Genomic DNA, 72089 nt, shown 5'->3' on the forward strand with positions numbered 1-72089 from the left:
ATATATTGTTTCGATATCCCATTGTATCCAGTGGAATATCTAGAGGTGCTCGACTTCCGCCGAAGGCCTGCGCCAAAAGTACACAATGAATTGTGTGGACGCTTCATTGCATCTAATGGAATGGCAAATAACCACAAAAATGCGGCTTTGTTTCATCCCATGCGCATCCAGGTGGTTTGGTGTGGGGCTAGGGTCAGTCAATTTGACTCTTTTATTTATTTTTGCTCATTTTTTATAACCACAGACAAAGTTTCCTGTTAAACAAGCAATTCACTCTGGTCATTCCAAATTTTCAAAATGGCCCAACAGTGCGTTACTTTTTATTGTTGTTTTTTTTTAATGTAAATGCAGTTGATTATTGTCAAGGAGATGTCGCCAGACTAAATTCACTTCAATTCATCCACTTGAAAACCGCCGACCAGTTTCATTTGCTTCAGATTGCTTCAGTGGTTCAGAAAACTTTGGTTTCTCCATCACTTCCTCCACCATCTTGAACCAAAGCATACAATTACTGTTTTCGATTATGCATCGTTAACGCTTGCCCAAACAAGCCCTTTGTGGAGTCTCTTGAAAAGTGTCCATCTTGGATGTTCATCTTTTCGGCAGAATTTTTACATAGGTTTAGGTATGACGCTCTTCATAATTACTGTATCTACTCATTATATAAAGTGGACATGATTTATGTTCAACTCATTAGCAAGCTCTGCAGGAGCCTGATAAGGGTCCGGATCATTTGAATCAGGTATGTTGCAAAGGGTAACGTTTAAAAATTCAGGATCATGACCATTGAGGCCATTGGTGACACCTTTGACACCTGTGCTCTACGCCCATGCTGAGTCACTGTTGTGACCTCGCTTAGACAATAAGTGACGTGAAAACACGTACCGTGTAATTACCAAAAATTTGGTAATTACTTTCAAACACTTTCAAATGATATTTTTACTAAGTGGGGATATGTTATATGCCTGAATTCTATACCTATCTCCAAGCAACACAACGATTTGTGAGCATGTGACACTCACTAGCCGGTCTGCATCTACTTCACACATGTGGAGGGCAAAAGACAGAATGTTGCTCGGTGCCTAGCTTACGTCCCTCTCTATTTCTTGCTTGAGTGCTTCTGTGGCCACCACAGAAAAGGGAGGTGTCATCGCTCCTCCTACCGTTTGACCTCAAACCGTGGCGGAGCAAATGCTAACCTTTTCTCACCCCTCTGAAATCGAATCAATAACACTTTGGCCGCAAACGTGGAAACACTGCGTTGACATTAATCTGACGTCCTTCCATGCTTGACGCCGGCGTTTGCCGCTTGGCGTCTGGCATCCGTTCAGCGGGGAGGAAATGGTTGGCTGGATGTGATGGATTGACTGGCCGGCTTGCTGCCTCTCCAGAGTGTTCTTGACATTGTGCATCTGCCAATAGCTCTGTGTTCATTACAAAGCAAAGAAGATATTGTTGATTTTTCCAAATGCAATGTGCAGCATTGTTGATGCTCCAAGATGTTCTCTAAATCTTTGGAGGAAAGTAGCGACCAGTCACGCATATGCTGTTCCACGCAACGCCACAAAAGCATCCGAATTAAAGCCCGAAGAACAAACACTGACAGCTGATTGTCCCATTCACTTTTGCGCCTCTGGAAAACATGCGTGCCAATCATCCTCATGTGGAGCAATTCAGGGTCAAAAGATTTCCTTTTTCAGCTCCCCCTTTTGAAAAATCTACATCCTGACTTGATTCGATGATTTTCATGCTACCGTTGGCTCGCCTCACAGTCGTCAAGTGCTCCCTGTCCTTCCTGTGATTGCCTTAGCGGCACTTGCTAGCAGCGCAGCAGGCCTATCCGCACAAACAGTGCGTGAGCACATACAGGTGCAGCTATAGAAGGCCTTGCTGGCACTAGCAGGAAACAGGTGTCTGCCTATTGATAGCTGCCTGGTGAAGATGGTGGGGTTGTGCCTGCTATGAAAATCAGGTGGCTTGATGTGTGGTCCCCAGCACAGCAGCTCCTAATTGTTATCAACGCTTTTGAGTCTATTTTTGTGGCCGAGGAGCAGATGGTTGCAGTTTCATGACGCAAGAAAAAGAAGAGGGCAAAATGCTTTGCTGTTTGCAGCAGGTTGTTGATTCCTGGTGAAACACAACCTCTGGGACCGCTCAACACCTGGCTAATCGACATAGCATGTGGGTTAACAGTTTTTGTTTAAACATGCATGTCGTTGTAGGATGACGGCGAGTCCACTTTATGGAGTTTTTTTTTTATTCTTTCCATCTACACTTTAAGAGAGATCAAAATCTTCACTCTGCACCTCTTTTTGTCAAACAACACAAAACAGATGGACTTAAATGCACAATGCTGTTCGCAGGACACTTTCAGTGGATCGTGCTCTCTGAATTTTCTGTTAACAGTGGATGAGTGTTGAGACGACCGACCGACCAATAGATATAGATAGATAGATCGATAGATAGATATGGGCGCTTTGTGTGCAGGAGAGCCAGCAGTGCATGGCTGTTGTCTATGGTGCATGTGCGCTTTATCCCCAAATTTATGTAAGTACTGTGTACAGTGTAGCGTGAGTATCCTTGGATCCTTTCGCAGCCATCGTCCCCGGTCCATTTTACAGGCCACACCAACATCTACAACTCTGGGCAGGATGTACAAATTAATTCATTGGCACAACATTGGGAACAAGCAAGAATAAAGTTGGATAATGGTGAGTGTATTGCTAAGTTTAGCACTGTTAACTATCACCCAAGATTGCATTTAGGATTAGCTAAAGTAATAACACAACTACTGGTCACGTGATTCACCGGTGATTAAATTTGTTATAAAGTAACAATTCCTGGTGAGAATTAAGTTACTGTTCATAAAATGCACCCAGAATGCCCAATTTAAATCCGGTTATCTGGTTACACTAGAATAAAGAGTGAATGAAATGGATGGATTGATATGTATTTGATATTCATCTAATTATATGTAGTTCATATACAACACAAAATATAGTAACCATCTTTTTGTTGAATAAAACAAGTAATTCAGAGAGTATAGGGTAGAAAATATATATGTCGCTTTTATTGAATAAGTAGTTGAGCCTGTTTCTGGAGGCTATACCCTCAAACACCTTTTCACTCACGTAGATTGTTGCACAATCTCTCTTTACAAAACGGCTTCAGTTTGGAAACACTCTTAGCTAGCATGAATAGCTCTCTTGAGATCTCTAGAGGCAAAACATCTACGATTCAGATCAGGACTATAAACCACTATAAAACATTATAAAGCATTTGGTTCTTGTTGAAATAATTCAGTTGTTGGTTTGCATTTATTCTTTATTCTTTGAGTCATCTCGTTGTATGACTCATCCCCTATAAAGCATTAATAGGCAACATGTTTTAATCACCTTGGGGAATCAATAGCAATGCGTCCAGGCTCTGCAAAAGCAAAGCAATCACAGAAAGTGTTCCTCTTTCATCGCATTTCACAACTGGGATGAGATTTTGATGATAGTGCAATGGGCCATTGTGTGTTAATTCCAGACAACTCAACTTAGATGTCATCTGTCCACGGAATGCGTGTATTTATTGCAATCTGTAAACATCTTGTGATTGCAAATGTGTTTTTTTTCTTGAATGATTGGTTATTGGTGGGGAAAATACAGCTGTATTCATAATTACAACACTTTGGAGGTTCATGCATCAATAGATTCTAGGAATTCCAGGGAAACCCAAAGTCTTATTTTATCCCTGCCCACACCAACCCTTTGCACATCTGCAATTTGAGCGTGCACACCAAAAATGACACCTGTGACCCCTGGATGAATCCCAGTGTCACCAATCTTTCAGTGAAGGATCTTCTGATGTGAACACAATAATTTTATTCTGAGAGACAAATTCATAGAATAGTAGTTATTATTGCACCCCTCATTTAAATACATAATTTCTGCTCATTAGTGGCTTTGTAACAGCTGCTCTCGGACTGTATTTTTTTTTTACCTCAGAAATGCTTCTTTACATGCATTTATTGGAAGGAAATATATGATCAGCATTTTCATATCATTTGCAAGGCGTTGGACTATTTTATACTTTTGGCAGAAAGAACCTTCTTTTTCCAGCATTATTTGTAAAAACTGTGACTTACTCAGTGATGTGGAACAACCTCCTCGAAGTAATTTTCCTTTAATTAGTCTCAGTTGGGGAACTAATAATCAGATCTCAGCAAGCGAGTTAAATAGACAGGAAAAAAGAAATACTGAAAAATCGTCACCAGAAAATTTAAATGGACAGGTGCCTGGACAAAGGTATAGTACAAATCAGTTTTGTTCTCAGTCACACTGGTACTTTTGTCTACTACACTAATGTATACTTAATAGTAGGACAACCACAGGATTACAGCGCACAGTTGTAACGCAGCACCCCCAAAGGCAGAAAAGTGCCACTGCGCTCTCGGGCAGATAAAAAGTAAACAGAGGGGACATGAAATCGATAGCTAAAACCCCCTAATCTTCCAATTAAACGTCTTAAGTGGCTGTGGCAACTTGGTAACTGTGATAAGTGCAGGTTGCAGTTAGGAGGAGGACGATTTGAAACCTACACAGGTACATCTGTTATGGGTAATTAACCTTTCAGTGGTCTCCCCGCCCCAAGCAGCCACTTGTCTGTCAGTCTCTCAGAAAGATCAGCTTACCCGTGTGTGTGCTCACAAAGAGTTTGTTCTGACTGAAGTGAGATGAGCAACAAGGGGATAATTTGTCTGAACAAGCATGCAGGTGTTGAAAGAAATGCAAACCTTTAATTGGAAAATGAGCATGCAGCAAGGTGAGTGTGTGCGTCTGCTGTGTTAACACACCAGTCAGAGTATGTCAAGTACACCTTTAACACGTAGGGGGGAGTGAATAAGATAGCGGGCCAAAGGGAGGGATTGTTGTGCACACAAACACACGTGGCGGCTGCAAGCAGGTAATAGAGCAGACATAATGGGAGCTAAGTACCTGTAACCCTGAGAGACATCACTCCACACAACACTGAGTAATTCCCTCTGTTCCGTGGAGGTGGTCCCTCACCGGGTTGGAGTGTGTCTGCCGGGGGAAGGTGGGAGGGTGTTTCGAGCAAGTATCAGGTGTGAAAGGGTGTCCTCTGCACTGAGTGCCTCCTATTGATCTGCCAGAGGGAACTGGTGAGTGTTTGTGTGAAGGTCTGTGTATGTGTGTTTGTATGTGCGTGTGTAAGTGAGTAGCAGGTAAAAAAAAAGCTATGTGATTTACCAGTAGTTGAGATTGCAGATGCATAAAGGGACATGGGTGCATGAGGATGATTATGAACGCCACGTTTAAAAGCAAAATTTGGCCTTGGCACCATTTTCTGTCTTTGGCATATAGTAAAATCTATTTAAGTCGGGGGTAGTCGGGGGGGTGACAAGAGGAAAATGTGAAAATTCAAATGGTGTGGGAATTGTGACTCTCACATCCTCAACGGGTGTGACAGCCATGACAATTACTACTACTGGTAAGTCAAAAATGGCATACCTGAAAAGTGGCTTTAATTACAGCTTTTTAGTTGTGCAAAGAAAATATATTCCAGTTTCAGAAGAAAACTGCATAAATAATGTTTACGTGGCTTTGGCTCAATTTGGTCTCTGAATGAAGATATATTATTGGCTGCTGCTCAAAGCAGCGACAAACCTTTTCATGGTTACAGGACCACAAATCACTTCAAAATCCTGAAATATCCAAAACAATACTGTACCAACCTTAAATTAAGTTATGATGTACAAACAACCTAACCCCAATACTATATGAAACATAAAAACAATGTTGATTGCTTATCTTATCTTTACCAAATTATCAACGCATATTAGCATGTTTAATAAATGAAAGGTGAAAAAAATTCAGTGTCCCTTCCTTTAACCAAAAGTTTAGTATCCCCTGTTCTAAATTTAAGGGTGTGAACGAGTGTCAGATCATGTCATTTTTTTTAGTTTAAATTAAAGGGTGGCGGATTAAGTGTTCCAATCTGCTTTGTTGGAGATTTCTATTATCACAGGGTAAAGCCAGGAACCAGAATGCCTCAAAGACAGAAATATCAGAAAAGTATGAGTGTAAAATATTAAACCAAATAGTGGATAAAATAAATACATGAATACATTATATTTCTATACCAGCGGTCCTCAGTGGGGTGAGCAGGAGCACAGCGCACTGAGGCAAGAGGTGTGGTACATACACATGCACATCTATGGACAAGGCAAGGCTGGAGTGGGGATTTGAATCAACAATATCATAATTTCGGGCCAAAGGAGCTTTTTCAAATGTCTATTTAAACAGGTGAACAGCAGCAGACATGGTTGGAAACCTGTTACAGCGAGAGGAAACCCACCATTATTTTGGTGTGAAAAATGTGAAGAATCCTTAACATTGAATATCAGTGAGCAAATGGTGTGGGACCTAAAACAATACAAATACATTATTTCGGCGACATCTCCGTTTGCATTTCTCTAAAATGATTGTACCCACGAGCTGTCGAGGCAAACGTCGTGTCGATGAGAAGACATAATTCAATTAGTGTCTGTGTGTCTGCGTGTGTGCGCGCGCGAGTTCACACATGCATGCACTCCTTGCTCATGAGAGTGTCCCATTTCTTCTGGATATCTGCTAATTGTGCATTTCATTTATGCTCAAGTGGTTCTTTTAAGGCAAAACAGATAGTGAGGGCTGTGGCGCCGAGAGCGAAATGCCAGCATGAGGAAAAGAGACAGCAAGACGGGGGGAAAGAGTAGCGTAGATAAGAAACAGGAAAGACAGCTGCTCTTTTCCCTCTCATTTCATCCACTTATTGGTTAACACAGTGGAAAGAAAGTAAACGTTCAAGGGATTTCAGGTCTTCTGCCAAGGTAGATGTCTAATTCAACTCTTGTGTAGTATCGATTGTGCCGGCAGTCACCGGGGACCTGCCGTTGCAAGGTAGACAATGCTGAGAGTAAAACGCCTGGTAAAAGGCCGCAGTCCATCATCATTCCCCAGCCGCGGAAGTCTCTGCCCCCGTTTGAGTGCATTCCCCTCAGGTTTTCCACACAGTGATGGAACACCTTTGGAAAACCGCTGTGGGAGTGGCACACTGCCCACAAGGAGTAAACGCAGCAAATAGGTACAGTAAGCCCTGGCAGGGGGATGATTCAGCCACACTTGGATGGATGGCCGGAAGGAAGATGGCAAGCATGGCTTTGGGCAAGCAATTCCGGCAGGGGGAGGGGCAACCTGGAAGAAGTTGTACGCGAAATGAGAAAAATATGGATTGCAGTCGGTAAGACAAATTGACCACCATTGAGTGGGAGGAGTCAAGAAGCTTCCAAGGGGAAATGTGCTGAGACGCAAGGAAACTTCTGGTCACCATTACACGCACTCTCATGAGCTCACGGTATGTGAACCTTTGGAAATCCGCCGCTTGTTAGGTAGAAAGAAATCCAGCTTGGCAAGCAATCTGTCGATCTAAAATTGCGACACGCAGAACTGATTTATGGAACCTTCAAAATCAGTTTATTCCAAAACAACCACCATGCATTTGAGGTCTGGTCGGCTTTTTCACTGAAATTTGAATTTCAGTCAAGTTTTAGATGGACTTGGGAAGTGGTCAACGACCCCTATTGGAATCCAGGGACCCTTTACCGCATGACAAGACTCATACTGCCAATTTAACATTGTGGCACTACCACATCCAAACTTAAAAGCAATTATTATTATTGGGGGAATGGCACAACTTGTATTTCAACTCTTTATTCATAAGCACTAGTTTGAAATAGAGTGTCTCAAGTGTCTTCAATACCAGATTTATGACTGTCTAATTAGAGCTTTGTTTAGTATGTTGCAATTAGTATGTTGATTAATTTTCACCTTTAAAAAAAATGAGCCACAGATTGCGAGGCTTATATGTTTGATGTTTATTGCTTCTTGCAATTTAAAAGGTTTAACTAATGAAAATCAGTCAGATGTGTTGATGATTAATCGCTTTTAATCACTTTTTTCAACGGCTATTGTCTATGAACCTTGTAACAAATGTTTGCTTCAGGATTTTTTTCCCATTTTTCTCAAGTCAAAATGTACAAATAACGATCTTTGTCTGTCTTTGTGTCGGTGACTCTAAAGTTGATAGCAAACTTAACAGTTCAATTGCCACACGACATAAAACGAACTGAGTTAACTGAGAGGAAGTTTTCCGACAATTTCTCAAGTAACATTTTACCATCCAGTCAAATGTACTCATACGACTGACTGTCACACACATAAGGGTATGCTACAATAAAGTTGAACCACCATAAAGAAAAAACATGCATGAGGAAATGCATGATGGTCTATCCAACTTGATTGTTTTGTTAATGTAGAGGCAAATTTCTCCAGCAAGTTTGGGTTGCATTGTGGAGCTCTACCAATATTTTATTTGAAAGGAAAGTATTTCTTAATCATGATCCTGATCGCCAGAAATCAAGTTTTAAGCAATTTGGACATGGATCGCAGGACTTGTTTCTACCCTTTTTCCGTATGCAAGTGTGCATTGTAAACAGGGAATACATGGGGTATTCCAAAGAATCCCCATCCCTTCAGGTGCCCACCAATAAATGAACAGAACATGCAAGGCTAATAATATCTAGAGGTGAAACCCTGGCAGTGTTGTCACATAAGCAGACAGAATGTCACAATCATCACCAGCGCATGCACAAACTGCGTGACAGGAAGGTAAATGTCACCCAAACGCAAGGAATAAGAAAAACTCCAGCCAAGCGTGAAACAGGTTATCACTTCCACTCAGAACCCATAAATCAAGTCCAAAGTGTGAGGACTCAAACAAATGCATCATTGTTATTCTCGCAAGCTCAAGTGTTTGGCATATGTAAAGGTGGCTGCCGAGGTCCCCTCAGATCTCCGCCAGGGCGACACCGTTATCGCCCCAGTGCCAAAGATTGGCACCTGTCACGCCATATTCAAACCTCTGTGAGTAACACTGACAGGCGTGCCCGACCTGAGGTTCTACCCCGGGTCCCCTCGGCAGCTCCGTCTGGCTCAACACGAGCACAATGACAATACAGACGGAGTATAGCTGAGATTTGATTTATTTTGCCTTACTATACCTGTCGGCTTTCTTCAAGATGCTGAACGGTCAAGTTTGTATTAGTTTAATGCAATATACAGTATATATAGAGGACATAGACTCTTTTGGATTGGCTTCAAAACACTCCTGGGGGAGGTTTGTCATTGAAGGATTTATAAGTTGTTTAACAAAAGCCATTGTTGCATGCTTTAGACGTCTGACTCAAAGTGGCGGAACAAGCGTGTCCTTATGCAAGAAGGCAAGAGCGATGATCAATGCCAATTGCCTAATCAGGCGTTGTTTGAAGGGGGTCGTTGATTCTCAGTCCATCAAGGTTATGAGAGAGCCACACTTGTCACCGCATGATTTATTATTGCCACGAGCAGAAAAACCACGTCACGCACAAAACCGGGGCCGGGGTGAGCGGGCCGAGGCCCCGCCGGTTGCATTAATAAGTCCAGACGGTACGTGTGAGCCACGTTTTGGAAATTAGCCTTGAAAAATTACAATGTCATGATCAATGGTCATCAAATGAGTCCATGGGTGGGGCCCGGCTTTTATGTAAATGCTACTCATCATCGCGTTTGAAAAACAAGCGGGCTGCTATTCAAAGTCTCAGGCAGCAAGCGTTCCGAGCCACGTCTTTGTCTTTGCGCAGCCGAGCGCGTTGCACACGTCTAAGCATCTCTGATGAGTGTCTTCCAGGAGGAGCCTTATGGTTTTGTTGGCAAAATTGATGGATTGTACTTTTAAACACAAAAAGAATCACTTTGGATGCTTCCGGAGGAGCAGCGTGGCTGCTGTGGCGAAACAAACACTGCAGTGAGTGATGCCTATTTACAAACAACCGTGTCACAGGACAATGGCGTCAGCCTGCGAGAGCACAATGCGATATGGGAAAGGAATGGAGCGGAAACTGCATTTTTCATCCGATCGGCGTCTGTTTGTGGTCCACTTACACGCACTACACAACAGCGAACACATGTAATGCATCACAGCTGGATTTGTGACAGCGAGGTGGAGGTAATAACTTTAGGAAGGCGCATTCACCTCTCAGTGTGCTCATGTCAGCCATTGATCTGGCAGCTCCTGACAACTCATTTCATTGCCATGACACACCATAATGGAGCGGCGCGCTCTAGACCCCTCGACTTATTCCGGGACCCGCGCTCCGGCACGCAGCTGTCAGAGAGGGAACGTGCTGGCCGCTTGGCCGCTCTATCGATCTGCCACGGGTGGGTAGTCAGAGAGGCACTGGGGCCATTCTCTTTTAGCCATTCATACTTTCTGTAGGACGTGACCATTCATTCATAGAGTATAACCCCTCACCGGTTTAGTTTTGAATAACTAAACCTTGTTAAAGTATAAACCTTTGCCACTTGGGGGCTTTTGCATGACAGGACATGCTTTGCAATGGGACATGAATCGCACTCACGAAAGGCTCACGCCTTAATACCGCCTTGAAACTCACCCTAATTGCTAACCAAATAGTTTTCAGTATACAGCAGTAAAAATAGTCCATAGTGAAGGCTCTGGCCTTTTGGTAGAAGATCTGGATTTGGTGAGTAAGGGTTTTAGTCCTGGGTTCTTAGTATCGTGGCTTGAAAGTGTATTGTGTTTTATGCAACTACAGCAACATACTGAGATTTTTCAGGGCGGGAGTGTGCGCGCGCGTGTGTATATATATGTGTGTGTGTGTGTGTGTGTGTGTGTGGGGGGGGGGGGGGGGGGGGGCAGGTGAGAATAAGACCTTGCACACACTATTTTGTGTGGGCTTTATTCCCCGACTGCACATGGAATATGCACAGTATTAATTTACAAACACTGAGATTAGATTTATTACAAAATCGTCAACAGTAGTGGCTTGCTGAACAAAGAGAAAAACACAAAACAATTCAAGCCACTGAGCTTCAATGATATCATGTATGACAAACAAACTGAGCTGTTCAATACACTTACTCAATATTCTCTCCAATGTTCACGAGTCACTCAGAAGGCAACGGACAATCTCCCCTCTGAACAGTATGAACGGTAACATGTTAACTTTACGCAAATCTACACCACATTTTACGGTTCGAAATTACTCACGCTGCGCCGCGGCATACACCCACCAGCAGCAGCAAAACAACAGTGAACCTCTCCAGACCAGCTTCCACTGTAAAAAACGTCATTTCCATAACACGCCATGGTCGAAGATTCGCCGTCTTATTGAACATATTGTAATTGAATGCATTAGTTACCTCGAGGCACGATTGGAATTACAAGACGGAATGTCCACTTAACACGATGCCTCCAAGACCGTCAGTCGTCGCGGGTTTTTTACTCTATTTTCTGGTCTGGGTCTCGCGCGCGCTACACGGTCTCGCGGTATTTCAGTGACCGCTGTTCCCAAAGGGACAGCACCCCCTCTGTTAGGCAGAGATGCTGACCAACGGTAAAACGTCAGTTCACCTGGTTACACACACACACATACATATTGGACATGCTTGGGTGTTGTCAAATCAGTCCTTCACCGCTTGAACGTATGCTTACCAATGAAAACACATGGCAACATTTTCCATGATGTCAGTCTTTCGCTGTGAGGAAAAGCAAGAAAAAAATGGATGAACGTCATATTGCAAAATGCATATTTGTGTTCATATTGCAATATCAACGTACAACTATTATTACCTCGCCCAAGTTCTTTATTTTATTTACAATGATACTAGAGTTTAAATGCCAACTAAAGTAATTTAGCGGAAAGACCAACCACCCCCGCCCCCCACCCACCCACCCACTCGCAGCACTGGCTATAGTCGGGGTCATTGTCTATGTAAATTTTATGAGTGTACCTCATATTGTCGGGTAATTAAAAAAATCCATTAATCAACTCTAAGCACATGTTTATTTTTGAAGATTTATACAGGTTAGAGCTTATTTGGAATCTGAAAATATGCCTAAAGTGCATCAGAGTGCATAGGAAAAACAAAAAAACACATTCCTTATTCCAACTAAAAACATTTTCATTCAACTGAAACTTTTGACGCTGAAAAAAAAAGACTAAATAACAACAAATGCAAATTGATTTGGATCACTGATGTCTTAAACATTTGAATCCAAAGAAAATGGTATAAAACATTATACTGTACTGGATTTTTTTTAATCACATTTAGAACACCACAGGCATCCCCTGCCCCACTATTAGAGAAGGGCTGAATTAACTGAAGGAATGTACCCATTTTTCTTTTCACTTTTGCAGATTTGTAGAGAGCAACTGTAAAGAAACAAAACAGAAAACCTTCAACAAGTAAAAGCCTGATCGGCAATTTCTTTTCTTCATTTTTCAAATGCATTATTGTTGTTTTGACGTGTGTGTTGTTCGTACATTGCTGACCTCTTGCAATGGGATGCCCAGGTGGTGGTTCCACTGAATAAACTAATTATGACTGTGATTCTATTCGCATGTTCTCCCTTTGCTTGCATGGGATTCCTCCTAAGATTCTAAATGGACCCGAGATGTGAGTTTGAATACCTGTTGGTCTATAAAGTAAGTGCACTATGATTAGATGGGGACCGATTGCACTGATCTTCTTCTTGAAAATTGGTGAGAATAGGCACCACTTTAACCACGCGTCCAAGGATTGTGAGCATTGGAGAAATAAAAAAAGGCCTGCCCCCATTAACTGTTCGAGTTGTGATCGTGATCACACTTTGATCCCCGACTTTGAGAGAATTTAGGTTATTTTTGGTTTCTAATCATTTCAAATATGCCCAGCTTGGCATATGTCCATTTTCGGGCACTACGGAAACAAGGTGAATCTTTTGGTGTATAGAAGCTGACACATTTAGAGCCTGGGTCTACCCAAGATTCGACTGCGTGAGTGCCCCGCCTCCGTGTGTTGTGCTTGGTGTTGCAGCCCGGAGGCGGTACAGGTCATTCCGATTTCTGCACAAGTGTTGAACCTAACACCTGACCCTGAGGCTTTAGCACAGAGATGTAAACCCGACGTGACACATGACAACAAACGGGCATAAACACCGACGCGTCCCCCATTTGCTGCCATGTGAAAATTAAGGTGAAGAAAAAAAAAACAGCCCCGGTGCATGCTCAGGAAGTCTGACAGAGAACACCTGAGAGGTAAAATCAACATCTTACGATGAAAAATATGCATGTGATTATGTGCATGTGTTTGTCTGTGTGAATTGGAGTGTAGGTCAGTAATGCAAATTGCCCTGTCACTTCATGTACTGCAAGATTGCGAGATGTGTATGTCTGTGTGAGGTGAGCGTGGGGGGGTCTTTGCAGTACACAATCGTGCACAAACACACACATTGCCGGGTCCAAGCCCACGGCTACGCTGAGCCTCAACCTGAACTTGAGGAGTTCGTTTTGTTCCTCTGCATCTGCAGCAAAAAGAAATAGCCTCGGGATATGTCAAGTGTTTTTGTCTTCTTTCCTGCCTGCCTGTTCATTTCCAGCATAAACCTCTGCAATAACATGCAGGAAAGTAATTCTTAAGAAAGGAAGAGCTTCTGACAGGCAAGCTTTCTTCTGAGATCTTCCCTTTAGTTTTCTTGTGCACCTTCTCCTTTCTATGTTGCAGTGAAATTAGACATGGCAAGTAAAAAAACACACAAATAGGAGAACAAAGGGAGCTGCGATATGTCTCCAGGCATTGCTAAAACACTTAGGGATATATTGTCTGATTAACACATTTTGGAGGATTTCCTCAACAAACAAGGAGAAGCCCAGGATTTCGGGACTTGTAAACTGACCTGTTTCCACCTGTTTCCATATTGCGTTTTCAATGTTGTCTTGTGAATCTCTTTTGGGGGAAGATGTACTTTATGGTCTTGTACATTTTAGGGTGCTGTTGCTCAAAGCTAGAAAGGAATGGAAAGAACATGCGTGGTACAGTACCAATTTGACTATCATTATTTATGTGTTATGGATAAAAAAAAAAAAACTGCGTGCACTCCTCTGCTCATTGTGATGAGTCTCTCTTGTTCAGGTTGTAACGACAAAAGAAGAATTCTCTGGTATAAAGATGTTCCGCGGCTCCATGATTATAGTCAAATTTGAATAACATAAGGTCCACGATGCACACGCTTGTCTATAGACAAGAATGTAACATGCATTAAACTAGTGAAGTAGAAACGGGCCAAACCCTGAGCTGATGAGAGCATCTGATCCATTAGCCCAGGAGCTTTAAGAGAGCAAGTTCATTAACCACCTCGGGGATTAGCTGCCAAAGTCAGGGCCGTATCTTTAGAGCAACATTTAAACGTTTTGCACCTTCGTCCTCTCTGTACAGACATTCTGATTCTTCTCTCATTTCAGACGCCACACAGAATCTTCACCTGAATGGTAATGAAATCAGCCAATTTACCCTGAAAGCTGGGGGGCTCGGACAGATGGCATCGAAGCATGCACTCCTTCAAAAGAGCGCCGCACCCAAGCAAGGCGGTATGCGAGGAGAAGTTCCGGAGAGCTGGGCAAATCTGGAGCCGAGCGGGAGAGCGGGTGTCCTCATCACGCCTAGATTTTACAACCCCTGTTGCCCTAATCCTGACAAGCCGTCCGCCATTAGGGAAGCTGCGCTGGCGACCTCCCCAACTCCCTCCCTCAGCTAGCCTAGGTATGTGGACAGGATTGGCTCTTCCTGTCAAGAAAGACGCAGACTGTTCTTTTGCGCGAGCATGATCGTAACGCCAAATGAGACTGCACGAAAATGTTAGGACTTTGTCGAGTGCACAATTCCTCCTTTTTTTTCTCGCTGAATTCAAATCAGTATTCTGAACGGGAGCTGGCAAAGGCGGCCCAAAGTTGCAGAGTGAAGACGTGGGGAACGGAGCACAAGATGGCTGGATTTGTTTTGCTCAAAGACAATAAATATGATTAGGGAGGCGCACACAAACACAACCATTCATGTTTGCTTTTAATTAATTGCATAATGCCAATATTATTGCCTTAATGTGATGCTAATTACAGGCTAATTATGAAAACGATGGTTAACTATCATGATCACACTCACATCCAAACATTCCAGGGAAAGGCCCACCTCTTATAATTACCTTGAAACGTGTATGTTTCTTTGAAATGCGAGCAGTTCTTTTTTTTTGTAAATGGAAATTTTTAGAAAAGGAATAAAAGAAGTGTGCCCTCCTCCCTCGCACACATCAACACACACACACGCACGCACACTGTCTGTCCTCCACCTCTGTACTTTTATACAGAAACATCTGTTAAGAAGGAGCAAATGTCAGCTAATTATTTCACCAAAGCATGTTTTTAATTGATCAACAGGGGAACAGCTGTAGAGTGGATCCTGGCGTCACGGCACTGGGTGAATAAAAACGGAGGCGGGGGAGGTTGGGAGGATGAGAGGAGAGAGGGGGTGGATGGCTGCATGTTGGGAGAACTCTTCACCCACCTCCATCCTGAGAAGTGCTTTGACCTACTGCTGCAACCTGCGAGCGGACTCATGGGAAAAGCTCCACAGTTAAACCGTCACGCATATGTTAAAAGGTTCATTCAGCAGCAACTTGTTGTATTAAACTTCAACCAAAGGTGAGCTATTTTCATTGAGCTAGCAGTACAAATTTTCATTTTTTTTTCATCAAGTATGCGTGTCATTTCAAAAAAGTGTTTTAAGACGTCACTGAGCTTTGATGTTACTATTTGCATCACAAAAGGTCGTTTTGGCTTGTACGTCAGTCAGCCTTGATATTACATTTCATATAGGAATGCTAGACCCTGCTTTGATTTTGTTGATAAATAGTAGAAATTAACTATGCGCCGGAAGTTGCTTCTGGATCCTAATACACCACATTGTGATATTGATTGGCTTCAAGAGGGCATGCCAGGACCCAGTAGGAACGACATTGCTTTTGTCCTGCTTTATGTTGATTATACGATGAGAACAGCAGGAGTGTTATTCCCTAATGAATATTTCAATCAGTTTCCCGCAATCAATACTGCACCTTCGTAACCCAGTCCATCCATCCTTTCTCTATAACAACTTATCCTCACCAGGGCCGCTGGTTCGCTGGTGCCTATCCAAGCTGTCTACGGGTTGCCGTAACTAGTTGCCACCCAATTGCAGGGCATTCGAGGACACGCAATCATTCGCAAACCCAATCGCACCTCGGGACAATTTAGAGTGTCCGATACACCTACCGTGCATGTTTTTAGGATATGGGAAGAAGCCTGAGTGCCTGGAGAGAACCCACACTGTTGGGATGAACAATTATTAGGGGTAACACCAATAACATTTGTCGGGATGATAAGATGAAATGTAGCGGCGCTGAAGCAGTCTTACAATGTTGTATATGCCTTTTGTTACAAACGCATTGTTTTGCTCAACAAGTGAGGCCTACAAATCTCCCATAAAAACACCGGGGGTAGGTACCGTGATAAAGGTGCCAACCAAAAGACATATGCTGTCACTTTACTTGATTCCTTCCAGGTAGTTCCGTTTTATCGATGAAAACAGCCAAAGAGCTGCAGGGGTGTGATTCATCTAGAATGCTTTTGTGCTCCTGTCACATCCAGGTAGGGGCAATTCACGCAGGTCAGAGCTGAGCGAGACACACAAATCTGGGTTAAGCCCCACGAATGCTGTTCCCTGAGGCTTGTTGGAGTCTTTTACACGGCAGCCAAGCCATATCGTCACGTTACAGTGAGAATCACAAACACCAAATAGACGTGGCCGCGGGCTACTCGACAGTGTCCTAAATAAAGCAAGACAAAACAAAGAATCGCAGCAAAGGTTTGTACCGCTGTGACTAAATCACTCCACACGTGGGATACACAGGTGTATACAACGTAGCTCTGAAGTCCCTAAAACACTTTAAAAGAAGAACTTCTTCACAGGGAAAAGCTAGATAAGCCGTATAGACTGTGGGAAGCTCAAGCATGACTAAAAAGTACATTCAGCCCTAGTCAGTGAATTCTGCTCCCTATTTGTCACTGCCACCTTGGAGAGCAGCAAGCATTAATGATACATGGGGGCCCAGGGAATCTATTAGAGGCTACCCTTGCGGAGAGGAAGCTGTGAGAGCGGCAGCGGTAAGAGACATAAAGCTTGGGTGCTTCGTGGGGTCTCAGCGTGAGTGTCTGCTGTGCAAAACTCAGGAGAAAAAGTGCATGAGAGGAGGAGGAACATGCTGATCCAACAGTGGAACTACCTTTGGAGTCGAGAGTACGGTGCTTATCACCCTGAGCTGGTCCATAGTAAACTGGAGGGCACAAGTACAGGAACAATTTTTGTACACTTTGGCATTCACCTAAGGAAAGCTTTGAGTCTTTAATGAACCTGACGTATGTTTTTTGGATCATGTGCGAGGAAGCCAAAGTACCAGGGAAAAATAGATCACGTAAACACTGCACAGGGAAGCCACAGATTCAAACCCACAACATTTGAACCGCAAGGTGGATGTGTACTGTGTTCAGGTAAACCACCGTGCCACCCCAGATCAGTACATTTTTCAATAACGATGTCATCTTTACAAAAGAATAATCCACTAAAGAGCTGTTTTATTTATTTTCAATTTTTTTTTTCTATTACAGACAGCCCTGGCACCTTCCTAGCAGCTTTGCTTGACTTTGGCCAGGTTGACGCTCATGAAAAAAAAAAGAAAAGAGAGTACCATTTGTTGCTTCAGATGTGCTGCTAATCCTCAGATCGAAAAGCTCTTGCTCTCCAAACTTGTGAATGCGGCCAAGCCACTAATGGAAGTGGGAGGCCGGTGGTCGCCAGGCCTCGAGCCGGAGTGTGACTGAGCAGGTCCATCTGGTGCGTGAAAGTCCGCAGCACGCCGCTCACAGTCACACGTGACCGTACCCTATCTGGGCATGCTCACACCTGAGAGCGTCAACTTTTAACCACCACTCGACACTTGTACGCCATCGCCACCAGCCAGTCCAACACTCACTATATATGCCATTTTACACCATGAGCCACCTGCTCAGACTTGGAGGGAAACCTGTCGCAGCGCTTTACTGCACAAAAATGGGGAAGGGAGGGCGGGGGCGCTGTGACAGCAGATGGTGGAAGGACTGAACGGCTTCCGACATCCTGTTTAGCCAAAGGAGCAGAGAGATACAGGCGATTGATGTCGATATCTTGTGAGCTCGAACAAAGTGAAGAAGCTTGGAAGGTGTCAAAGGAAGTCACTTTTCACTGAGCTCACTGTGAATACAGATAAATACGCTGATTTTTTTTTGATACATGTTATCTTGTATTTATTACTTTTTTACAAAACAGTGGTTCTCAACCTCTATTTATTCACCAACTCCAAAAGCTTGACTGTGTAACATCATCTGTTTTAACAAAAATAAAGGTATACTTTTATTTTATAATAACACCATTTTTTACAACATTACAATGCATTATTACCTGCAGAACCCCTGCTAAAATCTCACCTAGCTCTAAAGTGCCTTAACTCCAAGGGTGCTCTTAACCCTATTTGAGAGCCACTGCAGGAAAGCATCAATGGGTAAACATCAACCACTGGACATTGCTGCAGCAGACAGGTTCCCAGTGCCTCGACCACTACAATACACTTTCGCAAACATAATGCCATATGTTTGCTATGTAGTTTTAAATTTGCTATGTCGTTTCAAATATGTGCAGACAAACATTAAAATTCTCTTGCCCCTGAGGTCCAGTTCTGGCCGGAACGTATCATCTTTTGAGATTGTACATCGGTGATGAAGAATTTTTCAAATAAGGGTAAAGCCGAACCCCAAGAATGAAAATTTCCACATGCATTGCATTATAGGAGCACAGCAGTAAAACGTGATAAACCGGTATCTGCCCCTTCAGCAACAACTTATTCGTAAATACGTATAGCAATAATAAGGCAAGCACCCATTTCTGAGTCCCATGACTGGTGCCAGCAGATCACACACTAGCCCCTTGCCATCAGCCTTGTCGGCAAATGTCCCAGCAGTGAAAGCGCACAGCGCCAACTGGGCTTTGTGTCCTTTGCTAAATAGCCACACGGTTCTTTGTTAGTCAGCACAGTTTTGCTGATCAATATTAAGACCATAGAGTCAACAATAAAAAATATTATTATTATTATTATTATTATTATTATTATTATTATTATTATTATTATTATACAAAGAGAATGTCCATTGCAGTGAAGTGTACAGTTGCTAATGCTCCAAGTGTTCTCAAATCCAGTATACTGAGCACCCATTTTTGACCCTTCTCTGCACCAAGCATGATCTGCCCTCACTAATGGTAAAAAAAAAAATGTTGCAAGTAAATAGTATTTAGCATCTTCCATTTATTTTATATGAAGAAACAACTCATTTTTACAAGAAGGGAACATGGGTTTAATTTCACCACATTATTTGGATTTTTAATAAATGGACTAATAGGGTAGTTCACAAAATACATGTTTTTAACCAAGGTCTCAAAAAAGGTCTCAAAGTCTCAAAAATTAAAATTTTCTGTTGGCACATAAAAATATGGCACACAAAAATATGTTTGAGCAGATAAACTAACCAGATGGCACAACTTGCTCCAGATCTTCCTTATTGCACCTTTTTTGGACAATACACATCACTAAACTGTCACTCTTGAGAAAGCATGCTTTGTGACATGGATATTTGCCACAAATTCAAATTGCCTTTCATGTTCTGCATACTAGGGACTTGTTCCACCTTGCCACCTGAAAACTGCAAAGATTAGCAAACTTAACCCATTCAAGCCCAAATTTTTCCTGGACATGAAAACATCCAAATCATATGCCATTGGTAACGTGTAAGAAAAGGAGGAAAAGGTCTGTTTTATGACCGGTCACAACAATGTATTACTCATTCTGCAAACACACCAAACCATTTTGAGTAAGTGCAAATGATCTTAAAGATCATGTGTACAAAAACTCGTTGTACTGACCTTTATAATGTGATTTATTATAATATTCCATTATAATAAAGTGTTGTATTACAAATGTAAATCCTTTTATATTTTGGTTCAAGGAAAAATGGCTTTGTTGCTTTTGTCAACCATGTTACTGATCAACATTACATGATTCACAATCAGTAGTTGTTGCACCCTCACCTGCTGCGAATTTCAGTGCGCAATTTTTAGGCTTTCTCATTTGCTGACCTCAGTGTAATTTACACCCAACTTCTCTCGACTGATGAAGAAATTGCATAGGATTAGCGAGTTATTTTGTTGTTTCAGTGAATAATAAATATTAACAAATAAAAAATTACAGAGGACCCCTAGGTTACGGCGTTCCTGGCTTACTTTTGTTCACTTTTTTTACGTTACGATGAGGTGCACTGAGATTTTTCGTCCTCTCTTGAAAGCATTTATCCCGCTTTACAATTAACATCAACAACTGTCACGACCTGTGGGGTTGGTTGTGTTTGTGCTTTTGCCCCCCCTTGAGGCGTTCTTAGTTGATTGCTCTTATTTTCTATTGGTGTCAAACTGCCAATTCGTCACTACAATACTAGTCTGCTATTGGTTGGCGTCTCAACTCCCTAAGATACTGGTCTACTACTGGTTGGCGTCACAGGTCACTAAGATTCTAGTCTACTATTGGTTGGTGCATGGGGTCACAAAGATGGCTGCCTAAAGACTTGATATCATGTGAGACTGCTTTCAATATTGTATTTATTATGCATTTCAGTGCTTAATTCAAACTTGAAATGGTTATCTATGAGTTCCAAGATTGCTAGTGATGTTAAAGAGGGAAGTTAGAAGATGATTTGTATGGAAACAAAGCTGGAGATAATCAAGAAATATGAAGAAGGCTAAATTTGCCTAGTCTGGGCAAGGCTACCCTCACTAGAGATTATGGCCATAACAAGCGTCGCTCAATGGTAATTAAATCCTTTATATAATTTCTACTTATGATGTTACTTAATTGTATGCATGTATATTATACATAAGCAGCACTTACTATACTATTTTGATAGCAATTTTTAATATGCACATACCATTTTAATGTTTTCACCTGCGGTTTCACGTGCATTAGCTTATTAACATTGGTTTGGATTGCCCGCCATACGGTGTATTCGCGTTACGATCCCAACCGCAAAATGGATGAATCTCCTAAACCAGGCGCCCACTGTACATTGAATTTGTGTATGTTTTTGTGTTTAAAGGGTGGGGCTATAGGTAATAACGCACAACTTACACCTCGTTTAATGTCGCTGTTTTTCATCTACTCGCACTTTTGGATACGGCAAAATCAATGTGAAGTGAACTACTGGGTTGAAACATGGCTAAAATGCCAATATGCTCCTAGAAAAGGTTGCATTACTAATAAAATGTATTGAATTCTGTCTTCTTTTCAAACAGATTGAGACAATTTTATTAATAACAAGGTTTTGAAATTCAATTCACTATAGACACAAAAGTGTGTATTTTTATCTAATTAATCCTGTTAGTTTTGCTGGAAGATAGCAGGCAAATCTCTGATCCGGTCCAAGGTGTGGAGGAAGGGATAAGGGAGATGACAAAGATAAAAGCACGGTGAATTTATTGTCTCTAAGAATGAACAAAAGAAACTACTAATCGCATGTGACACATTTTGACTCTGAACAGTAAAGCAACACAGAACCCACTTTCAGACTGAGAAAACATTAAAAATCACACCTCAAAGACAGTTTTTATTGACACTCTTCTTCCAAAGTTGGAGACAGAAAGAGTTATGGTTCATTTTAAAAGTATTTAAAAGTCAAATTGCCATGTCGTTTGCTCAGGAAGTTGCTGGCTTCATATATGTCAAGATGCCTGAAGAGTATGACACGGCGAGTACTCTTCATCACCGAGCAGCAAAGACCTCTTGCAACACTCTTGACAAGCTACATTATTCTTCCAGTGCAGCACTGTCACGTCCTCTGACAGCTCTGTGCCGCTCCGACCCAATTTGGGACAACTAGACCCTTTTCCCTTTGCAACAGCAGGAGACATTGCTACGTCACAAGTTGTTCACACTGTGACTTCATGTGAGTAAATAGACACTTTTTATCCAGCATTTACTGCACTGGATTTTCAGGGAGGCAATGAGGTTTATTTTGGCTATTTTATGGTGCCATACATTTAAAGATTTAAAATAAAAGCCTAAGTCATATTTTTGCAATTGACCATTTAGCATGACATCGAACAGAAGCTAGGCGCAAATACAGCTATGTGTTATATAGCAACATCGTCGTGACATACTGTATCACAGCGGTCCCCAACCACCGGTCCGCGGACCGGTACCGGATGATGTAGCTTTTAGATGATGTAGCTTTTTCTTAAACGAGTCCATTTCTACTTTGGCCCTCCCGGTCTCACCGGCACAGATTATTTTGAGTTTTAAAGAAAAGGTAAAAGTTTTGAAATGCCTTTTTGGAAATCACGTACTGGGATTATGCAATGGAAAAAAGTAATGTTTTGAACGCTCCTCAACGTCATCATTCTCGTGACATTTACCGACAACTGCTGCTACTGATTTTTGCCCAATTGCATGACAGTACAGATGTCAAAATTCTATGGATTATAAAATGTCCATATCCCAGATGGCCTTACCTGCATTTACTTTCCAGTGGTCACTCAACACATCCTGAAAGTTTTGATTTTTGAACTAACCATGTATATATATATATATATATATATAATCTTACGTATTTTTCATCTTACAACATGGACCGCGGTGTTTTTTGTCCCCCTCTTACGCAAAAACCTTTTGTCTTACGAACCATCCAACATGCCGGTCAGTGTGTCTGCACTATTTTTTTTCGCTTTGCTGCATCAACAAAAACAACTTTTCTCGCATGTCACTAAAATGCCGATATGCTATTGGTCAACAACAAAATGGAGAGGCTTCTTCTATTATGGATTAAAGAGAAGGAAATCACCGGTGATATGTTCTCGTTTCAGAAAAGTTCTCGTTGAAGAAAAAAAAAAAATTCTGCGGGTTGGTCTCTGCTCCCCTCCGCCTCCACCCACCACCAGCTCAAGTCACGTAGCCCCAATGGTAAATGTCATTTTTCCTTTGTATATTTATGTTATTTAATTTAACTGTACAGTAGATTATGTTACTAATTTTTAATATGCGTATAAAGTCATGATGTTTTTACCTAAGGTTTTTGAACGCGTTGCACGCATTCACTAATTAACATAGGTTTGGATTGCCCGTCATTCGGCAAATTCGATTTACGAGCCAAGCCGCTGAACGGATTAAGGTCGTAACACGGGGGCCCACTATATATATATATATATATATATATATATATATATATATATATATATATATATATATATATATATATATAATTCAAACTGGGTGAAACATTTCGATTAATCAAACTGAAATTAGCATTAGTAGAAATCATTGTGGATTTATATTTTTAATCCTTTAAAACTGTGTTTGTGTGCGTACGTGCGCGTGCATGTGTGTGTGTGTGTGTGTGTATTATCCTGCAACAGAATCATGGCCGCAACCACCACGGCCTGGCCAGAGTTTAAGGCTGCAAGTGTAAACAAGGCGGCACAGGCAGGAAGGTGTAACGGCGGGGATGTTGTGGATGTAAGATGCAGGTCGCAGATAAAAGGCGTAATGACAACAAATGAGCCGGTATTATTACAGATGTGAAGGATAACGTGCTAAACGTGGGAGAACGCCGGAGGGGGAGAGAGGCCTCGGCGGCGCTAGTTTGTTTCCCTCAACAACAGGAAAACGAAAAAAGAAAATAGCAGCCTGTAAATGTGATGGCGCCCATGCTGTTCCCAGGTTACCTCGGCTTGACCACATTATGTCGTGCAGTGCTAATCACATCTCTACCTTCATGGCATGTTAAAAAGTTTCACTCTAGGAAATATTAATATTATTAGTAGTCACAAGGAGACCTGTGCTTTAATGTCCTTTGGTCACTATTTGCTCGCATTTTTCGTGGGATTGAAGACAGCTCTCAAGTTTTCTCAAGGCAACTTTTATTTGTTTGTGAAACTATATACAGTGGCTTTCTCTCAAAGCAATCAAGGGTGTGATCCAAACTTTGACTGATTAAATATACAGCAGGATTAAAAAAGAAAAACGACGTAATGGCCTCCTAAAGTCATTCCTTGTGTTTCTCATATTATGAATCCCTTATTCTGTTGTGTTGCATTGCTGCTTTATATGCACATCCGGAGGTAGAAATGGCGGGGAAGGGGAGGGGTCACTAGAGGTGGGGTTCACGTGAGAGGACACTGCTCCTACATGTCTACAATCCTCAAGTGATCAGAGGGTTTGTATCTGAGGATACGAGGACTGACTCCTAAGCCCAAGAAAAATAAAGCCAAAGAGGGAGGAAATGTTGGCTTATCGCAGCTCAGGAACACACCGCCGTCCTCTCCCAGCCTCCCACACGGCTCCCCTGCTCCCAGAGGCAAGTTTAGCAGCACGTTATTATGTATTCTTTTGAAGCCAGGAAGAAATCTGATAAGATTTTCCTGTGTTTAAGTGTAGCTTACCTTATTAGTGCACATTATTATGTCACATTTTGGCAGGCCAACTAAAGAGCCAAAGAGTGAGAGCTGTGTGGGTCGAGAAACGGCAGACAAAGAGGAAGGCTCATTTATGGTAGAGCTGTATTTATGAGCCTCAGAAGTTAAGAGTACTGCATATTACAACTTCGACTTTGACTTGCGCCCCTATCTTCTTTCCGCTCCGCTGAACCTGGCCAACCACGACTTCTGCCACTCACGCCTGAACAGCGGAGTGGGCCAAGCCGGTAGTCGCCCAGAGGCAAGCTCTCAGGTTACTGTAAACCAACTGGTTTGTGAAAATTTAATTGAGAGTTTGTTTATGAATGAAATGTAATCCACTCAAAAACAACAAGAGCTGACACGCAGGCCTAGGAGCATATCCTGTTTTATTATTATACTGCATTTTACACAACCGTTTAGTACTGCTGAGCTCAAGTTTCGCTCAAGTTCTGCAAGCCGACAACATTGCGATCTGCATAACCTACCAATTGAATCCTAGACAGCTTCTGTCACAAAGGCCAAGAAGCACTTTAAAGGACTGACTAGCCGTAACCACTCCGAGCACCCATATCACCGTCTGTACCACTGCTGTCTTTACCCTCGTGTTGCTTTTTCCGGATGGGGCTATCCCTTATAACCTGTACACCTTGCACGCTAGCATCCTACACCCTGCTGTGATTTGCTAAACTATTTCTGAAGCTACTTTGCACAACCTACAATTGGGAGATCTGCATGGACTTCCTAAAGACTCCTCATGTTGTAGGGCTGTCCTTGTTGTCATGCCTCTACATTGCTTGGACATCAGGGACAGTGTCTCTGGATTGGAACACCAGGGTGGCGGTTGCCGTTTTTAATAAGGGGGACCGAAAGCTGTGTTCCAATTATAGAGGGGATCACAATGTTCACCCTCGCCTGTAAGGTCTGTTCAGGAGTGCTAGAGAGGAGGATCTGTCTAGAAGTTGAACCTCAGAATCAGGTTCAGCTGTGTGGTTTTCGTCTCAGCCGTGGAACAGTGGATCAGCTCTGAACCCTCCGCAGGACCTTCAAAGGTGAGTTCACCCAACCAGTCTACAGTAAATGTGTTTTGCGGACATGGAGAAGGCGTTTGACCGTGTCCCTCTGGGAATTCTGTGAAGAAGCTTCAGGATTACGGGGTTCCGAACACCCTAATAGAGGCTATTCTTTACTTGGACCACCAATATCAGAATTTGGTCTGCATTGCCGGCAGTAAAAGAAATTCGTTTTCAGTGACTGGCCGATCTACATTCCCGCTCTCAACCTTTGGTCACAAGCTGTGGGTTGCGACTGAAAAAACGGGATCCTGGTTACTAACGGCCAAAACGAGTTTCCTCCGCAAGATGTCTGAGCTCTACCTTAAATATAGGGTGAGGAGCTCGGTCATTCCTGACGGACTCAGAGCAGCACTACGGGCACTGCTTCTCCACATTCTGAGGAGCCAGCTGAGGTGGCTCGAGCATCTGTTTAGCATACTTCCTGGATGCAAGGGAGGAGTTCCAGGGGATGACCCAGGACAGGCTGAACCGGTTTCCCTCACAAACCAACTCCAGATAAAGCTGTCGATTATTCATTGATGAATGGAACATGTGGGCTTGTGCCCGCCCTGTCACAGATTGCATTTTGCATCGCCTTTTATAAATTCTTTTTTTATTGATATTTATTCATTTACCAAATAAATGCATCAACATTTTCTTTATAATGTTGATGACATAGGTAATATTCTACAATTCAGCATTTAGTTTTTGTAAATAACAAAAAACACTCTGAATCAGAGTGTAATTCCTTCGATCATGTACTGAACTATCAAATTGTTCTGACATACATTTCATTCCGATACAATGTCCAAAACAGTTGGACCTGCCTCTGGCCTCAGATTATTCATACATAGATCACAGGGCAAATAACTTTTTCCAGAGGAGTTGACTCCTGGGCCGCTTAGGCTGGCCGGCCAGGATAAACAGGGTATGATGAATGGGCGTCCAGGTGTGCAGTCACCTGGAGCCGCTGGGCCTTTCTGTGTTTTCACAGCTGCAGGTCACCTTTTCATGTTGGCCTGATATGTCGTCCTGCAGAGAGTAACAGCTGGAAAACACACCTTCAAACATTAGCGTTGGCGGAAGCAGGCCAGGGGTGGCACGGGCCACCTCCTAGGAGGCAAGGCAGAGACAGTCAGTGCCAAAACAAAACAGTATATTATCTATCTTCACAAGGGTCGCTGGGTAGCCGGCGCCTGTCCCAGCAGTCTGGACTGGCTGCCAGCCAATCAAAGACATTCTATTACACTACACAAAATTTTTGACAAAATACATCAAGCCATGTATTAATAGAACTACATTTCCGTTTTGGAAACCAGTGTTTAAAAAAAAAAAAAAAGTTCAATATTAGTTGTTGGTAACAACAGTGGGTGTGAGAAAAGCTCAATGATTAAAACAGAAAGAGAGCACAATCAGGCTCTGACCTTCCTGAGTTGACAAGAGGGTGGTTGAGAGGGTGGGTGGTGTGGGGAGACAGCATGGTGATGAAGTGCAATTGGAGGGCGCAACAGTTCATAAGATTTTGAGCATCGAGCTTCAAGATACATTGTACACTTTGTTTTTTGTTTTACTGTGTGTTATTAAAGTTCACAAGGTCAACTGCTTGTAAAACAGCAACATTTCATTTTTACAGGTGTTAAAAACTAATAAATTGTACTTAATTTAACCTTTTCTATTCGATACAATTAACTGGAGGCCAAGCCCCAACACGGACACGGACACGCACACGCGTGCACAGACACAAAGGCACCACCTTCTCATTGCCTCCCATCTGTAGCCAAAGTAAGGTCTGCTGTGAGTTATGTCAGCTGGAGCGATTACCAGCGACGGGGCCAGCAGGATAATGAGCAACAGATGTAGGTCGATTACTCTTGCTCTGCCTTTCATTTCATCTTTTAGTGTTTGTCGTGCTCCTCCATCCCTCTGTTATTTAGCTGTCCCTCCCTCCTTTCACTCGACACACCTCGCGTTTCGTCTCTGCCTCCGTTGGCCACACACAGCTGTATGGAACAAGGTGCGAGCAAGTGCACCGCAGAGGAGAGCTGTACTTGATCCACGCAAAGAAGTCACGCTGACTTGTTAAGACATTTATTGAGTCTTTAGTGTCCTATTAAAGCGTCACGTCTATGGTCGATGGCTGTTTGAGGTAGCTGTAGTAAAGACAAATTGCTTTGACTCACATCATAGGCTTTGCTTGAAGAGTTCAGGAAAATACACTAACTTGTGAGGTATAAAGATAGCCAGTTACAGGTGTCAATAGTATGACAGTGTGCCCTTGTGACCATGTAATGCAGTCATTTTTTTGACAAGGGAAATACTGGAAATGAAAGAAAAATGGTTCACAGTCACCTACAGGCAGTATGATACAAGTGCAGCCACATGCAGGAGTCTGCCCGTGAGCTTACCTCTCCCAAGCGCGTTTCCAGAGTTTATCCAAATGAATTCAGAGGCCTTTCCAAATAAGTGCGAGCGCTGTGCCAAAGCAGCTGGAAAACCTGGCAAACCTGTTGCCAAAATGTGTTTGGGTCCTTTCCCAACAGGAGCCATCCAACAGCATTGAGTGTGACACTACAACAACACAAGCTCTAGGAACATGTGAGCACAAAAGCGTCCAGCTCAAAAGAAGCCAGACTTCCTTGGTGACTTTCACCTTTGATCCTGTGTCAGTTTGCACCGGAAGCCCAACCTGCTCCTCTTAATCGTCTTTTACATCACCGTCATCGTTGTCATAATCACATGTACAATTCTCGCATCCTTCAGTTGCCAATCCCCTGATACAGTGTAAGTTCAGACAATAGACAAATTGAGTGTTGCGGAGCCAAAGAAAGTCAATTAATCATCAGCAGACAGCAACGATACTGAGAAGATATTGAATTTGCAGATGCAGGTTTAATATGTACATAGAAAATTGCATTTAAATTTTAATTGCAACTGGCCTTTTGAATCTGGCAGATGAAACGGCATCGCTTGTTCTAATGTGACGGTCTGAGCGAACACAGAGCCAACTCAGCAGAGCTAGTGTCATGCTGCTGCTGCAATTTACATTAAAAAAAAAAAAAAAAAAGAAGGAATCTTTGCATCTGGAGTCTGCCTCTGATGAGTCCGTTTTGTACTACCTCTTTTTCAAACCACATTCAGGAGGAACTTTAATTTATTGCCTGCCGGGAAAAAGGTGTTTCCACCAAAGCTTTGAATAAGCACAACCGTTTGAAAGGAAGGTAAGGTTTTCAGCGCTGAAGCCAAGATTGTGGTTAGTGCACAAGATATAAGCGGATACCTGGGGAGTACGTTGGGGCCCAGACTTATACAATAATGCCACAAACTACAGACATATTCTGGAGGGATTTTCCATGTTTTCATGATAGAGGCCCATTCTTCCATATTTCTAACAGTGACCTCAAAGGTCAGGCACACCGTTCGATGAATGTGTGGATTTATTTGAATAAAGTTAGTTTTGAAAAAACAAAAAAACATGGAAAGTTGATTTAAATAATATGTTGTATGTGGCTTACCCTAATTAGGGTGTCGAATAAATGGAGCTTTATGCACCTGTGGCAGATCTAAGGTACAGTATACTTTGGACTATCAATGTCAAATTGCATGTAAATAAACTTTGAATAATTTGCTGTAAAGGTTTTTTCCCTAGATGCGCAATAATATAATTTGTGTGCCCTATATACAATGTGCCTCATATATGTCGTTTCCAAAATTAGAAAAAAAAAAAAAAATCGAGTTTTATTATGTAATTTGGCTATCAATCATGGTTTGGGGATGTGACTGCCTTGCTAATCAATATTCTAATGCACTGTCCAAATCAAGCAAAGTAATTTCAATATTTACATTTAATCTGTGAATGATATTACAAATGAAAAAGAAATACCACAATGTCTCAACCAGCAGATATAGTGACCTGGGCCAAAAAGGATTCAAATGTAAAAAAGTAAGAATGTGTTATTTTCATGAGCTTCGTGGGGAACTTGGGGAGGAGGATAGATCAGTATTCAGGTTTCTGGAGTATTTTTCACGTATGAACCCATCCATACTAATAAAGTAACAATAATGAAACTATCAAAGGATGATGAGACAATAATGGATAATTGATTGAATGATTATATGCTTAACACATTTGTTCATACTCTTGTTATGAATTCTAAATGTCTTTGCCAATATAACATGAAACCCTTTTAATGGGTAATAATTTCACAATGTTTGTTATAGTGGTTTGCAGCGTGATGTGGTGTTTTTTTTTTCTGTGATCTATTATTTTTTTAATTATTATTCCTGTAAAACAGCTGTCAATGTGGTTATTACACAGAAATATCACTCATCAGTGACTGTATAAAACGGCAGAATGAATGGTCACCTCTACAGTATACAGTGCCGTGAAAAGGTATTTGCCCCCTTGCTGATTTCTGTGTTTTTGTGTAGTTATCACTAATGAAGGTTTAATATTTTTTTTTAAATTTAATATAACATAGAGACAGCTTTTGGATACTAATAATGCAGTTTCTAAAGAATTCTTTTATCTACCAAGGGGGGAAACTGCAAAGCTCTCCCACCCTTTGTGAAAAAGTGACCACCCTTTCCAGCCCACTTTGCCAAATCATAAAACAACTGTGGGTAACCACAGTTTTGGTAAAGCTGAGTTAAAATGAACAGGACAGACCCGAACCTGATTGTCACTCGGTTGAATCAAGAGATCACTCAGCGTGAATGGAATCTGTTAGACAAAGAGAATTAGGCTACAACATTCCAAGTCAAAGCCATTTTCCACAAAACGGAGAAAACTAGAGTCAGTCGCAAACATTACCTGGAGCGATCGACAAACAAAAAATACTCCAAGAGTGCATTGACTCACCCAGGAGGTTGCAAAAGACCCCAAAAAAGCTTTCAAAGAGCAGAGGCCTCACTTAGCCTCAGTGAAGGTCAGTGATTAGGACTTCACTAATACAGTAAGTAAGATATTAGCCAAAAATGGCATGCTTGAGAAGTTTCCCAGACAAAAAAAAAACACTGCTGTCACAAAAGAATACCAAGGCTTGTCACAGGTTTGTCAAAAAGCATCTAGAGGATCCTCAAGATTTTTAAAGAAACATTCTGGACTGATGAGTCAAAATGTTAACTTTTTGGATGGTGTGCAGCCCGTTATATCTGGCGTAAATATGGCACAGCAATTGATCGAAGGAACATTATGCCAACAGGTGGTGTCAGCCATTAGTTTGTGCCCTCAAACTGAAGTGCTCTGGATCATTAGGCAGGACAACAATCTGAAAAACACTAGCGAGTCAACCCCAGAATGGCTCAAAAAGAATAAAATGAAGGTTTTGGAGTAGCCGAGTCAAATTCCAGATTTATATCCAATTGAGATGCTTTGTTGGGTCGGATAAGTTTGTATCCCCCACCCACCCCCGCCCTCCTTAGTGTATAAAATCATTATTCAGAAACTGCATTTATGTATCCTTGGGTTGTCTCTGCTATATTAATATTGGTTTGATAAATTTGCAAGTGGTGAATATGAAAAAAAAGTACCTTTTCACAGCACTATATGCATGCTGTGACTTTCTGGCGATCCAGTGTAACCTGTGACCGTTGAGAATTATTCAAAATGGATGTATGAGAAAACACAAGTCAAATGTAGTGAGACTCGTTTCCAGCAAGGCCTGCGGTCAACACGCAAAACATAAGAGAAGGGCCTCACAAAACAGGAAGAGCGAGCAAGCACACTCATCCGAATGGCCAAAATCAGCTCCGATTTTTGTCAAGTGCGATTTTGGTGGAAGTACAAATTGCTATGATCCAAACATACCATCATAGCGCCAAATGAGCACACGAGGAGTGATCAAGATGAAAACTGGCACACAGACTTTGGCTGATGCGGAAAAGGTCAGCAGCGGTTGCGACCGGGGAGGCGAGCGGCGTATATGTGAGCGGCTTTGACGCTTGGCTGACACATTGCTCAAAGTGCAGCGTCCACATCACTTTAACTATTGCTTTTTCTTTCTCCCCTCTGCTGTGATAAAGACGTTTGCGAGCATGGCGAGTGACTAAGCGGCCAGTTTTCATGGCAAGCAGAGAAAGCGTCCTTGTTATCGAAGGATGAACTCTCCAGCGAAAGCTGAAATCTTCAGTGAGGCGAGCGAGGTCAGGGGGCGGCAAACGGACCCAGTTACTCGGCTTCTACTGCGAATCTACCTCCAGCACAAGAGCCCTCTCGCTCCAGATGCTTTGCATGTGAGGCTATTATGGAGCGGCGTGGCATGATGCTCGGGGTGCATGTTAAAGGCACCCATAATAAGCAGCGGAGCACAAGTGGGTGAATAAGGCACCATAATGGGCCCGGACACTTGTCACGTCGCCTCTTGCTCACGCAGAATGGGGCGTGTTGCCAAATGACCCGCTGCTTTTTCTTATTTATGTAACAAGTATGCTGTGGCTATTTGCATTCACACACGGGTTCCCGATGTGCTCAGCGAGAGGTGAATCTTGACAGCATGTCAGTTGAGGTGCTACACAGTCAGGTAGACATGACACCTCGTGCCCAACAGTGTGAGTGAGAGCGCAACACCTCTGAAATAGACTTCCAAATTAAGGTGTTTGCACTGGTTTACTGCTCACTAATTAGTGACACTGAAAGCAAATGTGCATGGATCAGCCCAAGGGTGCAACCTTTGGGAAGGAGCTTGGTGGTTTTGGAGGCTTAACAAGCATTTCAGGTCTCCAAATGTTAAAAAGAAAAACTGCCTTTGAAGGGATTTGCTGCTTTTGCTTCTTGTGTAGGTACATTATGTGCACTTTCATCCTCCTAAGACCCGGCGCAATGTCTCAGTTCGCGGACTTTCCATATTTTATAAATAGCCAGGAGAGAAATATTAATTATCCTTGTACAATTTAATGCACCGACTGCTTTAACCTTTCAGCTTGGTGTTAAACACCGACATAACAAAGCATATCCACACAGCAAACATGATTTGTGACAGGAATACCTAATTCTTGCATTTAAATAGCTCTGGATGGCAATCTGCACATATGTAAATGCCCCCCCGCCACCCCGCTCTCCCCTTCCTTCGTCTCGGGGCAGCCGTTTAATATTCAGGGATGTTTTTTTTTTTTTTTTTGGTCCACATACATTTTGGTTTGTGTCACCTTAGATTAAATTATTACCGTTTTGCAGTCTTTCGGCTCCAGCCCGGGGCCCTTATTTACTAGAATCAATGCAACAGTAATGAAAATCCATTTTTCATCGTATCGGCCCCCACTGTCCTCTATTTAGTTAGCTGTGTCTAAGCAAGCAATTCATTGTATGTAAATGGCATCGTTGAGAAGAGAGGTGAGCAAGGCAAAGGGTTAGCATGCTCCCGAAAAGTAACGTGAAATGTGATTGTTGTGTAAGTTTAATCAGTAATATGAGCAGACAGAACACAAGCGCTGATGAGACAAAGTCAGCCAAATAACATCACCGTGCACGTGGAGGGCACAAAGTGTCAATGAAGAACGCATAAAGAAGATTTGCTGTTGAAGCACCTCAACGTGGCAGGGTGCCTAGCTTTCATATGTTTGACAGGGCGGGGCCAGGAGGTAGAGTTCATTCTCTAGGTCACCGTATATAACAGCGAGGTAATATTGCACTCCCGCAATTTTGCATATTGAAATCCCTCCATCTCAGGAGCACGGGGCGGCTGCCATACATATTTAAATGGCCTTGTTTATTGACTCTGTTTGCGGCAGCGTGATGAAACAACACAACTGGAAGAAAAGGAAATGCACAAGGGCGAGCAAATGGGCGGGGTCACCCGAGGATGTGTCACTTCTGTCAACCTGGCTGGCACAAGCAAGGACGCATTTGTTTCATCTACGTTGGTTAGGGCAGTAAATTGCCTATAAAAAATGATTAACCTCTGCAGCTCACTTTGCTTGGTTTAGAATATGAATAATAAGCCGAATGAATTAGCATTCACACGTGCTCCGCATTGCGCAAAGCAGAAAATACCATTTTATGGATGTTAACCTTGTGGACATTTCGACAAACGACCAACCAGAAGATTAAATTTTGTAGCACTCATCAGTATGCTCACTTTTGTCGGTAGTGGTGCACTGCCATTCCTTAGGCAAATATGGCAAAATGCGCTTTAATGTGTGACTTGTAAATGACGCTAAATGGCTGCTGGCATCATTTATCGTGAGAGCGGACCGCACACCGCCACACGCGTTTGTTTGAGTCTCGGTATTCTCTGCAGAACATCAAGAGGAGGCCGACATGTCACATGATACCAAAGGTTCTTACATACCCAGATTAGACGGTTTCACGGACGTGTGAGTCTGTGTTTGTGAGTGAGAGAAGTCAGCCCCTCCCAACCCCTCCTGTCTTGCGATGAAATTTAATAACTGAATAAAAATGTAAATAAAGATTGCTTAAAACGAGTTGTCCATGAAATAATTCTTGTTGGCCTCCTCCCCTCCATCTTCGAGCTAATATCGCACGGGGAACGAGAAGGTGGGAGACTTACATCAAGCTGTCCCTATGTGGCATGTGACCTTTTGAAAGACGCTCGGAGAGGGTTGATTAAAGACGTATTAAATTTGTTTAAATAAACCTCCTTGTAATGGCACATCATTTGTAAGAAGCTATTAGTGCAACGCTGGGGACAAAAACGCTGGGGTGCTCCATTATTTGCATGAAAAGGGGCCGCATGGATCTTTTTTTTGAACGAGCGGCGACAAGAGAGGCTTGACACGTCTATAATTTCAGGCACCCCTCGGAGCTGTCACAACACACTGATCAAACTTACAGGGAAAGAGGTGAAACCTGAATCATTAAAAAAATAAGAAGAAAAAAAAAAAAACTGTCCATTTGACAGGGACACCGCCCAGCAGGCCCACCTCCCCAATTGGGACCGGAGTGCAGGTCTTCCCACTTTTGAACTAAGCAACTACGCCAACTGGCGTCAGATCACACATTCAAAAATGAGTCAGTCTGTGACATACGGTTATGCGGCTGATGTAATTTCCACACATCAAAACACCGATATAGAGATATATTGGATATTGGAATGTACCAAAACATAGCCGGACCTCCGCGCTCCAATCCAATCCAATCCGGTTTGCCGGTCAAGCTCAGATTTTGATGAACAAAAGTTTTGATCTTTTTTTTAAATTTTATTTGTACTGATAATTTTGTCAAGTTATGAGTCTCATTACTTTCAATGTGTGCCTGTTCACGTCGCAGTAACTTCCAGTTTATCACCTCACTCTTTGTTTCTCATATGTTTCTTTCCTTCCAAAATCTGGGAAGTTTTCGAAAGCGCGCGGGCGACATTGCGAGTAGGCTACGAGCAAGCACACACAAACGTGAGCGTGTGTGCGGGCGAGACAGACTCAACACGAAATGACAGAATCCACATTGTACTATTAATTGATACACATGGTGGTTGAATGATTCATTTCAAACATACTACCATCACCCGACAGTAGTTTGTTTCAAATTGATCATTGTTGTGCTGTATATTAACGCTTGCAATTTTCAGTTTAAAATGCATGCTTTTAATCAAGAAGAATTAATGTATAAGGTTACTGGTGAGCAAACCCTGAAGGTTTGTTTGGATTTTTTTTTTACGTATAGTATTAATTTCATCCATCCATCCGTTGTCCAGAGCTTCTCATCCTCACTTTGGCACAAGGCTTGCTGATGCCTATCTACGGGCAGTAGGCCGAGGACACCAAACCGTAAGAATCTGATATCGACCCATGCCTAATTGTTTTCCCCTGTTAGTCCCGCTCTCAGTTGAAAATCAGTTTCTTCTTTTGTTCTACATGTCACAAAATACGCAGAAAACCAAGAGTAAACCAAAAAAAAAAAAAAAAGAAATCGTTAATCCTCTTACGCTTGCTGATCGGAAAATGTCAAAAGGTAAGTCTTGCATCAATATCGTTCATCCAGTTTCAAATTTGAACATGCGTTCGGACTCAGGGCGGATCATTTTTAGAAGTGCTAATCCAACTTCCTTTTCTCTTTTGTCTCTCGCTGCACATATTGTGTTTTTAATAATGTCTCTCCAAAAACACTGCCCATGTTATATTGAGCAGCTAGTCGCTTGAAAAGTACTTCTTTTTAACTCCTACAAATTCCTCCAAAGTTGTTTGGCTGTCAGTGCATTTAGCTTCAGCCTCACGCTCTGCTGAGCATCCTCCCACTTGATGGTGGTCTCAGACATTCGTCTTAAAAAGCTGAGCTCGCTCCACTTCACTTCCGCTTGTGCAACTGCAGTCAAACTCATCCCGGATCGAACCAAAAGAAGCCCAAAACAACAGCGGCAATACACACACAAAAAAGTAAAGTCTAAATGAGCCAAGTTGTTTGTGGAGGTACTTTAATAAAAAAAGAAAGAAACTCAACCAAACTTGAATTCAGCATTTTTTTTAATGTTTACTCATACTGGTTCATCATCCAGCATGTGTTTTGGCCCCCATGAACGACACCTTTTAGATTGTACGCCTTAGATTAGCCACACTTAAAAAAACCTCTGAAGTTGAACAAAAAAGGCCCGCACAACATCTTCATACGTAATTCAGCCGTTGTATCATCAACACCAGGTGTCTTATTTGACACAATTACAATTTTTTGTAATTCCAAAAATCATAACATGAACGGGTCTCGCATATCCCGATGGGCCATGGGACTCGAAAAGCCAAAGGAGACAAAAGCGAGGAGTCTGCAGGAAACCTTGACAGCTTGTCAGACTGGCTCGAGTGCAAGCAAGCACTTGCTAATGCAACAATACTCAAGCATTCCACCGCAAAGGCAAAGGATTCAGGTTGGGTCAAGGCCTGACCGCAATGCTACATGCAGGAAGTGTGACCCGTACTTCCATTTCACATTAACACAGCCTGAAAACAGGAGGCAATTGGAAGCGTGAAGCTAAAAGGTGATACGACTGAAGACAGAGAAATAAAACCGCAGGTGATGAGATGTATTTGTGCATGTGTGGCAATCTGCTTAAAACGCTCACATGAACGCAAACGTTGCCTGGAGCTACATAATTTTAAACTGCACTAATTCATGCGCACATCTAATTCCTTGGCAACGGCGGAACCGGAATATTAAAGCGATGTATTTCCTGTCGATGGTGACGCTGCGCTCTTAATCCTAAATGTGCGGTGTAGCCGAACATGAAATGGAATTTTCCCACAAACTGTGTTTGTCACAAGTGTCGCCTGTGCAAAGAGCTTGCATGCATCCTCGCTGACCCGCACGCCAACAGGGTGTGTACACATTCTGTAAACTTCTATTTGCATTTAATCTGCTCTGTGTGTATGTGCGTGCAGGTATGCGCTTGTGCATTAGCCAATTTGGTCACACACAACCATGACCATATATGTACCTTTCTATTCACATGCAATTTGCTTGTGTTCACTGGCTGCATGTGATGGTAAATTCTAAATTGATGTTACAAAAAGCATGAACCTATTGAGCCCCCCCACCCCCCCCGAAATGAAAAGGCTAGTGGGAGTGAAAGGTATTTTTAGGACATGTACTATAACTTGGCCCTGGTTAACTTTAATCTGATCGGCTTTGAAACGCTGAATTGTACATTATGATTGTCCAACTAATTTTTGCTTGTAGGGCACATCAGTTATGGTTGCCCTCAGGGCGGGTTACAACCATATAAACACTCATCCTATTACCACATAATTGTGGCGATATTTGATTATTATCATTTTAATAATAAACCGAATGAAAGCTAGTGCTGAAATCACATGAATAGTTTAGTGCATCCAGGCAGATAGCTATTGTATCATTTATTTAAAGGTCTGAATAAACAGTTACTTGTAACAGTGTGTTTGTTAATAATAAGTTAAAGGCATGGATGCTGCCATGAAGTTCGAGCCCCAGGATTTTTTTTCCTCCTCTACGATTCCCATGGCTCCCAACGTTAACATTTTCTGTTAAAAACAGTCGAAAAGGGGTTTACGTCAGTGTCTCAATTGTGCAAATCTGTTTCATTGTTGAACATTTGGCGCAACGCACATAAACGCACTTTAAATGGCATGGCAAGAAAGATGCGGCCAGCAGGCCTTGAGTCTGACACCTGTGTTCTGCGCCAAGGTGAGAACAATAATTGGGGTCCAATGTGTTGGGGCAGTGGTTCTCAACCTTTTTTCAGTGATGTACCCCCTGGTAAATATGTTCTCAGCCAAGTACCCCTTAGCCAGTGCAAAGCATTTTTGGGTATTTAAAAAATAAATAAATAAAACAGGCCATCAGTGTCTGATTTATCAAATTTTAGACCCTTCATTTGTATTGGTCCTGAAAAAAATTAATCAAACTAAAGTGTCTTCTTTTGGATCATATAAAAAAATATGATCAAAAAGTAATAACTGAATTATTCATATGTTTCCATTAAAAAAATAAATTGAAAGTGTTAGACTTAAATAATTCATTATATACAAAATAATTAATTATATAAATAATTAATTATATGTAAATATTTTGTCCACAGAAAAATATGAAACATAAAGTGTCCTGTTTTGGGCTTATGGTAGAGATCTGTTCACAAAAATAGATCATTAACTTAATTAACAAGAAAATGTCCAATTCCTGAAGATATTGAGTGTGAAAGCGAAAACCCTGAAGGGAGAAGCCTTGAATGGTGGAATGTTTAATGGCATTAATCTGTTAATATTTCTGTATATAACAAAGTTGGAACAGTTTGAATAGGCTAAATAATGTTGAAAATACAAGGGAAAAACTGAAAAAAGTGGAATTATGGCAACATTTTGAATTGTGGGAAGAGGAAGATGGATAGACCCATGGAATGGTGGGAATAGGGAGAATCGATAAAAGTTGGAAGGGTGTAAAATGGATGAGTAGTGGCAAAGAAGGAGGTTTAAAAGGTTTTGGTGAGAACAGTGGGAATGAAAGAGGAATTATGGGTAATAATACGAAAATAGTTATTCATTATTGGAATATGTAAATATTAGTAATGATGGAAATGTGAAAGGAATGCATTGAATGAAGTATGTGTGAAATGGGGAAGTTTGAAATGTGAGATGTTAAATATGCCATTGGGAATTAATTATGAATGATTATAGATAAAAATGTGGAATTATGAGAAAATATTAATATTTACGAATTATTGGAACAATGCCCTAAGGCAAAATGAATGAGTAAAATGATGTGAATGTGTAATGGGAAAGCTCAAAATGTGAAATGTTAACTCTCCCATTGGATATGAATATTGGAATATTGACGTGAAAATATGGAATTATGGGAACTATTTAAATGTATGAATTATTGGATTGATGGGAATGATCCATGTGGTGAAATGAAATAGTTAAATATTATGAATTTGAAATGGGAAAGCTCAAAATGTGAAATGTTAAATCTCCCATTTGGAATGAGTGGGGAATCCTCCCATTGAAAATGAATCATGAAATATTAAAGGGTGAAAAATATAGAATTATGGGAAAATATTGGAATGTATGAATTACTGGAAAGATGGGAATGATCTCTAATAGGATATGAATGAGCTAAATATTGAAAATATAAAATGTAAAATCACCCAATGTTAAATCGATGGGATATTTATTGTGGAAAACAGGGAATTGTGGGAAATCTGTAAATATTTCAAAATTATTGGAATATTTGGAATGACAAAAATAGAAGCAGTTGTCACCCAATGTTGATTCAATGGGATTTTTGGTGTGGAAAACAGGAAATTGTGTCAAATTTGTAGATATTTGGAATGAGCAAAATGGAAGCAGTCGTCGCACGATCGATTGGAATAGAATGAAATTGGAATGGTGTGAATGGGCCTTTCACCTTCACACAATAATAAATAATCATCCCCCAAAATATAATCAACATAATGTGTCAGACCTGTTCTCGGAAAGAAATAATGATAAAGAAACACTTGTCCACGGAAAAATATTCAACTTAAAGTGTCCTATTTTGGAATCATAGTAGAAATGTGTTCACCTAAAAATAATTCTTTAACTTGACACGAAACGAGAAGTGGCACGTGACCAGTTGGGTCGAACCATTCGAGTATGTCGGAGAATATGGGTTTCTACAATAATGAAATAGAATAACCTCCAAGCATTTAGTTTAAAGCGGTAAAACGCTCTACATCACGTACCGCATAGAAATATTATTGGCTCTTCTAGTACCATGACCATGAACAGAGTTAAAATATCTTAACAGAAGAAAAGCAATTTAATTAAGGACTGAATGTATTGCACAAAATGTGCATAGGAATTGTAACTACGTGTGTTTGAGAATAAACAAATGAGAAAGAATAAATCCAAATGCATTGTAATGTAAAGTACAGTTTTAGACAATTGAAGTGTACTCAACCAATGATGTGAACTTCTTCTCACTGAAGAGCCAACCAGTCATCAGGCCACGTGACGTTGGTGCCACCCAGCAAGCGAGGCCAAAGGTAACGTTTCCTGCTTTTGCAGGATGACAGTTATCAGGCACGTGGGCATATGGACAGTTTACATCCCAGCAAACAAGAAGGAAGTGATGCGTTTATGCTGTATAAACCTCTGGCGAGCACACAAGAGATGGTGCAGCTGTTTCAAATGTACCTGATAGATATATGTAAACCATGGCCAAACACGCTGAGTCACATGGTTACAAAGATGCGGCCTTGGTTATATCACTTACTTGCTGCAGCACATAGCCCTCTTCCTGACACCTTTCTAACTCTGCCTCAGAGATGGTCATTATTGCATGCCCTCACAGTCACCTTTCCACTGTTCATTTCCTGAAAAACACTCCACCAGAAATTGTTCTGAAAGTCCATGTTTGCCTTCTCATAAGAGCATAACTTAAATTGCACCAATCAATGAAAATAATGCACATACTGTATTAAGTACCACTCTCGAAAGTTTTTCGAAAATATCAATAACACAATGATTCACTTTGACCACAGTTAGTGTTGTAGTTTGTTGTCCCTGGTTTTATACTTTCCATATTTGAGACGAATCTTACCACGGTATGTACATTTGCGCAAATATTTAATTATTAAACCTTATGCAGTAACTGTACTCATATCCGTTCCAGTTCCATCCACTGTCCGTAGTCAGGGAACACGGAAGTCCGGAGTTGCCCAAGGAGTAATGGCCCGTTGAACCAGAGAGGAGCCCATAGCTGACCAAACATAAAAAGAGGGAAGCGGAGTGTACACTCGAAATTCTAATTTATCACGACAGCGTTTGGAACATCTTCTCAACACTCCCTTTCGTCCTCACCGTAATCCAGGTACAGGTTTTCACTCACGTGTGAGATTCACTCTGTTCAATATATGGGACTTTGTTCGGAATGACAGGAGTGGCACATTCCTTTTGCCGTTTCAAACGAGCATCATGTGAACAGTTTATTCAATTAATGCTGCATTCAGTCTGCACATGTTCTGTTTTGACGTATGCCTGAATGATTTTGCCATAAATGCAACATTAAAAAAAAAAAAGAAAAAAAACATGGCAGCTTAGGAGACATTGTCTATGATTGGAACACCCCTTTTAAAGTACTTATAACCTTTTTTTTAAAAACAGGTGTTACTTCAATAAAAGTGTTAAAACAATCACAATCAATAAAATAAATGAAATCCATCTTGAAAAAATATGCAACGTTCAGATCAATATCGCGTTCAAAGGTCGGGCACATTCATGCTTGTGGGTCTTACTTAATATAGTTATTGCAAGTGAAACATTTACAACTAAATATTAAGACGTATGCGGCAAACAGAAATGAATACAAGGGATATACAAGAGATGACAACAAGTTCTAAACATGACGTAAGTCAATCTTCTGCTTGATTTCATGCTGGGAGGGTAACATTGTGTCTTTTTGAATTTTTGATATGTGTATTCACGGTATATGACTAAATCATTTGTGAAATTAAATAAGTGACGAGGTTCCCCAAATTGTCTGCAAAAATGCACTAGCATGATGCAAAAACCAGGCTAATCTCTTATTATCCAGCCCTTCCACTACAATCTTAAACGTTTCGCTGCAGAAAAAAAGAGAGACCTTAATTAAGTTTTTTTTGGGCAACTCTCAAGATTATATTTTTGTCCACATGATCTATATTTGCCACTAAACTTCATCCATCAACATGGGGACTTTTTTGCCTAATGGGGTCACATATTCCGTTTAATCTGTTCCAAAATGTCTGTGCACATAAAAATGCAATTTTTCATTTAATCTTTGACCTAAGTTGTTCATTAGAGCCTGATATGAACGCTTAGAAATAAAACCTGAAATGTAACACTCCTGACACATTGACTCAGAGCGTTTGATGTAAAACCCAAGTGCTTCGTGAATCACCAAGCATTCCTGTTTTTTTTTTTTTTTTCAACATTGTTCCAATGAATATATCCTAACATATTTCGTATACTATTTAGCTATAAAGTGTCGGAAATGTCAATTGCAGCCATCTCTCGTTTTTATTTTTTGCTGCCTTATTGTTGAGCCATATTATTCTGAGAGTGTGGACCTAATAATTCTTTCTTTCCTATCACCCACCTCTGTGATAGCCTCCAAAAAGAATTAAAGGCACGTTTTAAGTGAATTATTTTTTTTTTTAAGGCAAAAGTTTCAAAACTTAACTTTTCTACAATTTTAGATTTGTATTGTTGCCCCCAAAAGGTGTCATTAAGCTGAAAAAGTTGAAGTGCAGGATGCTCAGCGCCACTGCATACTGTATTCTCAAAATAATGAAAATTGGGGAATGCTTGTCTACCCAATGGAAACTTAAGTTAAAACTTTGTTATTCACAGGTCACTCACCAAAATGTTTAATTCTAAACAGAAAGGTACACACGCAGAGATATGCACGCGCGCGTGCACACGCATACACACGCATACATACACACGGTACACGAGTTATATATACAGTATTGTAAATGTGCAAGTGAGTTGGAGGGGAACAATGCATCCATTGTAAGATCGGAGGATGACAAAAGAAGAAAAGAGAAGGATGTAGCTCCACCTACAGGCAGAGTGATCCGCACTTGACTCCCTCGCTCTCAAATACACACGCACACCCACGCACACGCACACATGTTTTTATATTATTATAATACAATAATAAATAATATTATATGTTACAATAATATTTTATTCAGGCTACAATATTATTTTCATAGGATCACAGTGAAGACAGGTTCTTTTCAATAACAGCAGAAAAACTTAGGTGAACCTCTTTGCGTCAGTCTTGGAAGGGATTGTATAGTTTGCACAGGCACACACTCATGCAAAGCTCATCTCGAACATATGCACTAGCATGTGTATTTATTGATATTCAATTGTGAAAGTGTATATTCTACTAGTGTTTTCAGTTATTTGCACTTCTATTTGAACGTTCTGTTCAAGGAACAGTTAGTTTGCGTGTGTGTGTGTGTGTGTGTGTGTGTGTGTGTGTGTGTGTGTGTGTGTGTGTGTGTTTTCCCCGAAAAATACAATCATGGCATTGTTTTTGATATTTAATGTGCCTCTTCTAGTTTAAAATGAAAAGATATGTCACAAAACAGTCATGTTACGATACAGTTTTGAAATCGTAATCTAGAATCACAAAACATTATTAATTTAAAGAGGTGTATGCTTTTTTCCTTAATGGTGAGCAAATTACAGATCCAAATGTAAATAATGAAAAGAAAAGAAAGATTAAATGCCTTTCTTAATTAAATGAAAACTGGACGAATCGCCTGCAGCTGGCAGTCCTTTTTTTCACCTTCTTTTACCACCAGCGAGTCCCAATTCATAGCGAATATTCGGATTGGAAAAGCAGCAGTTTGCGCCAGTAAAAGTCTGGTCGCCCTCCACCTTCAAATTATTTCAGGCAGGAGGCCCACTTGGTGCAACTCCATCATCACATTGGCTTAAGTGCACTGCAAAGGAAGTCGGTGCGACGCTGTGGTAAAATGCCTTCTGAGTCTCCAGGAAACGCGGCCCGAGAGCTGACTCCATCATCATTGACTAAGTTACTTGGTTTGTTTAGTTAGCGCAAAGGCGGCATATCACCTTTAACTTCCAAATTCCCCCAAAGACTTGCGGGCACTGCATGTGCTACATCCCAGTAGCAAGTAACTCAGTCAGGATGCCGTCAGCTGATCTTCTCTGGCAGGGAGTGAAGCCAACATTGCAGAACAGAGCAGTAATTAGAGGCCAGGCCTCTGCCTGACAGCAAATCAATGCCGTTTTTCCACGTTATCAATTAAAGACGTGTAATTACATGCGTGGAGGATTGCCAGAACCAGATCCACCTTCCGGCACACTGTGACCCCAGCACCTGCATTGACGACTGGAGGTGTGGCCAGCTGCGTTTCAACCGTCCGCACGCAACATATTTGCATACTCTGTACTGTACTGTTCCCTCGCTCCCTCTCCCAATGCAACGCCTCCTCCGCCCTGCAGCTTTCCATCAGCACCTGGGAAAATAGATTTGCAACAAGGGCAACTCCATCACCCGCTTTGCTGTATGAGCAGATGGATGCCTCTGCAACGATTATGGCCACATTACCTGAGAGTGCTTTGACGCACAAGAACAATACAGGCGGTGCGAATAAAGCCCAATCAAACGTAATGTATTTTTAATGCACCTCACTTCTTTGTCCCTACACCGCAGAGTTTAACGCTATTTAGTTCCATCGAGCGGGCCTGTGAAACAGCAGGCCTACCATCCTCGCCCTCTCTCGTCTTTTGTTTAAGTGTCAGGGCTCAGTGTTCTCCCTCCGGGACGTTCGCTCTGCATGCCTCTGTCTTTGTTTAACCACTTGAGTTTGAATTGAGCTGCAGTGTCTGTCTGTTATTGGCCAAATGCATCTCAAGAACAAATATAATTTCATGGGATCCCCTATCCTCACCGGGTTCACGAGTGAGATGGAGCCTATCCCCGCTGACTGGAGCATGGTACGCCATGACTTGCTTGCCAGCCGCCAGCAGGGCACATACAAAATACTGTGAAAAGACTCAGCATATAAAGATGAACCTGATTCTGATCTTTATTTCCTCTCAGGTCCGCAGGTCAATGTAGAGGATGCAGCAAATGCATGTCGTTACACAGATAAAATCGTCTTCTAAATGGCTCAACAAAACCCTTGAGGATGGAGTAAATAATCTTAGCTCATTAAAGCCTCATCCATCATAATAATCTTGTGTTTTACACGCTTGTAAAAAAAAGCAACATTCTAAGTTTCAATTAACATTTCATTAAGTTAGTCTTAAACTCACCCTGGCTAATTTCAATGTGTTTGTTTGCAACCTTTTTTTTTTTTTTACTTTTTTAAATACCTTTGTTATTATCCGTAACATTTGGATTCAGGCAATTAGTGGGTTTACATCAGGGGTCACCAACGCGGTGCCTGCGGTACTGGGTAGCCACAGAGAATCACGAGTCGCCCGCAGACCTGTTCTGCAAATGTTTTACAAGTGATAGTAAAATTCCTAGAAAATCACAATGTTCTAACGACTATACATATTTGACATACACGTAACATATTACACGTGTTTTACATATTTAATATAGCTGTTCATTAATTATTGTTAGAAATCAATAATATGATCACGGTCTGCATATAAACTGCTCAGAAGCAAAAAAGGAGATCTCGGTTTCAAAAAGGTTGGCCATCCCTGGTTTACGTCATACAATATGGTATGTTCTGCTGGTCCCAAAACTCATTCACTCTTTCATTACTATTACCACTATATTTACCACTACTAATGTCTCCCTGAAGGGATTAATACGTTATATCTACAAATCTATTAAAGGCCCTGAATGAGGAAAATGTTTACTTTATATCTTTGTTAGCTCTTGTGCTTCCCCGGCTGTGGGGGCTCAACTGCCGCGTTCCACTCTTAATGTAATTCCAACTGGGAGGAAACCTATAACATCCCGGGCCCGATTCCTCAAGGAATGCCTGAAAGGTATGGGGAAATTTCAGATAGCGGGAGGTCTGTAAGCATGCAGGGGGTTTACATGGTTGTTAAAATGCATCTTCACTTACCACCTGAAACGACAAATTCATATGTTCACTTATAGACAAACAAGCTAACGTGCGCACACCGGGCCTTTGAAGTCAGCGCTGATGTGTGTCTTACAAGAGGATTTTGCTCCTTGTCTTCTCAGGTGCAGCGGAGGCTTTATGTCTTTTATCACACGCCATAAACCTCCGCAAACAAAATGTGATTTGTTCTTTATTCTACAAAGCGCCTGGAGTGGGCTTTTTCCCCCGTCTCCAGATACTTTGATTATCCTTTAGTCTGCAAGACATCAGAATGGATTGACTCATTGTTCACCAAACAAAAATAAGGTGAAAAATTCTCAGATCTGAGTCAAATGGGTGAATGGCTCGTTTTAAAAGTCTGAAACATGTTTATTTTCAAAGCATCCTCCACAGTAGTTGTGTTTGACACTGATCGAGCATAATCATCAGAGATCTTTTACACACACACACACACACACATATAGACAGTATGAACACACATACACACGCGCAGAACGCAACACCCCAACCCCCTCCAGTGCAAGTGGAGCTAACCACTCCAGGGAGCTGGAGACTCAATTAATGACATACAGTAGTACATGCAGCACTTGAAAGATGTCAGGAAGAAAGAAAAACACAAGTGCACAAACGCACATTAAAGAGCCATCCGCACAGATACACACACACACACGCACACACACACTATGTAGGCTAAAGCCTCCACCTCTGGGAAACAAAAAAGTTTTTCCTTCACCAAGGCAAGTACACTCACAACATTTAAAAAAAAAAGGAAAAAAAATAGAAAAAACTGCAAATAATCAGATATAATCTAAAAGTTGGCTATTAATTTGGACATGTGTGCCATTCCTCCATCAGAGACTTTGTTGAATCATTTTTTCATCTTTATTTAGTCATTCATGTCCCAATTTTCCGTTTTACACTAAATGTTTTAATTGGTACGTAACAATTAAATTAGTTTTGCTTTTCAACATACTTAACAAACCAGTAAAGCCACATTTTAGAGTGTGTCATCACACAAAGATTCCAAAGTGATCGCTCACTCATTCTCACCTCAATGGCTTTACGTCCTCGCTGCGCCTCACTGGATGATGGTTCCTTGCATATCTTGAGACTAAAGGTCAATGTTGCCTTCCAAGCAAAAGGTGAGAGGAGTAGAACACAGGTCAGGGGACGCTAAAATCTCATTTAAGAGGTTGACCCTTTGTTTGGAGGAGGGCTCGAATCAGTGGCATCTAAACAGATGATGTATAGGGTTGGACCTACAGCACTGAACACACTTGTTCCGGTGTGCAACCCGGGCGCACCAAGTGTCCGAGCAGTAAAAGCATCTCTCCTCGGATAAGATGAAACTGACATGAAATAATAACAAAGAGAGATCAGATCATTGCAATATAAGGAAGAGGTCGGTAAGAGAATCTTGCAACACGGCTTCCATTTGAAAGGACCGATTCCCATCTTTTCCCTCCTCTCTTCGTGTGGCTGGGTGCACCGCGCTAATGTTGCGCTGCTCAATGTGTGCGAGAAGCTGCGCTGTCAGGAGCAGAAGGGACCCAAAAGCCACGCAGTGAGACTGTCATTGATTTAAACGCTCGGAACATCTGCAACAGACCTTAGGCCATTCTTAAGCAAATTAGGTTTCCGTTAGTTTTAGCACTCGCGTGCTAAACTTTAACCTCCGACAGCTGGAACTTTTAATGCATTTTTATTAATTAGGTAGCACTCTTCACAGAAAAAGTAACAAGCCGACTTGAGAAAGAAGTTTGTTCTCCTGGAGACCATTGATCATATTGAAGACTGTAACAAAACCCCAGTTCTTTTATCTGCCAATTTCTGCAGCTTTGCGGTACATCTGTAATCAAATGAATGTCTCGGCTGTGCTTTGGGATGGTTTGGAGATCAAACGTCAGAGATCCCTTTGGAAACCTGGCGTAATTACAATAGGAGGAGCTCTGCGGTTCAAATATTTATCATACGGAGATCCTGCCACAAGATCCATTTCACACGGACCGCAGCTCTTACGGGCCTGACGATCTCCCTCACCTCCACGCATGAGACAGGAGCGCCAGAAGCTTAAATGCAACCATGTGGGGCTGATTACGTGGGGTGGAGTGTTTATGAGTGACCCAGATGTGGGCTGTTTAACACATCATGGGCCGCACGGCACCTTGTACAATTCAGACTTCCAACCGACCCGCATGGAGGCTGCCAGGCTGCTGAGACATAAACCAAGTATGTAAGGTAGAGAACATATAGATGGCACTTCAATTTCACCGCCAGGCTCGTCCAATGCTATTCAACAACCTGACTTTCCAATATATGAGGCCTCACGAGCCTTCCATTAGCTAGCATGGTCATGTCGAAGCACTCTTCTAGATGCTATGTAGCTCATATTCCAAAAGCAAAATAACACCACAAAAATCTCTTGACACCTAATTCTATTCATTACTTTTTACTTTAGGTGAGGACAATGTTGCAGCTGCGTTTCTGAGCCACGGTTTCATGAAACCACAAACAATGACATCCCCAGTAATGCTGGCAAAAGTTGGTACTCTGAAAGAGAGGTAGTGATTTGAACCAAGGCAGTTTTTTCACTCAACTGGGCATTGGCTGCCATTTCCTCGTGGTGGTGGGAAGCCATTCGAGTTTATATTCAATGAAAACTGGCAACACAGCAAACAGATGAATCAGGTTGCTTGTAATACCATCAACGGTGCATCTGACGAAAAGTCTATCTGGACAGACAAAACACACCCGTTCCGTCATCCTTCCTGTTCTGCGTTCCTATCACTCATCGGTTCAGCGGCAAAAAATGTGTATTGACTAAAAAATAAAGTTTGAAAAGTAACGTGTCAAAACATAGGAAAAAAAAAGACTTACCAGTAAGTAATGATTCAAATCAAATGGATTGATTGCACTATGCATCAAAGCTGGGATTTGCCCTTGCATACTTGTGTCGACATAAGTTAAACATGAATGCTTTTAAGGCCAAACAAAATCTTCTTTTTTTTTGTTTTTCCTTTTTGAATGTGAGATGGGTATATAATGATTATCAGCATACAAAACACTGAGTACCCCACTTGGAAAATCATCCGTGCTTCGATCCCTCCATCCATGCATTTCCTATCCGGTTATCGTCACTAGGATCTCAGCCTCGCGAGTGCCTATCCCAGGTGACTTCTGACAGGCTCACGCCGCTCGGGCTCACGTTAAAAAACAGTTGCTTTATGTCTGGGCAAACTGTCACAAACTTGAAGCTAAAAGTTTTGGATAAAATCCCACTCTGTAAATGGCCGGTCTGATTTTGTGAGCTCTTCTGCCTCGCTTTGTGAGTTGTTTTTTTCTCAAAGGAGCCTACCATGTTTTAAGACCTCATTTTAATTTTTCCACCTTCTGTAGCCTTTGTTTCATATGCATATTCTTGTTTTTGTGAGTTTTTCATTTCATGGTGCAATCTTCTCAGATTATACAGTTTCATGACCGAGACACTCTTTCCACAAAGAAGATATGCAGGTTTTCCAGCAATCTCCATGAACATGTAATCCGACTTTGAAAATGAAAACTCTAGGTTACAAACAATCTTTGATTTTGCCATTTTTGGTCGGTATCTGAAAATGGACTTTTGCTGTTAATATAGCTGTGACTTCTCAGGCGTCAGGGGCGTCAAACCTGATTTAGCTTGGGGGGCCGCGTAGAGGAAAATCTATTGCCAAGAGGGTCGGACAAATAAAACCATGGTATATGTTTGGATAACTTTAAAACAGCAACTTCACATTTAATATTTATTTATTCTGTCCAAAACAGTACAAGCAAAACAAAAATGTTAATCATAAAAAAATAACATTACTATTAAAAATAAAACGTTTCAAGTCGATCATTCATTTAAAAAGTTCAGCTCATTTTTTTTACTTTACATTACAAAATTATCTTGCGGGCCTGATTAAACTTGTTGGGGCCAGAACCAACTGGGGGGTCATTTTTGACACCCCTGCTCTATGTCCCTAGGTGTGATTGAGTGCTTAAATGGTTGTTTGTCACTGTGTGCCCTGTGAGTGACAAGCAACCAGTCCTGGGTGTGGTTTGCGACACCGAAAAATGAAAGTAACAAACAGAGGCAGGACTCAAAGTAACAAAGGAATACAGATGTTTTAACAAAAGGTGCACATAACACCCTAGGACAACAGAGATACAGGGAAACAAAAATCAAAGACACTAGGAACAAAAGTCGACATTGACAAAAAGAGTACAAAGTGAATTACCAATATACAACAAAAAAGAGAAGGGGCAGAACCAACAGAAAAACAACGTTTACTTGTAACGACTAAAAGTAACAAAAGAAGGCGCTTTGAAATACCTTGAGGAACAAACAAAGTGACAACATAAACGGACTAGTAAAATACACAAAAGTAGCAACAAAAAAAAACAACAAGAAGAGATACAACGTAACAACTAATAGCGTAACTCGGAAGAGGCTCAGAATAACAAGATTGCTCAGAAGTACTAGCGGAATCCAAAGAATAATTGGAGGACGTCACTCTGTCCTGGCTGCACTTAAATAGTGGGTGATTGTGTCTTGCCGTCAGGTGTGTAGCCTTTGGTTCCGCCCCTTGGACATGGACAGGCTCTGCAATCAGAGAGATCCCCACCAGGGATGGACAGAAAATAACACTTGTCATCCCGCCTACTATAAGGATGAGCGGCTACAGATAATGCATAAATGAATGGATGGAGTGTACTTAACAACGAAGTTAGTAGCATTAGATGGATTTGTTTTTTATTCACCAGACTTCTGTCTTCTGGTTGAGACCAGGATTAGTTAACTAGGATGAAATCATACTCATAGGCCATAGGCTTTTCGTCATTGTTTTTAATAGTACTTTTCGTTCTTAATGTAGTTTTCAGCAGTACTTTTGTATTATTCTCAAAGTGCCGCGGGTATTGAGTGGAACATCCAGACTACCCTTATAAAATTCATTGTCCCATTTAAAGTAAATTTAACTTTCGCACTATGCATCTCACCCATCCATCCATCCATCCATCCATCCATCCATCCATCCGTCTGTAGACGCTTGTCCTCACTAGGGTTGCTGGCTTGCTGGTGCTTATCCCAGCTGTCCAAAGGCAGTAGACGGTGGACACCCTAAACTGTTTTCCGGCCATTTGCAGGGCACACAGTGACAAACCACCTTTCACGCACTCAGTCACACCTAAGGACAATTTAGAGTGTACAATACACCTGCCGTACATTGTGGGAGGACGCCAGCGTGCCCGGAGGGAACCCACACGGGCTCCGGGAGAACATGCAAACTCCACAAAGGAAGGCGGGAGTGAGTTAGATTTGATCTCGTGAATCTGAACTGTTGCTCGGATGCGCCGTGCAAATCAAATAACTAAATAAAGACACCCACATGCCAAAAACATTTTTAAGAAATTGTAAAACTGCAAAAGAATCAAGTTGAGGTACTCAATTCTTTTAAAAAACTACGGCATCTCTTTACTTGCACAACAGTGTAATCCATCCAACCATCCATCTTCTAGAGCCGCTTATCCCCACAGGGGTCGCAGGCTTGCTGGCTCCTATCTCAGCAGGCTTCGGGCAGTAGGTAGGGGACACCCTGAACTGGTTGCCAGCCAATCACAGGGCACACAGAGACAAACAACCATTCACGCACTAATCACTCCTATGAAAAATTTAGTATGTCCAATTCACCTGCCATGCATGTTTTTGGAAGCCGGAGTGCCCGGAGAGAACCCACGCGGGCTCTGGGAGAACATGCAAACTCCACACAGGAAGGCCGGAGCCAGGTGGATTTGAACCGGGACATTTGAACTGTGAGGCGGACGTGTTTTTCACTGCGCCACCAAGCCAGCAACAGTGTAATAAACTGATAAATACAATGTTAATAATAATATATCAAAATATAATCAACATTTTCAATTTCCAAATTTCTGCCTTGGGAATTTGTGGAAGTTGTCTGCACCCTACTTCAATAATGCCTCATTTGCATAGAACATTTTATCTCAAATTTAAAAAAAAAAAAAAAAAAAAAAAAACTTTTTTGGTTCAATCTGAGTAATCAACAATGATTTCCATAGTGATATCTGCAAGTTAAATACATGCAGGCACAGCAAATTAAAATCCCCACAATTTTACTTCTTATAGGCTACCCTGCTTTATGGATTTCCTTACCTTGATAAGAGATCAAACCATTGAGGATATAAACCTTGGTCAAATAACGTTAGCTAACGACATTACCAAGCGGTAGCTACATTGTGAACGTATCCAAGCTAGCTAGCGAAAAACCAACATTATAACAGCGCCATCAAAGTTAACTTATCTTGATGTGCTTTCTGAGATTCGATGGAGAGTTCTAAGCGGACGTGTTGAGAACTCTTCCACAGAGCCACCCACTCCGAAAATCAGTGCAATAAAAAAAGCGCCCTATAAAAAAAAATCTAGAACCTGAAAAGAAACAACAACCTACTCATTTTAGTAGCATGTATTGTGATTGCTGGGTTCCGGAATTATTGGTGTGTTTTTTAAGGTGAGTGGAACATAAATACATCATATATGCAGGCCCAAGGCCAATTACACATCTCAGAATATGTTGCTGTCAATTTAATATTATTGGCCTCTGAAAGGGCGAGAGATCAGGTGACGGCGGTATAAATAGGCCATCCGCCAACACCTCACGGCGGCTAACTCCTTGACAGCATCAGAGTGACTGACGAGGGCCTCCGATGTCACTCGCAATCAGGACATGTGCAGTTGAGGGACCTCCGAGGACGAGGCAGAGGTTCACGTCTGTGTGCTCTGAGGCGACGGGGGCGGGGTCCACGAGTAAGCGTACCTGAACATAATGTAGCTGCCAGCTTTCAGAATGTGTAAGGTTTTTTTTTTTTTTTTTTGGGAGGGGGGGGGGGGGGTTAGCAAAGCTCTGTGGCATTTTTTGAAGCCAATTAAACAAAGCACATCTAAAGAAACACATTACTGATTATAACACAATATTTGAACAATACTCATGCCAAGACACTCAATAAGAATCATTCTTGCCCCTCACACCAGAATCTGCATCAGAAGGCGAAGGGCATTAGTTCAGTCAATCTGAGTCATACCGTACATATTGCTGCTCAATAAAATGTGGATAATATTGGTCATCTGACAATGAATACACATTCATTATTCACATAAACACTACAGTGTGCCTCAAATCCCTGAAAACTCCCCTCCCCCGTCTCTGTTTCTCCCTATGTCTCTCTCTCTTACGACTTCGCTCTCTGGCTCACACACATGCACGCACACGCACACACACACACACACACACACACACACACACACACAAACACTACTGAGTTTTCTAAACAACAAACAGTGATGTTACAGCAGACATTGTAAGGAAAATTAAACACATGAATTCGCTTTACAGGAGCTGATGGTGGCTAATGTGTTAATTTTCTAGATACAAATTTTCCATGAGTTTGTGTAAATTCAAGTTAAGTGTCCACATTGTACACCTGTTGTCTTGCAACAATTTTTGCAGGTGCAAATGGCCAGTGATGCAGATACTGCCTCACAAACCAGGACTAGGACAACTTACTTGTCCAGTAAATACTACTTTTACATACATGGATTCAATAACCTGTTGAAACCCTGAAATTTGTCAATATTTGAGTTGTTAAAGGTCACACACTTGCACAAACACGAATAAGACTCCAGGGTTACTGCTTTCCATTCCAAATTTTAGGTGACATAAACAAGGCTCCTGTGCCCCTTGTGTGGATAAGGGGTTACGATAATTGTTGAACGGACGGATGGATTGCTGGATGGACAAGGCTCGGTTGCGGCAATTAGCTAGCAAGGCAACGTTAAGGTAGCGTTCATCTCAAAAAACATCTTATAGAACACAAAGCTCTGTGAAACGAGGGCAATCCCCACATTTTATTTAATAAATGTTATCGTTACAGGTATTCAAATACAATACAGAAAGTATGCAGCACACGGCTTGGGTTAATAATCGTCGTTGAGTTTGTAATTTGACTCATTTACAAGAACGGTGGCAAGGCAAGCAGGTGCATCCTCTATACTGGTAATTAGCACGCTAATCTGCTGCTAAACTGCCAATTTAGGACACCACCAACAATCCCTGCAGCGGCTCGCTTTAGCGTTGTGACGAGCATGTGAAGGACGTGGCACCTGCACAGACACTGCGGTGAGCTCCTTGTGTGGAGGAGTTCAGTCATGTTCCTGTCTTATTTTACTTCAGCTTAGCTTATAAATTGTTAGTGCTCACTCCATTATGCCATTCTCCTGGAATCCCTGGGAAATTCAACACACCATTTATAATTACTGCACCAACTGCCGGCTGACAAGGCTCATCTGCCTCCACAGGAGGAGGCTGTCTCTTTGCTGAGGTACCTCCGCTGTGCCGACGCCCTCCTCTTGTCACTACAAATTCCTGTCTTTACCTACGCAGCCGGTGGTGCAATCAAATATGGATACATGAGGTGCTTAAGGAGAGCACTGTCAAGACAAACAGCAAGTGGGATCTCTCATGCGTGAATGCGTCTGCCGGGGAGAAACATTACAAGGTTTGCTCTGGAATAGGTGGGCCAGGTTACGTCGTCAGATATGTGACACTGGGGAGGAACGTCAGCCTGCCACGAATGCCATTTTGACAAGTGTGCGTTGTGGCAATATTTCCAGTGCATGTGTTGAGGTTTGTCCCTGGTGTATACTGTTGGATGTGATTTAGGCCACTGTGTGCCATATTCCGTGTCACAAGCGCAACGTGAACCAGAAATCATGCTTCCTATTTATGAGTGGCATTTAGCCTTCACACTCTAAATTATGTTACTTACGTCACTTTTCATATGGTTGTTTAGCAGTCATTATTTACATTAAAGAGACCCACCTGAACCCAACTTTGGGCGCAACGGTCAATGAAAAAGAAACCCAACTCTTAGAATCTGGCTTGTCTACTGTTGATAAAAATTAGATGTGCCTTGCGGGGATGAAGAAAAGCAGATCAAATTTCAGGAGCCCAATATCTTACCATTTCAATGGTTCGACATGCAGCGCAGTGTTTTCACATGACAGATGGCTCCGGCAGACAGGTAGCTGGTAGCGATGGAACATCTAAGTGATATCTTTGTCAAGGGCCCTGTTGTCTCCATTTGCCCCGCATCACCAAATCCAGGATGTCTTCTTGTCCGAATGTCTCATCTGTTAACATCCTCTCCTTCTGTCTCGCAAAAGCGAGCACATGGTTCATGCATAAATCAGTAGCACGGTGATCGCAGGTTGTCCCTGGTGCACCGCCTCCGGTGATCCGACTACTGGAACCATGCCATTACGCCGCTGCGACGAACCAGTCACTGCTAAACAAATATGAAACCGCGCCACTTTATGTCACAAATTTTTACATTCAACAGAGGTCACATGGAAGCGAGTGAACCTTTTTCGCCCATCTGTGCGCTAAAAAGGTGGGCGAGCCTCATGGGAGGAGCGCACAGAGAGGATGTAAGCCATTACAGGCATACGCATCACACTCTTATCCAAAATCCATTATCTATGTGCTAGATTCAAACATCCTCACCTGAGGACCACACACAGTTAGGAGATGCAGCTTCAATTTGTCAAGTATGACTGACTCCTCATCAGTCAAAGCTCACCAACTTGCTAAGCTTTATTGCAATCAAAGCTAATCATACTGAGTTAGCCGGTGTGATAATACATCTGCGCACATTGAGTGGGCCTCTTCGTGCATCACATGTGTAAACTGAAAGTGGGTCAACTTTGAACTGGAGTCATGATGGCTGTAAGGCAAACACGCACTAATATAAAGAAGAATATATGAATATGTTTGCAGGGTAACAGTTCCTCTAGACCCGACATGGGCCCACCCCACATCAGCCTGACACAACTTCCAGATACATAAACAAAAGGATTTCAGTTCATAAATAATGTAACGGCGGCACCAGGCTGCTCTGGCAAACACATTTGCATATTTGCAAAAAGGCATCAAGTGATCAGATGGAAGCAAACTATGTGCAGTGTTTAAAAGGTGAATACTATCTGGTTTGATATCTGTTCTCACGTGTTGCTCTTTCTGCATTTGGACTCATCAGATAATAGTGATTCTGCAAAATCTCAAAATCCCTCATCTTTAACGGGGTACACATTCAGATCAAAGTCAGTCAATTTTGGATGTCCATAAAATTGCCCTGAACAATTGCTCTGTCATATGAGGTGTGGTAAAAGCGCGACTTTTCCGCCATCAATCTGAGATCAGTAAAACAAAGGTGCATTTTGAATTTATTGTTCCATCCAACAATGAGTTCAGCCAAACCATTGACTTTTTGATGGTGACATGAAACTGAATCCTGTCCCATTCGGAGGAAACGGAAGAGCGAGTGATTGTATGAAGAAGTTTGTTTGCAAATTAATTTATACTTCTTCCAATTAACATGTATACGTGTGCCATCATAGCATTTTCAAGATGCAAGCCAGCACAGTCACTGTGTTGACTTTCTATCAGCTAAAAACCAGGTTTGTTGCACAGTCAACAGTGTCGTCCACATACAGTAGTTTTAACAACAATGTGAAGAAAAAAATAATAAACAGATCACAGGTCAGTGTGTATTCATTCAAACCACCTTGGATGGTGCCAAAAATGTCACAAAATTTAATTGCTATATTTACAAACAGCATAAATTATAAGTGATGAGTTTTGCCATTACAACATTAGCAGTTTAATATAAAGATTGTCTTGTTATTTATGTAAGTAGAAAATGTGTTAAGGAAAATCCTGAAAAGTCTCATTTTTTGTAAGTTAAATTCATTGTAAATCAGAAAGGATGATGTCTTTCATGAATGTATTTTAATGAAAAACAATGTTCTTTAACTTTACTATTAAATCCACTTCAATTAAGTGGCAAAAGCGAGTCCTGCCATTTTTGTAAAGCAGGGTGGTCCTAATCTGTGAAATGTAACTAAAAAATAAAGTAATGTTTGTTTGTTTTTTACTTTTTCAAGCAAGTTATTAGTAAAGTGACAAAGTTACTAATCTAAGTAAGTAACCAGCAAAGTGACTAAGTTGCTTCAAGGTAACTGTGTCAACACTAGTATTAACATAAGACATAATTTTCTTGAGGCAACTAACAGTTTCGAGTGGGAATGTGGCTGTGTGTAGTATGCATTAAGAACATACTTGCTACTTATTTTTCGTTGTCATTCACTGTCTCTCACACGCAAAAAAACAGGCATTTTTTTTTTTCCGGCTTTGCATGCTGTGATAAGGTGTCTGGGCTCGTTGCTGAATAGCCAAGTTACCGCCAGCAGCCGTGAGGGAATACGCCGCACACATGAACACAAACTCTTCTTTCATCTTGTTAATGGATATTCTTTTGCAAATGCTGGCGAGGCTACCTGACTGCAATCCTTTAAACTTTAATTCACTCTACATTTAGCCTCGGTCATAAATACCATATTAGGGAGCATGCAGCAGCATGTTTTATGTGTTCCCTATGGCCGTGCTTTTCTTTTAATGAAGCCATTTGCAACTTATGAGCAAAAAAAAAGGGAGATAAAGTCACATATTAGATGGGATAGATCAGTCAGACTTATTCCCACAGTGTGTTTTATACATTTTCTGAAAACAAGCGCAATGCCCATCAACGTGAGAGAAAGGAGCATATTTTGGGCACATTTTTTGCTGCCTGCTGATTCTGGATAGCAGTGCAGTTGGCCACCATTCATTACATTGTTTACCTGAATATATATATATATATATATATATATATATATATATATATATATATATATATATATATATATATATATATATATATATGTTCACACAAAATTAACAGCTTTTCTCCAAAGCTATATAAAGCCAAATATTATAATACAGTACCGAACTTGCCATGGCCACCAACAGTGAACAAATCAGTGAATGTCATTCATAGGGAATCATCTAAATGGATCTATAGCATTTAATTTCAGATATTCTCCAATGAATATCAGTCTTTTTCTTTCTGCTACATTTTCTATTTTGGGTATTGGTTTAATTTGACATCCTTGCCATTGTGACAGTTGATTCCATTTTGGACTTCCTGTGAAGTAAGGACAAATGCAATGGTCTGAAAATCTTTGAAAGTTTTGAAACCAAAAGTTTTATCTTTGCTTTGAGCTGTGTGAATTGAGCATCAGGAAGAGCGTATTGCATTTCAAAACTTAAGACACAGCGCTTAGCTTTTCTGTTAAAGTCAGCCATAAGAGATGCAAATTTATGGACCAATTGTCACCTTACTTTAAATGTACAGAAGTCTCCAAAACATACGCTGCCATCCCCCACCCACTTTTTATTCATAGCGACTCTTGCATCAAAGTTACCATGAGGAGCTTTGAACTGCGTTGTGACGCCACATCTTTTGTTTCCTCTAATATCCCTGGAAAATCTGGTTAAAATTTGAAGATGGAACAGCGAGCCATTTTCTCTTGAACAGATTCCACACTGTTTTCACAGCTGTCTCGCTCTTGGGATGCGACTGAAGGCGGGTGGGGGCGGAGTTAGACAAGCTGCCGCAATGGGTAAAGATGAGAAGGGATAAAGCAATACATTGAGCGCTAAACACAAATACGTGCTGGAAAAGAAAAGTGCCCGAAAAGTGAGATGCTCTCTGGCTGCAGTAAAATCGGTGAGGGCTCAAATTATTGTTAGTGGCTCACTGAACGGTTAACGCAGGCCGTGGCATCACGTGGCCGGATGGCAGCTGCTCCCAGGTAATGTCCCTCTCATGCTGTTATTAGGCCTCTGGTCAACAGCCAAAGACAGCAGCTGTCCGTCCAACAGCAACCAATAAAACCCTCCGCCCCATCCAAAGCGCGCTTCTGTTCATAAACAACAATATGCGAGCTAACAGGGTGGCCAATGTCAGACATGGTCAGATAAACACAACAAAGGTCACCATTGCCAACTCATCTTCACTTGCATGCAATCTGCTCTCTTCGACGCGGCGGCAAGCGAGCGCTGCGGCGGCTGGATTTTACCGACCACAGTTGTTGCCGGACGCAGGCCTAACGTGATGTGACATCTCAACCAGCCATCGCAGGTTTCTGTCTATAAATTATTCACACCGTCAACTGGAGGCACGAGGAGTTAATGCCACGGTGGCGGCACTGATCCACAACTTTGATTCCCCCTCGAGGGGATGGACAAATGGAGCCCCCCGTCACCCCTGCATCCCGGTCGCCATTATCGGCATCGGGGAGGAGGAAGAAGAACAGAGTAATGACTCAATTTTCCGAACACAAAGTGCTACACCGTTGCTTTTATGTGTATAGAAAACTTAGGATTCTTTGCACAGCCACAAAGCTTTGGAGGCACTAACAGCATCTCGCAGTCCCTCTGAGAGGCCTAATGTGAATTTAATGACCTGATGCTGGCAAGTGTCGAGCGCACAAGGTGAAGGTGACAACGCTGTCGTCCATCCCTGTGATTCCCCCCCCCCCCTTCAAATTCTGTCATCCCCCTCAGAAAGCCAAGGTGAGGTGACATCTGCCGCAAGCTTCCCATGCAGCAGCGCGGCAACATCAGGCTCATTTGAGCCAGTTTACGAAGCAGTGTTAGCCGCTGGTTAATTAAGTGGAAAGCAATGATTCATAAACGTGCTGGAGACAATTTGAGGCGGTCAGCAGGCCCAATCGAATCTCCTAAATATTACATTCACATGCAGCTCATTTTCGTAACCAGACAGTGAGTTTTAATAGATACAGAACGAATTGTTCTCTGGTGGGCCCCCGTGCAGTTACTTGAACACTGGGATCCTCTGCATTGCATCATCATTCAATCAGCAATATCGCAAAAATAAACTACAAAACAATTCCCCAATGATGCACAACAACATTTTTTTTTAACTTTCCGACGAAATTGTTGTTTTCAGACTCAAATGGCATTAATGCTTGGAGCAATTACAGCTTCCTCCAATTACCAGGTTAAGAGCAATTATTCATCTTCCTCTGTTGGTTCTCATTCTTTTCTTGGATCTTTGATAATGCTCGTATTGACTGACTTTGTCTTTCCTCGGTCATGCTATAGCACTTCCTGTCTGCCGACATGTAAAAGAAACATGCAAGTGTGATTTTTGAAACGACACGCTGATCTAGGCTTCTAATTAAGAAACAGGGAGCAGCGCATTGTTCACAGACGCATCACTCAGCTAGTAATGCCCTGTGTTGTCTCAATTACTCTTTCCATGATGTAGAATAACAGCATTACGCCTGAGCAAGACATGCATTCATATACTTGTAATTAAATAAAAGGCAAATCAAGATCACAGCCGCCGCATTCATTCAGACGAATGGCGACAGCACTGACCTCTTGGCTGACACTCAAAAAGACACATCGCAAAGGTCGCTGTCACTGAAAACATTTGTCACGTTTTATTTTTTTTTTATTTTATATACTATCTCTTCAGTAGGCAACTTTCATGAGTTGAGATTTCTCTTGAGGTGTCCCTAATTGTATTTTCTTGTACAAAATCATGGGCAAACTTGGTAATAAGTGTTTCTTTGCCTGTTGCCTAACTCCTGTGTTGGGATTCAGGTAGATTTCATGGTATAGGTACAGATTTTTACACATTATAAACCAATTTGAAGTGCTGAAAATAGCTTATGACCAAATTATTGAACTCTTTTGAATGTACAATGATCTGAGAAGTTTCTTTCTTTTCTTTTCTTTTTTTTTTTTTTTAAGAATCGACAGCCGCAATGCTTCATCGCAAAAGGAATAGTTAGGTTTGCACCCTGACTTATTTATGCCTAGTGTATGGTCAACTTAGACCTTTGGAAAATATTTAGGGAAAAGATGATACTACACAGTTGTGTGCGTTTGTGAAGTAAGAATTTTTTTTTTTTGGGGGGGGGGGTTGAGCGCACGCATTGATGTAGACGGATGGTGTTCAAAGATGTTCTACCAATATTAAAATTGACAGTTTAATCAATTTGAATTTTTCAATGTATCAAATATATATGTATCAAAAATAACTGCTTTAATTTCCTGAAAAGCAGTCATTCAGTGCAGTAATTTGCATTGAGACAACTTCCATTTTTATGTGACTCCAAACTAAAAAAAAATAGTGTGAAATTGAAACACTGTGGACAAGTCTTGATCAGATTCCCCTCACATTTCTGTAGTTTGCGTTTCAAATGACCATACTAACATAGGTTTTCCTGGATTACTCCGGCTTTCTTCTATCATGGTCTGGGTTTCCGGTTTTATTCATGCGTTCTTGCCTCTTGAATCTTTGAGTTAGTGTCTTTAGTTAGATTGTGTCCATCTGTCCTTGTCAACTTGCTCCCTTGTGTGAACCATTCAGCTCCACCAATTGTCTCTTGTCCAGGTGTTCCTCGTTGTGTCATTAGTTTGACTTGTATTTAGTTCCCGGCTTTCATTGAGTCGGAGTCAGATCATTGTCATGTTTTCCCGCCTGCCTGTCTTTTGTAGTTCTTGCTGTCTTCTTGCTGTTTTCCCTGCACCATGATTCCGTTTACCAGTTTGCTGAATTCAATGGATTACAGCATCAGCTCCCTGCCTCTGAGCTTCAATTGGATCCACCTCGTCCCCGGACATTCTGTAACACTCAAGAAAGCCTGTGTATTACAGTCAATGAAGACTCTAGATTGTCCTTACATGTGAATGTGACTGGTTGTTTGTTCACATGTGCCTCAGCAAATATCTGTCAACCAGTCCAACGTGTACACCTTTTCTTGCCTCCTAGGAAATCATGCTGCTCATCCGCCACACTAAGGAAGCAAAAGTGTACTTAAAAAAAGAATGGCTGAATCAATTAAATTGATAATGTGCAATAACGTTGCATTCTCATCCACGTCGTGAACCAAACCTTCATCAATCTCACACATCAATCTCAGAGGCTCCTATTTCAAGTGTAAATCTGTTGTTGATGCTCTCCCCACAGCCAGCGCACAGAGGTCAGCCAGATGGAGATGCATCCTCCCGCATGCTGCCAAGCCATTTACCTGCATGGGCCCCTGCCCTGGATGGAGGCTGCGCTAGCAGGGGGTGTGGCAAGGGCACTTGTTTGTCGCAGCGTGCCGCGCCAACGTTAATGGACCCGCACACCAGTCCAGGATGGATTGGTTATTTTTGCCCAAGTTGAGTCATTAAAGTTTCATTAATGCATTGTCCTGGCGCTCTCCTGCGCCACGGCCTACGGGCTTCAGCGCACTGATGAATACCGCACACTGGCAGCTCTCGGACCTCTTTTTCAAATAGCACAAATTGTATGCACTAGCAGGTGCATTAAAATAATGTATGCCTTTTGTCTCAAGTCACTTTTGCACATGGTGAAATTGTGACACACAAAATGTGCAGGCCTCCCTCATACTGAACGAGACTTAACGCGTAAACACCTCGGACACTTTTGAGCGAATTCCGTAATGATTCTGTTAGTTGGCAGGATAATAGAAAAATGATTACAGTTACAATTTGCAGTGGTGTGGCAGGTGCCAATGAACAGAGGCAAGCAGTAATAAATGTCCATCTGTGATACCCTCTCTGAATTGGAATGTGGGAAATCCCTTCAATTGCTTAGTTAATGACTATTATAGCAAGGTATAGAACATAAGCAGTGTGTGCATCTCTTTTGGCACAAGGTCTGTTTTGTACAGAAGAACTGTAAGATACAGGTTTCAGGACAAATCATGTCCTTAATTTAAGCAAAGTGATGTGCCAATTTGATTTGATAACTTCATAAAACACACGAACATGCCATTGATGGCTACGGAATAAAATTAAATCCTTGCTGCATCACAGCACAAGAAAGCAACAGTAAGGTCAACTTGAGAGGAGAAAAAAGCTTCAATTGAATGATTTCAAGATATCACAGTATTTGTGTTTATCTCTTAATTTCTTGTTTTAATCTCTGCACGGTATCACAGTAATTCTTTGCCTACAATATTGTCACAACAACGCCTACACTCACAATGCTGGTCTACACTCACACCCGCCACCACAGACGGACAATAGTGAGCTGTACATTCCCACCAAGAGGTTTGTGCCCCTCAATTGGCGGCACCGATCTCAAACGTTATGTATTTTTTTATGTTTTTAGTTGATGTTATTTCTGATATTTTTGTTGTGAAACGAATAATATGTTGCTTATCCCTAAAAAACAAACAGAAACAGAGGTGAAAATGAAGTCAATTGTGCAGACTTACACATGATGACTATGGCAATGTGGCCATGAGAGAGTCCTGCACATCCTAAAGTGAATCTGCACGTTTTTTTCATGTTGTGTAATGTGGCAAGACATGTTGGTAAAATATGATTTTTTTTTTTTTCATAGAACGAGCGCCGAGGACATTGCGATCCATTAGCATTTGGGCAACAGATTCAAACTCAACATAAGTGTAAAAAAAAAAAAAAAAAATGTGTCGCTTCATAAAAAACTTTAATCACTCATGACCAAAATATATTGTTGCCTCACACCTCCACACCAAAATGGTACAAAACATTAGGGGACATTTAGTTTCCTACATTGGAGCTTGCCGCCGTTACCCAATGGCAAGTCAGGACGGACATATTACATTGGGATCTGCAACTAAAGCGCCCTTTGAACCTGTTACATAATGGAAATAGCAGAAGCCATAATTCCTTTGGACATCCGTCGTTAAGTATTGATGATAGTATTAAGCAGGGCCACCAAACAATGAGTGAAAAAAAAAATCACTTCTTACCACGAGTCAAACTTGCATTTAGTTGCCTGGCAATACAACACACCAGCGCCATAATTTCTCATTTATATTTGGAAAAATCATCAGAACATGCATACTGTTGACTTCAAGTGTAATCAGATGTCAACCAACTCTAATTCGAATCCATTCAAAACAATAAAACATTCCAGGTTGATCTTTCAACAATGCTGCTGGGAACTTCCTTTAAAAAAGACGTGCTGATGACAACCATTTGGAAGAAGGAAATAAATGTACTTTGCTACTTAACCTTTGATTTTTTTATTTTTTTTGTAAGAACTTCACCTCCACTTAATGCAAATCTCCAGTAACATTTGTCTATGCAAATGCCTCGGAGCTTTCTGCTCCAAACATTTTGAGCTGACAAGGTATTGGCCCATGCATGCATACATGTCTTCACAAGTCTGACACAATATTCTAATTAGAAGCATTAACTAGACATAGATGTTTATTTAATGTGCCTGAGTAAATTGCTAATGTGAAATTACAGCTAATTAAGTGTCGCATTAATGAGTAATGCATATTGGCAGCCTGTGTGTTGATGGACGTGTACATACAGTAGGTAATCATCATATCTGTGTCATTTATGAAGCTTTTTGATCTTTATGATAATGTATGCCACAGGCTGCTGCATATTCAAATCAGAACTATTTTAGAGAAGTATCACTGCATCCAAATAAAAATAATGGCGTGTCAAAATGCAACAGTTCTGTGACAACGTGCACACCAATAAAAGAGAGAAAAACAAGTCAGCTCTCTTTTTTGGACCAGTCAAGCTATAGGTAGTATCTTCATCTGTCATTGCTTAAGCTCAAGCACGGGGGAAGGCCAGCCCAAAAGAGATGAAAATAAGGCTTCACCTGATGCCGGCGTGATATACGAGATGGTTTGATACCGGACACTTAGTTCTGCCATATGGTCGGACCAGCCTGCCAAGGTACAAGGACTCAAAACATGGAGGTAAGCGCTCAGAGATGGCAGGGAGACCTCCCAACCAAGAAAGCGAAGATGGCTCTGATTTAAAATAATGACCTGAACACCTCAGGAACGCTTGATGTGGGAACCCCAGAATTGGTTGATTCCAAAATAATGTATTCATAGTTGGGAGATGAGGGATGATTACAGACAAACGTACAATGGTTTACATGTGTCAAAAGTATGTATTTAAGCCTTGAGAATTGTAATGAAGAAAGCCAGAAAATGCCCTTCATGAAATCATTCACATCACATCCTCTACTGTTTTGTGGCTCTAGAGCCACAGATGACCAGGAGTCCATCGCTGATTTTGTGTCTGGCGCATCCTGGAATGGGCATCATTTAATATATCACAAGCTCACTCCAACTGTGTGTGTAGCTAGAGTTTTCTTTTTCATTTGTATTTTTGTTTTTGCATATTAGAAATGGGCTTTTGAATTGTTATTTTTTTACACCAGTGTGCACAATTTACTTCTGTGAAAATAGAGCCCACGGTTACATTGATGCTATAGAGAATTCAGCGTCTACATTTATCTTACCAAGAGTGTTTTCCGAAATGTCAAAAAGACAAACAAGACAAGTGCACTGTGAGACTTTTCAGATCTACACTCAATTGGGAAACTTAGCAGGTGATAGGGAGGGAAAGGTCATGGAGTCTACACCTTAAACATATGAGAAATATGGCAGTCTTGTAATGCAACAGAGTACAAATATGCTTGTTACTGTTCCTTAAGTACAAATTGTTATGTTTCTATTCATACAGTATTCATACAGTATTTCTTCAACTACAATGCCAAAATACGACATAGAAAGTATTTTAGCTGTATATTTCCCCTTGCCATCACCGCAAAATAAACGACCCAAAACATTTATTGACAAAATTGCCTGAACCTCATGCAGAAGTATATTGTTCTATCATACCACAAAATGACTTTGAGTCAGTCAAGTACAGCAAGATGATTTAATCATTTTATTCAAATGAAAACAGGTGGACTTTTACTTCGATCCAAGTTATTTTCTGTAAGTATACTTTGACACTTTTACCCTGGTATCACTTTAATGTGCTTTATCCAAGACTGAAAGAATTAGCTTTTAATAGCAAAGGGGTGGAAAAGTACTTTTTTTTTTTTTTTTACATTTTTCATGTGACTCGAGAAGAAAGAAACTGTATTTCCTGTCTCGTGATGTTCTCAAGGGGGCCGCTGGCACCGATCAGGGCGGTAGCGTTGGATTCATGCAGGATCGTTCGTTTCTGGCTTATTATTGAAATAATTACAATCGTCTAATGAAGAGCAATAAACAATCCATCAGTGGGAGCATAGTCTTCCAGAATAAACCCATACGCCAGGATCTTGTCAGCCTCCACTCGGGGGGCTCCCGATCGGTCCGATGAATCTCAGATGGACAGGAAGTGTGGGCTTTGAGGGATGTGTGGTTCCAGGTGGCCAAGGGAGTGTTTTGGCAGGCCGACCTGTGCAAAGCGAGCAGGGACCTGGCGTAGGTGGAATGTTAATCACAGAGAAAAGAGAACATGTGTGACAAAAGCAACGGATGGAAAACATATGTCCCATTTCACACTTATTTACCTTCGAGAGCCGAACCCCCGCCAGATTAGAGTGGGAGGAGGTGGAGGAGCGGGTGCGGCAAAGGTGCAAGCCTTTAAAGTTTCCACTTTGATGGCCACGCCAACTCTTTGATAGCATTTCAAACATTTGGGAGAGGAAAGAAGAGACCTTGAGAAGCAGGATTGCCAGCAACTGTACAAACAAGGACCTGTGAGGTGAAACATTTCATTCTTTGCTTAACTTTGCTGCTTATGGAATGTCATCACGCCTGTTGATATCTCTAAACTGTGTTTAATCAACGTGCAATGAAAAGCAACAGCATTCATCTCGTACGTTGTTTGAAGCACATCCTCTGTTCTATTTTTAATGGACGCAGCCGGCGAGTTTCCCCTGAAGGGACAATAAAGGAAAGCAAATATGCTATGAACATCTTCAGTCTTTCATCCAATCCTGCTGAGGCTGAAAGTCCTACTTACAAACTAATTTTGTACCGCAGCTAACCGGAAACCAAAACCCTTATAACACCGTATATGTTTTGAATTGACTGATGAACTGACCATTTCATGCAGGCCCTCCAGTGGACCGATATTTTAGGGACGTCAAGGACATAAAACTTCAGTAGAAAAGTTGGGCAGTCTGAGCATCAGGACAAATAAGGAGGAACTTTTTTTTTTTCTGTTGCCAACGTCACATACAGGCCCAGTGCTGAAGACGTGAAGAAAAAAAAGAGACAAAAGTGGAAAAAAATACCACGATACGCATACCAACCTACTAAAACAGTAGCTGCATTTTCATCTGGAGAAGTGCATTGAATGTAGTTAAATCAGCAAGGACTAACAAGGCCATGGACCATGAGTAATGTACAGTAAATCCTGATGAATATTTTTTATTCATTAACCGGTGTTGGGAGACATGTCACACGTAGAAGATCCAGCAAAATCCCTGTCGCAACCAGCAATAATGACAAGGTGAGCTAATGCTAATTTTCACTGTACAATTGCTATTAGTAATAGTCTGTAAATAGTTCTGGTCAGTGTGTATCAATATGAAGCGTACAAAACTCATGTTAGCCAGTACACCTTAACATTGATGTAGGCTAGCTGCTAACCTTAGCCCCACCGAAAGAAACCATCTATTTTTGAAACATATGTCTCTGACCTAGCCACCCGATCTTGAATTTGAATATTAACATTGAAATTGTAAAATGTTTTTGCCCACAGCGTAAACAATGCATCACTATGCTGTGAGGCTAAGTAACAAAGGGAATAAAATACAAAATAAGACGTTGTATCCTGTCTTTAAATGTTTACAGTACAATACAGATGAAATGATATGTACTGGTTTCAAGCCAACCTTTGATAATGCGAGAGGAATTTGGGGGGAATACTCTCCTTAATTTCCGATATGACTTGAAATTGAAACATAAAAATGTGGTTGCATCTGTAAAAATCAACGTTGAGCTCGATGAAGATTGCACGGATTAGTACAATGGGCCAAGAAAATACATTTTCAATGCACACTTGTCATTTTAGGCTAGGAAAATCAGACAATTTTTTTTAAGCCAGCGTGAAAAATATTTGCGTGCGTGTGTGCATGTGTATGTGTGTGCGCAAACAAATTGCCGTGGCCGTTAATCTCTGTAAGCGTTAACCCTTCACACATATTCTGCGGAGCTCCCACACAGGAATGCCTTCCCTGCTCCCACAGGTGATGAAATAAAATGCCGAGCAGGATAACGTGTCACAGTTTAAAGAAGCACAGGGTTTTTATTAAACTGAGCTTGACCCTGCGGATGTCTCCGAAGCCTACGCACCCAGCTCTCCTTCTCTTAGTGGGTATGATGTGTGGATGAAGGCTCTCTCCCTGCCATAATGACTGTACACACAAGATTTTCAAGGGCCCGCTCATGACAATCCCATTTTCTGTGTAATTTCATGGTTGTCTTCTTGAATGAAGATATTGGCTGCTCTGAAGCACGAGGTCAGAGTCTCCCTGCTTCGTTTTCTGGATTGTTCCGGAGTATGTTTCCCCTCACTTGATGAAAAGTAATTCATCATTTACACCCGTGAATTCTGCCACTTTTTATTTTTTTCCCCCTAATGGTGCTTTCCATTAAGAACTTCCTGCATCTCCCCATCCCTTCCAGTCTTCCATGTTACTGGGAGATGGGAGGCTCAATACAGTAGTACAGGTTAGCACGGCCCTGCAGCCCTAATACAGTTTGTCAATTTGCTACCTTTGGAAGTCAAAACCTGTCACAGCCAGCGTCCCTCAGTCTCCCCAGAATGGAGTTGGCACCCAGTGGAGCTTGTGAGCTTCAAATTGATTCTGCTTGTTCTCCTCTTTCAGTTCTGCCAGGTTCTCTTCAGGGAGGGGCTTGACAGCCATGGAGGCCTCCAACCAATCACAAAGGTGTGATAGGAAACACCGGTGGAAACTTTTCCCCTGACTGCCAGAGGAGGGCAAAGGTTGGCGAGGTGGTAGAGGAGAAGGACAAAGAAGGGGGGGTGCTCTGTTGCTAAGAGACAGTTTCCAGTTCTCTGCCAGAGTAAAATTAATTGACTCAAGGGCCTCCTAAACTCACTTTTAATTGTTTTCATGTCACTGACGGCCTTTGTGAGCAAAGAAAGTACACACATGCTTTCCCCAAAGCTCCTCGTGCTCCGTCTCTCTCCTCCTCCACAGAACGTGAGATTTGGATTCTTTTAATCATTGCGGTTGCGGTGAAATAATTGGACCCACACATATGTAGATTCTTTTACATCTCAATAGCAGAACATATGTAGACCGCTGCATGAGAACGTCCACGTTTATTAGCAAGCAAAATGAGGGCTCATATGGCTTCTCAGTGGGCCAGCTGCTAACATCTGCATGGTGTCCAGAGTCCAATCAGTGAATCTTTAATGCAGATGAAAGAGTTCACTCTTGAGACGGCACAAAAAAACAGAACCTGATCATCTTGGTTCTGACTCTCCTGTGACCCTACTGTGAGAAATGAAAACTCCCCACACGCCGCCTCCTCCTGTAAAATGCAAAGATCTGACGTTGGCCTGCGCAAGATTATTTGTGGCAACTAAGGCGTAACTACATAGTTTCATCAGTGCAACACTCAGAATTCTTAAGGGTTAGCTTCAACGGAACAGTCGTATTTATTGTTGATTACAAATCCACACCAACTCAGTAGTGAAGTCGGAGTGGTACATTCTTATTCGTTTTATAGGCTCTCACGCATTTACAAATGGGTTGCATGTAAATACTTTCGATACTCATTTTTGCAATCATGATTTTAAAAATAGGTATTTTCTCCGTGTTTTAAGAAACGAGCGGTATTCGCATTCATCTATTACTTTGAAAGTTTAGTTGTGTTATTTTATGTGTTTATTTTGTTAAATACTGTCGGCCTATTTTGAGCTTAGGTTCAGCTACACAAAGCTGGTAGCATGGGGGGAAAAATCTGTGCTCTCATTTGCCTCAAGTTGTTTCTCTAGGATGAGGAAAATATGGCTCATGCCCTGAGACAACAAAGTTTGATGTGCACATCTTCACCTTGGAGCCACGAGAGTACCCAGGTGGTACTGGGGAGGCGAACCACTGCATCATGGGAAGGAGAGCAGTCTCTGTCCTCTGCACATTTACCATGGCTGGGTAACCCGAGAGCAATAAGGGAAAGAAAAGAAATGCATGCACAGATGGATATTCTGCTTCTGGCAAGCTGTGTGCCAAGCTGTGTTGTCATGATTTTTGCAGAGGACCTCGACAGACATGTTGTGACAACCTGGCCAGTGGTCACATCAAAAAGGTGTCGAGTAATGGCGGGACGGAGTCAATAGTTGGATTACGATTACTATTATCCAAGAAGATTACTCTTACTTTGAGTGCTGACGGGGGCTTGCCTCTACAATGCTTTCACCTCCCATCTCCTGTGGGTATGAATCTTGTCAAATTACCGAGGAAGTATCCTCTTCCTGGTGGATCACCACAACATTCCTCTATGTTAGGAGATTAATTAATTCTGTTTATTTGTTTATAAAAACAACTTTTTATGTTATTAATCCGTCCCATCAAAAACAGCGCATATTTTCTTTTCAACTAAAAAAAACATAGCACTTTTGTAAAATCCGAAGATGAAATATTAAAACCACACATTGAAACACACCATAAAGGAAAAAAAAAAAAAAGGAAAACAATGAACCCGTGTACAAGTCGTAAATCAGTGGCTGGTAGAAATATTTACATTTGACATTTCTTGTTTGTATATTGCGGGGCACTTGAACGGTCACGGAACTTGTCAGCAGTTTGATATTTTCTCTTTACAGTCTCAGAGCTGTTTATCTATCACTGCAAATATTGCATTGACCCAGTAGCAGTGGCATCTGGGCGCAGACGATTTCTATCCCCTGCTGCATGTTTGTGTCCGTGGTTTCATGGCAGATTTGTTCCAGAAGCTTTGAGTCTACCTGCTAGGAGTTGCGGGCGCAAGGTGATTTAACCGGTCTTGCTTTACCGTGGAGTCACAGAGTCTCAGTTACTATTAGCATCTCATTTCATACTGTTAGTTATCATTAGCCAAACGGCTTTCACCTCATGTCTACATTTAACCACCGCAAACAAGCTTGTCCGGCGGTCACGCCCTGATAAAATATGTACGGATTGCAGGTAAAGAACCTTGCTCATCCAGTTACTACATTGCCAGCAGGCAAAGCTGTTGGTTTTTGTGATGGGCTGTTGCGCCGCATATGAGACGTACACGTGATAAGCTAAAGCTCATGGGACGATGGTGAACTTGTTCTCCGTGGTACACCCCTATTCCGCAGCTACTGATGAGCCATTGATACATTTAATTAGGGTGGTCCATTTTCCCTCCTCCCACCACTCTCTGGATCCACTTCTTCATGTCATTTACACCAGAACTGTGACTGAAGGCAGGCGGGAAGGGAGAACGAGCCCCCCCCCCCTCCACACACACACACACACACACACACACACACAAAACAGAGATAAAGAAAAAATGTAATACTTCCACATTTTCCAGTGCTCCTTTCATCATTATTCAAAAATTAGTTTTTAATGCAATGGAGTAGCTCCAATCATGTTAAGGTCTCTGTGATCCAGATAGTATCATAATTACAATTAGATTACATTACTGCAATCAGAGAAAGGGGGATCGTTAAGAGAAGGAATATAAATTGCTTTAGTTTTACAAGTACTGAGCAAGCAAAAATTGGAATTAATCTCCACTTGAACATCTTCCCTCTTGCAAAACTGCAAAGTACGCTGAATTCTTCCGGGCCATCAATACAAATTAAGACAGAAGTAGGATTTGTTCCGTTTTTTTTTTTTTCTTCAGATAGTTAAGATTTGAAGTTTTGGCCAAAGATCTCATTTTCACATTCCATGCACTTTGCGTGCAAACTTGCAGGAATAACATATCAGCTGCATGGATCCATCCATCCATCCATTTTCATAAACGTTTATGCACTATCATTCACAGGCTTGCAAGTGCCTATCCCAGCTGTCTTCCGCAAAGAAGTGGAGGACACCCTGAACTGGTTGCCAGCCAATTGCAGGAAACACAGGGACTAACAGTCAGTCACGTACGCAATCACACTTAAGGACAATTTCGAGTGTCTAATACTCCTGCCATATAGCCACCAGAGTACCTGCAGAGAACCCACACAGGTCGGGGAAAACATGCAACCTCCACACAGGTAAGCCGGAGCAAGCTGTGAACTGAATTCTGAACTGAGCTAACCACTCTTCAAACGAGCTACCCAGTTTTGCACATTTTTGGCCCTAATTTGGTAGACTGGCATAAAAATGGCAACACCTTCATTTTGGTGGCAGTCTAGCCTTCCGTGTTTGGGTCTGTGTTGTGTCTTGGTGTGACAACTCTTGGAGTAAAAACGGGGACATCTTAACTTTGGGTCTTGCAACAGCGCACAGGAACGATCCTGGGGATTATTGTATGAATTAATTGACTGAACAAATTACAACCATTGTCATCTTAAAAGTGTGTTACCGTTATAAAAACGAGTGACCGCCCGGCACAAATATTGGCGAAGGTGGGCAGGGGGAACTTTGAAGTCCGCATGCGCCTTGATTGCACGTGTTTTCAATGAAAATGAAGGAGCGCCATGATTGGCCAGGACACACTGGCACACAACAATGCAAAAGCCCTGTTAGGGCCA

General features: G+C 41.7%; 1 long non-coding RNA gene across 1 annotated transcript; it reads left to right on the forward strand.

Moving 5' to 3' along the window:
- The first annotated feature begins 15317 nt into the window (after nucleotides 1-15317).
- On the forward strand, nucleotides 15318-18040 carry LOC148428094 (uncharacterized). The gene is made up of 3 exons (XR_015864826.1): nucleotides 15318-15616; nucleotides 16601-17500; nucleotides 17618-18040. It is a non-coding gene; the product is annotated as an uncharacterized LOC148428094 (long non-coding RNA).
- The last annotated feature ends 54049 nt before the right edge of the window (nucleotides 18041-72089 follow it).

This window comes from Hippichthys cyanospilos, chromosome 2, assembly GCF_059441005.1.
Source record: "Hippichthys cyanospilos isolate Australia breed blue-spotted pipefish chromosome 2, RoL_Hcya_1.0, whole genome shotgun sequence".
Lineage (NCBI taxonomy): Eukaryota > Metazoa > Chordata > Actinopteri > Syngnathiformes > Syngnathidae > Hippichthys > Hippichthys cyanospilos.